This window comes from Periophthalmus magnuspinnatus, chromosome 19 (assembly GCF_009829125.3).
Source record: "Periophthalmus magnuspinnatus isolate fPerMag1 chromosome 19, fPerMag1.2.pri, whole genome shotgun sequence".
NCBI lineage: Eukaryota > Metazoa > Chordata > Actinopteri > Gobiiformes > Gobiidae > Periophthalmus > Periophthalmus magnuspinnatus.
The window spans coordinates 2,306,608-2,378,100 of NC_047144.1; the positions used below are offsets into that span (position 1 = coordinate 2,306,608).

Genomic DNA, 71,493 nt, shown 5'->3' on the forward strand with positions numbered 1-71,493 from the left:
TATCTAAATTGACCACAGACAGATTAATCTATACAACAATGAGAAAAAGGGTAATAGAAATAATAATAGAAATGAGAAGGGCAAAAGCAACATTTTTTATTGCAATTATGGAAAACGCTAATGGTAATGGAACACTAATCTGGCAGAATATTAATAAACTTCTAGTGAAGCAGAAAGGGAAAAATTGTGATTTAGAATTAAAGATCTGGGGTGAGCTTGTTAAAGATGCTGCTCTATCAGCAGAAGAGCTTCACTCTTTATACGCTCTGTGGAAGAAGAAGCAGCAGGTTTTTCTACACCTGATTTATTATGTGTCTCTACGACAAACCAAGAAATGTTTCAATTAAAGCAAATATCAGAGACTGAAGTTATAAATATTATTAGCGCTATGAAAAACTCCAAAGCCAAGGATCACCTGGGTTTGATGCTGGATTCTTGAAATCACACAAAATGGCTCCAGCACGTCCAATCACACATCGAATTAATTTATCTGTGAAACATTCCATTGTACCACAGACCTGGAAGATGGCTATTGTAACACCGATTTTTAAAGCTGGTGATAAAAATAATATAAATAACTATAGGCCAATCAGTATATTGCCAGTGTTTTCCAAAGTACTTGAAAAATGGGTTGCAAAGCAGTTAATTGAACATCTCAACAGTGGCTCCTTTGCATCCCACGCAATTGGGCTTTCGTCAACATCATTCTACTGAGTCTGCAATAATAACGTTTCAAGAAAAAGTCAAAAGTAAATTGGATAACGATAATTACGTAGGAGCAGTATTTTTAGACCTGAGAAAAGCATTTGATGTTGTGAATCAAACTGTACTTCTGTCAAAGTTGTACTATTTTAATTTTTCTGACTCTGCCATAAAATGGACGTCTTCATACTTGTCTAATAGGAAACAGTTTACTGTGGTCAATGGAGTGAAATCGTCTTTTGTAGACTGTCCACTAGGGGTCCCCCAGGGATCGATTCTGGGGTCTTTATTTTCTCTTTTCATTAATGATTTGCCCGATGTTTGTGAGGATGTGGACATACAGTTATATGCTGATGATGCAGTGATTTATACAAGTGCAAAATCCCCAGAAGAAGCAGCTCAAACTCTCTCATCTAAGACATATTCAGAGTTGGCTTACCAGATCCTGCCTTCTCCTAAATACGCAGAAAACAGTCTGCATGATCTTTTCCAAAAAAGTTATGAACATCAGTCGTTCTAATGTTTTTTTTGGAGATCATGAACTTAAACTAGTAACAGAATTTAAATATCTGGGTGTGCTGTTGGATTCCACACTGTCCTTTAAAAAACATGTTAAAATGATATCTCAAAGACTTAATTTTAACATCTCTAATTTGAATCAAATAAGAAGAGCTCTGACTTATGAAGCTGATGTTTCTGCTGTATGATCTTTTCCCATGTGAGCTGTTACATAACAGGCTGGTCTCTTACAGGTGTGACAATCCTAAAACCAATAGAAGCTTTATATAAAAAAGCTTTGAAAATTCTAGACAAAAAACCTTTCACCTCCCATCATTGTAATATCCTCTCAAAGTATAACTTGTTGAACTTTGAAAACTTTATTCAATTTAAAATCTAATATACAAGTGCTCACATGGGCTGGCACCACCGCCTCTAAAAGAACACATTAAATACAAAACATTAAATACAAAACTGCACGAACAACCAGAGCCACAAGCAGGGGTGACTGTGAGGTTCCTGTGAGAAAATCTACTTTTGGTCAAAATGTTCTGTCATTTAAAGGTTGTGTACAGTGGAACAGTCTTCTCACTTTTGTAAGGGAGGCACCCACTTTTACTACATTTAAAAGTATTTAAAGGAGTGGCTTAGATCAACACAAACATGTGAACACAATTCATAGTTACTCAGTTTTAGCTTTACATAAAATACTCAACTTATAGGACTTGGACAATACACCTTGCACTTTAGGTTATGTGCAATACACTTAGCACTTTAGAACTCGTGCAATACACACAGCACTTTAAAAGTTGTAGTAACCCTCCTGAGTTTATGTTTTTGACTTGGCTTCTGTCCTTTTTCTGTATTTGACTGTATTTTGTGTATGTGGTGTTTTTATGTTAAATGTGACCATCAGCCTGTCCAGGGACAACAGATGGAAACAGCCTGTGGCTAAAATCTGGCATATTTACATATGTATCTTATGTTCATTAATTTGCACTGTCCGTTTTCTAAATAAATAAATAAATTGTACTGGTATAATTTGGTTTATCTCCTGTTTCAGAACTGGCACAAATATCAGCAACCAGTCAAATGGACACCCTCCAAACTTTTCTAAACCGCTGTAAGTGATTTCTTCTGTTTCCTTTGTGTTAAATTTACTGTTCAGTCTGAACTGTTTACGATCAAGGACCGAATAATAACAACTAATAATTATTAAGAAAATCTGTTTTTTTATTTCTATAAAAATACAAGTTTGTGTTTTCTTACACAATTCAAACGTCTTTAATTGTGGATTATTCCATTGTAAATGTTTCATTTTGATGCTTCACTTTGTGGACTAATAAATGAATAATGGTTTATGTTTTTTAGACATTTAACTGTTCTCCATCTCAGACTTTCCATCGCACTAATGTCTGTGTAAACCCTCAGTCGTCCAGGTCTGATCCACGGCAAAAAACTTCAAATCTGTCAACAGTTGACAAATTTGAACTTGGTCTTTTGCCGTCGCACTAATATTTACTCATTTTGTAAATGAAGTTCACTGGAGGAAAAAGGCTGCAGACCCTGATATAAACACTTTGATATTATCTCCCAGTGTAAAGGTTCACACATCAATATTTCTCTAGTGTAACAAGTGCTGATGTTTTCAGAGACGAGTCTGAGGATGAGAGCAGGAGGTGGACCGTAGTACACGTCTGTGCAGCGTCTGTACTGGGGTAAGAGATGGAGTAAAACTCACAGCCAAAAGTCTCAGTCTTTTCACTTAATATTAGACAAAAACCTGTGACTGTGTGGAGTCGGAGGTCAGAGCTGTTTTTAAGTGTAATATTTTATATTTATTTCCACACAACACTGTGAGCCCAGTGCACACACAGAGTTTACATTTTAAACATGATTAAATCAGTCGTGTTGTTCTTGTGTCTCTATATTTATAATCTGTGACCCGTGGATCAATATGTTACAATTTGGACATTTTAAATCACAACATTCATCTAAACTGACTTTATAGAAGAAACAAGTTCACTTAAAAAATAATAAATAAAATAAATAACATCACGGTAACATTTGTACCAAAATGACGACGCAACGCTGCAGAATCCTACGAGTATCAACGATTAAGAAAATAAAACTGGAGAAGGAAGAGCGGACGTCACAGGGGGCGTGTCACAGGGGGCGTGTCACAGGGGGCGTGTCACAGGGGGCGTGTCACAGTGGGCGTGTCACAGGGGGCGTGTCACAGGGGGCGTGTCACAGTGGGCGTGTCACAGGTGGAGGTGAAAATGGGGGCAGATCAATGACGTCTTAAACAGGAGAATAAAGTTTATTCAAACATGAATCTGTCCAAATCCAACTTCAGAGGAAAAATGAGAAGAAACGAGCAGAACATGGATAAAACTCTGAAAAGTCCATTTGTCAGAATACGTCTGATTTAAGTGTTTTACAAATTGTGAAATGGTGATAAAGAAGAACAGAAAGTGTTTGTACCTTTTTCATTGTACAGTCAGACAGACGGCTGCAGACGTCCAGAACCTTTTGTGGTCAGACTCTAAATCCACAGTTCCCCTCATCACCAGCATTTATCTGACAAGAATCACCAGAGAAAAGACACAAACCACATTCAATGAAAACAACTCCACATTTTCACACATAGTTTCATTGTACTGGTATAATTTGGTTTATCTCCTGTTTCAGAAGTGGCCTGGTCAAACGCGTTTCCAAGTCAGAAGGAATCTGGGGGAGTCTGTGGAAACTTTTGAACCACCTAGTAAGTGATTTCTTCTGTTTCCTTTGTGTTAAATTTACTGTTCAGTCTGAACTGTTTAGGATCAAGGGCCGAATAATAACAACTAATAATTATTAAGAAAATCTGTTTTGTATAAATATATGTTTGTGTTTTCTTACACAATTCAAATCTGTTTTATTAGTTGATTATTTCAGTATTTAATCATCTTTAATGTGACACATGGAGCTGCATAAATGACAATAAAAACACAAGGTCAAACATTGATCCACAAACTGCTCTTAAAATGACACTGAAGTATCAGAGTTTCTCTCCATGAGTCTGTTCTCTGCTTCAACCATTTACTGTGGACCAATCCCAGAATGCTTTGCAGTGTGATTTCACTTTTCACATCACTGTCTCTGCACATGTCTGGACTTTACACACAAGTAGAACAACTATTGTAATTTACACACAAGTAGAACAACTATTGTAATTTACACACAAGTAGAACAACTATTGTAATTTACACACAAGTAGAACAACTATTGTAATTTACACACAAGTAGAACAACTATTGTAACGTGTGTTTCTTCTGTTTACAGAGATGAGGCTGCAGTCGGTTTGGATCATAATGAAGAGTTCAGTCCAGAGACTCAAGTGTTTATGCCTCAGTGACTTAATCCAGCACCAGAGGGTTTTTAATCTTATGTGATTTTAACGAGGAAGATCAGGTTTTCAAAATGACAAACTGGGACACACCCAGGATGGGATGATTATAAATAAAGTAAAAATAAAATTGTTTAAAATAAATAAAGTGTCCATTCTTAACTTATTTGTGAGTCAGTTTAATGTGACAGACTTCAGTTTAGTGAAATGTCTAGAACCAGGAAGAACGAGCACATTCCCAAAATAAGAAAATAAATCTAAAACATATTTCCTGTGTGTTTCTTGTTTGTTCACTGTAAAAACAAACACTAAAAATATTCACAAAGTTATAAATATTTAAAAGTACATTTGGTCTTGGTTTCTTGTCATAATAATCATAAGTTCTACCCTAGACAAGGGTTTTCTACACTGAGATGTCTCTTTTACCACTGGTTTAACTTGAGGTCACAGGAGTAATATATAAATTGTTTATTCCTTCATAATAAGGAGCAGCTTGGTAAAAGGGTTACACAGAGAAGATGGTGAAAAAAACAAAAAAAAAGATGATTTGAGCAGGAGTGGACAGAGGAAAGAGCAGGGACCAGTGATGAACTTTTTGATGACGTTAGAATAAAGATAAACGAATAAAAGACATGCATCATGAGGGTAAATCAAGTGAGAGAAAAACAAGTGCAGGACATAAATGCAGTGACTTATATTTCACTTTGGAGTTAACAGACGTTTCTCCAGTTCAGTGATGCTGCCGGTCACACACTCCAGAGGAAAGTCTCGCTGTTTTCCCAATGAAAGCGTCGACAAAAGGAGAGGATTTATTCAAGACTTTCATGGAGTTCACAAAAGAAAAGAAAATCTACAGATGGAAAACCTTATTTTGGTGTGAACCGATGGAGCGCAGTGTCACATTAATGGTAAGAAGTATTTAGGTTCAGTATAACAATATTTAAAAATATATTAATACATTCAGAGACTTTTTATAATCTAAAATTGTTGGTTTTGTTTAAAAATGCACATTTAGTTGTATTCAGGGTAAAAAATATATATATTTTATGTCTCTCACGGAAATACATTTTAAAATATGTGGCTTTTTTGGCTAAAAATGTTCCCGACCCCTGATCTAAACTGTTGTGTTTGTCTGTGGCCTCTAGGTGTCGCTGTAACGTCATAGAAAAAACACTCAGTACTTTTCATATTCCACATACAACAGTTTAATTGAACAGGAGCCTTTGGAAACACATTTACTTTGACATTTGAACAGAAAAACTTATTAAAAATCATTACATAGATTGTTTTACTTTGGTTGAATTCAGGCTCATAATGAAGTTAAAATTAGACAGAAGTTTGTATAAATCATTTTTCAGGGTCATTTTTCACAGACGGACTTGAGTAACACAGTCTGGACACTGATGAAACGACAGACTGTGTTACAGACGATGTTCATTTCTGTTCAGAGAATTTGCCTCCAAAGAAAAACATCCACTGCTTCACCAACAACAAGCCCTGGATCAGTGAAATTAAGTCACTTCTTCATCAAAAAAGAGGAGGTTTTTAAAAGCAGGGACAAAGCTCCAGCAAGAAACGGTTTAAAACAAGAAAAGGAAGACGACAAAAACAAAGTGGAGAGGCAGCTGCTGGACAACGACATCAGAGAAGTGTGAAAGTGAGTCTCAAACATCACAGGTCACCAGAGAAACAAGTGTGAAGATGGAGACGAGGGAAGAGCCCATGAGTTCAACAGGTTCTTCAACAGGTTTGACACAGGAGCCTGTTCTACCTCCTGCTCTCCCTCCACCAGAGCAGCTTTGACATCTTCTCCTGCGTTAACCTCTCCACCTCCATCATCATCAGTCCTCCTTCACTCCTCCTCCTCCTCCTCTGTCCATGTCGTCGTCTCCAGGTTCCTCCACTAACAGTCCTGCTCCAGAGACGTCTGATCAACCCACTGTCAGAGTCTGAACCAGCTGAACCGACGGGACTGAGGAATCTGCAGGTCCAGACGACATCTGTCCACCACGTCTAAAAGAACGTGTTGGTCCAGTGTGTGAGACGCTGCAGAAGATCTTTAACCTGAGTCTTCAACGAGGTCGAGTCTCTGTGGAAAAAGTCCTGTATAGTCCCAGTACCTGAAGTAGGACGCCCAGTCCAACCAAGTCATTATAGACCAGCAGCTCTCACCTCTCGTATTATGAAAACATTTGAAAGGTTTAATGAGAATCTTAAGATCACAGACTAAACGTGCGTCGTGTTTCAGGGGAGTTTTCCAGAACTTAAAGCCCCATCAAGGTACAATCTATAGAAGACAGGTCTTATAAGGACGTGACTCATTTTACATACTGTCCGTACAAGGTCACAAAGGGATGTATCGTTAGCTGTTCACAGAGAGGTCGAATACGTCACTAACAGACGCTTAAAGTCACTAAAAAGATGCGTTACAAGACCAGTGTCAACCTGAAGAGGAAAACCAGCATCATGTGACCGAAGCAGCTGGTTCTAGTGAAAATCTTTGGAGTCTGGGCGTGGACTTCTCCTTTATCACGTGGATCTCTGATTATCTGACAGGTGGACCTCAGTATGTCAGGCTGAGGAACTGTGTGTCAGAGTCTGTTATTAGAGGCACTAGAGGCATTAGAGGTCTGGTATTTACCTCACTGTAACTGAAAGCATGATTTTTACTTTACTCTTAAACCTTGTGTTGAATACTTTGTGTCTTAAACATTGAGGTGAACTTGTTTCTCTGTAAGAATGTGACACAGACTTATTTTAAGACGTCTTCACTAGAACCAGCTGCTTCGGTCACATTAGAGGCACAGGGAGCTCCTCAAGGCTCTGTTCTTGCTCCATTCCTCTTCACTTTATACACTACTGATTAAAATACTCTGACGAAACAACAACAATGGCTCAAAAATGGACATGAAGAGGAAAACAGGAGTCTTATAGCAATAAACTGCAGCACATGTTTTATCAGGCGGTAATGACCAACTCTGAAGAGACAAAAACAGTAATAGAGACGGCTGCTTCGACTGTAGGGAGTAGTGTAGAGACTGTGGTTGATGGATGACACTGAACAACATGGACCATCCCCTGAATTCAGCTTTTGACCAACAGAGAGCAGAGGGTTTGAGTCTGAGATCAGCTGCAGAACGTCACAAAAACATAAGACTGTACAATAAGGAGGTTTATGGAAGATGAAGATTTGAAGAGACCTACAACCGAGTGTTTTTGATTTGGATTAACTGAAGAAGGAGGGACATATTCAGGAGTCACCAACTAAATCTGTGTCTGTCTGCAGAAACTTCAGCCTGTATTTGTGCAGAATTATGGTGTCCACTTTTCAAACAAAATGACCCACATTTACATCTTATTCTTTCTGTCATGAGCTAAACCGAGGCTGGATTAGGTGTGGCACAAATTTAGAGATTAGAACAGATCAGAACCTGTTTTTCAAGGTGAGCCACGTACAGTCAGGGCTGGCTCAGCCTATAAACAGACTAAGCCACTGCTTAGGGCCCCGAGCCCACCAGAGGGCCCCCAAGAGCCCATACATTTATATTGGAAAAAAATGTATGTTTATTTTCTGAAAACTAAATGGTACTTGAGTAGCTCCGAACCTGCTCTGTTCAGTCGCTAAATGTGTTTTTCAGTTACAATAAGTTACAATGAAGCACAAGCAAATAATCCCCAGCGCCACCAGCAGCACTAGCATGCTACTCCCCACACACTGCTGATATCCTCTGTGAACTATAAAAACCTTTTTAGAGCTGTTAGAGAGATAAATATTTGTATATTTCTTGTGCCATGTGCAGCTGTAAGGTCAGAGGTCACTGCTCTGTGAGAGATGAGCTGAGAGTCAAACAAGAGACACAGATACACTGGGATCAGAAGTTCATTGACAAGTACGAGTACTGGCACCCGATACTAGTATCGTTATGTGTGCATCCCGATTCATTAATATGTGCATTTACGTGAAATATCCACTGATTTTGTATGAAGATTTATGTCTTGTATCTCAACTCTGCATTCAAAGCCTGACAAAAAATATAAAAATAATGTGATCCTAAAATCCTCAGTGTCTTTCCAAATGATCTGATGATTATAAATTTGATGATTTTAAATCTGATGATTTTAAATCTGATGATTTTAAATCTGATGTTATGTCCAGGCTGTTTCTTTTATGCCACTCTTAACTTGGACCAGTACTTTGTACTTCTTGACTGATATGATTTTGAAGTAAGTGTGTACTCTGCTGAAGTACGTCATCTGGCTCTGTCCAATTCTGCATTTTATGAAATAAAGAATTGATAAATGTAAGTCCACTTTAGTCAAATGGAACACATTAAAATGCACCACAAACAAAGGGGAAAAAAAGCACAATCTCTTCCTCCTCCCTCCCTTCATCTTCTCTTTCTCCTCTGACATAATCACAAAACTTGTTCTTAAGTGAAAGTTAAATTCCTGATCTGTTCATAAGAGACAGAGTCAGAGCTCGTCTGTGGTAAGTGCGACATAAGATCTGTTATTGTTGTTTATATTTGTGCAGAAGCTTAAATGTGACGTGAGCTGATTGTGTCGTACAAACTGTTTTATTTCTGTGTAAATTTGACCTGCTCTGTTCAGTTGTGTGTGTTTAAAAGGACGACACACTTGGGCGTCGTCTGTGACGCACTTTTATGTGACGATTCATTTGAGGAAATTATGGCCTAAAAACACTCAGTTCATCTCAAAATGAAACATTAGATGTGTTTATTCTGCAGCCTGATATTAAATACTGAGTGTTTGTGTGTAAATGCACATTTCACACACTGTAGGCCTACATTCTGACGGTAGGCCTCGTCTGCTGCAGTCAGGCCTTTGTTTTATAACTACACACATTTCACACACTGTTACACGACACAGGCTCAAAGTGCAGACCACAGCTCTTCATGTTTTTATAATTGTGTCATATAATATTTGTCCCACATATGTCTGTCATCAAGGACCTGAGAGCCTCATTTAACTCAATAAAAGTGACATTTGTCTCAGTCGAATCATGAGAATTATAATCATTTAAACATGTTTCATCTTGTTCACAGTTGGACGATGGTGTGAGTTTTCTCTATGTTCACATTTATAAATATTCTTACACATGATCAGTCGTATAAGGCTCCTCTTTTCACACAAAATGGAGACTCACATTTACATTTTATTTCTTTAATGATCTTAAATAAGACATATCTTATCTCTGGTCTCTGTCCTGCAGGTGCATCTTCAGGTAGAACATAATGGACGGTAAGAGCTCGTCTGAGGCACAGAGCTCCTCTGGCTCCAAACTCCAGCCTCCTGCTCAGTGAGTATCTCCTTCCTCATATGAGTTCAAATATGACACGTCACGTGTCATATTAGTCGTGTTTGCTCACACCAGAACACTTCAGTGTTTAATACAGACGCAGCTAAAATGAATATTGTTAAAATTATATTTCTGAATTGTTGGGTCTAGTCCCTGAAATGAGCAGGTTCCACTTTGTGGATTTATTTGATTTAATGCTCCCCACTGTGATGAACGTGTGTGGATGTGTTTTCTGTGGGGATCCTTAAATAATCAAATGAACATAAATGTGTAAATGTGGCTCCTCCATCTGGGAGTTTGACGTCATCACATTCTACCATCTGAAAAGCACCGATACTGGACAAAGCAGATCTGTCAGAGGCAGGTCTGATCTGAGCAGTGACACAAAACAATCTGTGAATAGAAACACTTTGATATTATCTCCCAGTGTAAAGGTTCACACATCAATATTTCTCTACTGTAACAAGAGCTGATGTTTTCAGAGACGAGTCTGAGGATGAGATCAGGAGAATATTAGACTGGTGTCTGTCCCTGTATGAAGACTCTGAGTCTGAACAAAGGTAAGAGATGGAGTAAAACTCACAGCCAAAAGTCTCAGTCTGTTCACTTAATATTAGACAAAAACCTGTGACTGTGTGGAGTCGGAGGTCAGAGCTGTTTTTAAGTGTAATATTTTATATTTATTTCCACACAACACTGTGAGCCCAGTGCACACACAGAGTTTACATTTTAAACATGATTAAATCAGTCGTGTTGTTCTTGTGTCTCTATATTTATAATCTGTGACCCGTGGATCAATATGTTACAATTTGGACATTTTAAATCACAACATTCATCTAAAACATGACTTAATAAAAGAAATAACATCACACTAAAGCGCCTCATACTGTAGTGCCCCCTATGGACAGATGCACATCACACTAGAGCAGCACATTTTTATACATTTGTACCAAAATGACGACGCGACGCTGCAGAATCCTACGAGTATCAACGATTAAGAAAATAAAACTGGAGAAGGAAGAGCGGACGTCACAGGGGGCGTGTCACAGGGGGCGTGTCACAGGGGGCGTGTCACAGGGGGCGTGTCACAGGGGGCGTGTCACAGGGGGCGTGTCACAGGTGGAGGTGAAAATGACAGAAAAGACCCTCCACAAACCAAATTAAATGAAAAGAACAGAACTTCACATTTTCACACAGTTTCATTGTATAATCCTGTTTATCTCCTGTTTCACACACAGACCCAGACAGCAGTCAAACGATAAATACCTAAACTTTTCTAACTCACAGTAAGTGATTTCTTCAGTTTCCTTTGTGTTAAATTTACTGTTCAGTCTGAAATGTTTAGGATCAAGGACCGAATAATAACAACTAATAATTATTATGAAAATCTGTTTGGGTTTTTTTTTTGTATAAAAATTACAAATTTGTGATTTCTTACACAGTTCAAATCTGTTAGATTAATTGTCCCCTTTTTTAAATAAATAAATAAAAAATAAATAAATAGATTAGTTGTTGATCATTTCAGTGTCAAATTTTAAAAATCAATAAAAAATGACACTGAAGTATCAGAGTTTCTCTCCATGAGTCTGTTCTCTGCTTCAACCATTTACTGTGGACCAATCCCAGAATGCTTTGCAGTGTGATTTCACTTTTCACATCACTGTCTCTGCACATGTCTGGACTTTACACACAAGTAGAACAACTATTGTAATTTACACACAAGTAGAACAACTATTGTAACGTGTGTTTCTTCTGTTTACAGAGATGAGGCTGAAGTCGAGTGGATCAGTTCAGAGACTGAAAGTGTTCATGCCCCAGTGATCAACACACACGTGTGTTAATGCTACATACATGTGTGTTAATGCTACATACATGTGTCTGTCCTGAATTGTAGATGCTTCTTCTTTTATATCAGACTTGCACAATCTACTTACCTCACTCTGCACACCCCTTAAACACATTCTGGTTACTGGTGACTTCAATATCCACATGGACTCCGATAACTGCCAACTAGCCACCAATTTTAAAGAAATCCTGGACTGTTTAAATCTGGACCAACATGTCACCTGCCCCACACATTAAAAGGGGGTCATACTCTAGACCTTGTAATAACTGACTCCCTCCCTGTCACTGGATTACAGGTGTATGATGTTGGTGTCTCTGACCACCTGGCAGTCACTTTCACCATCCCTGTGCCCTGTCCCACCACCAAACTGGCCCGACAAATTACCTTCAGGAACATTAAAAACATGGACTCCACTTCCTTCTGCCAACAGCTCCAGTTTCTCTCCCCCCATCTTCACTCATCAACCGATGACTTAATGGATTTTTACAATACTAACCTTGCCTCTATCTTGGACTCCCTCGCTCCATTAAGAACCCGGACTGTAAATTTCACCCGCACTGCCCCGTGGTTCACAGACAAGCTGAGAGAAATGAAGAGGGCGGGCCGTGTCCTGGAGCGTGCATCCATAAATCCGGCCTAACGGTGCATCAGTTGGCCTACCGGGAACACCGCACAACATACTGCAAAGCACTCACCAAGGCCCAGTCAGAACACAACTCCACCAGAATAAATAACAACATAGGTAACTCAAAAAAAACTTTTCTCCACAATAAATCATATCCTCAATGCTCATATCCCCCCATTCCACAGCAATACCGATTTAAACTGCAACCTTTTCATGCAATTTTTCACATCAAAAATAGATAACATCCGTACCTCATTTCCTCCATTCAACAGCGCCACACTCGACCTACCCTTAACATCAGTCACAAACATACTCACCCATTTCACTGTCACAACGCAGCAGGAGGTCGAGAAGATCATCCATAAATCTAAACCATCCACTTGCCCACTCGATCCTCTCCCATCACCCCTGCTCAAAACTCACTGCTCCTCCATCAGTCCCCTCATCACAAAAATAATCAATACCTCCCTAGAAACAGGCCATGTCCCCAGCACCCTCAAAACTACCATTATCAAACCCCTCCTCAAGAAACCCACCCTGGACCCCAAACCTCTGTCAAACTACAGACCGATATCAAACCTCCCATTTCTCGCAAAAATCCTAGAAAAAGTCGTCTCCTCCCAGCTCCACCGCCACCTCAAATCCAATAACCTGCATGAAAAATTTCAATCTGGTTTCCGCCCCTCCCACAGTACAGAAACAGCCCTCATCAGAGTCACCAATGACTTGACGAGGGCTTCTGACTCTGGTTCCACATCCCTCCTCATTCTTCTCGACCTCTCTGCTGCGTTTGACACCATAGACCATCACATCCTCCTACACCGTCTCCAGCACATTACACAGGTCTCTCTGGCACTGCCCTTCACTGGTTTCACTCCTACCTCGCCGACAGAACTGAGTACATAGCTCTGGGGGAAGCAAGATCCAGACCCCACACTGTTATCTGTGGGGTCCCCCAGGGCTCCATTCTCGGCCCAACCCTCTTCACCATTTACATGCTTCCCCTTGGTCGTGTCGTCAGCGAGCATGGAATAAATTTCCACTATTATGCTGACGACACACAACTCTACCTCACCATCTCTCCTTCCTGTACCCCCTCTGCCGCAGTCTCCCACCTCAGCTCCTGCCTGGAGGAGATAGAGGCGTGGATGAGTCAAAACTTCCTGCAGCTAAATGGCTCCAAAACAGAAGCCATCCAAACTGTTACCTCTCATCAACTCCGCTCCTCTCCAATCACCTCTGTTTCATTTTTCGGACACACCATTCCCCTCTCTCCCTCTGTGACAAACCTGGGGGTCAAATTTGACCCCCACCTCTCTTTGACAATCATGTCACCTCCATTTGCAAAACGGCCTTCTTTCACCTCCATAATATCTCCAAACCTCGCTCTTCTCTCTCCCTCCCTGCTGCAGAGAAGCTCGTCCATGCCTCTGTCTCCTCCAGGCTGGACTACTGTAACACACTCCTCATCGGGATCTCTGGCAGGAGCATTCAGCTCCAGTATGTCCAAAACAGCGCCGCCAGGGTCCTGATGAGGGTGCGTAAACACGAGCACATCACCCCCATTCTTCACTCTCTGCACTGTCTCCCCATTCACTTCCGCATTCAATATAAAGTTCTCTTGCACACCCATCACTGTCTCCACGGTGCGGCCCCCACCTCACTGAACTGCTCACACCACACACCTCCACTAAGACTCGGTCAGGCCAACAGCACCGTCTGGTCATGCCCAGGACACGGCTCAAGACCATGGGCGACAGAGCCTTTTCAGTGGCTGCTCCCCGTCTGTGGAACGCCCTCCCAGACCATCTCAGGGCCCCACAGTCGGTGGATGCTTTTAAAAGTGGACTAAAAACTTACCTTTTTACCCTGGCCTACAGATAAACACCGGCTATTGTTTTATTGCTTTTACACTAATTGTCTTCTGTCTTTAATGTCTTTTTTTGAACTGTAGCACTTTGAGATTTGTTGTTCAAATGTAAAGTGCGTTATAAATAAAATGTATTATTATTATTCATCACCGTCAGTTTCCGTTATGGCTCGTGGGCAGTGGATCTGGATCCTGATGGCGTCACACATTTATATCCTCCACTCAAGAAGGTGAAGTCTGATGTGTGGAATTATTATGGATTTGAAAAGCAAGACCAACAAGATGAGCCACCGATCTGCAGAGTCTGAAGGAAAATAGATACGGCTCCGAGGGCAAAACACCAGCAACTTACACGAGCGACTTACACGAACGACTTACACGAGTGACTTATACCAGCGATTTACACGCACATTTACGACACAAACATCCTGCATCCTTTGACAAACTTAAGCTGAAAATCTCCATTGTAAGAAACACACCATGATAAATAAACTATTGACTGTAGTTTATGTTAGTTTGGATTTGTATGAATTTGTGTTTGTGTCGTCTTTGCTATCGCTCTGTTAGCACGCGCTAAACAGCATTTTGCACAGCTGATAGCACAGTTTGCTAGCAGTGGCGCATCGTTTTACAACAATCATGAATTAATCTGAACCTATAACCTCCTAGGTCCTGATGTCCACATATGTGGACATTATACTGCCTAGGTTTAATAATTAGCGTGATAATATCGTTAATCGCGATTATTTTGGTCACAATAATCCCTAATGGTACATGTATTATCTGTGTCTAAATGGTACTCACATTACCTGTGTGGTAATGGCTCATGCATTACCTGTTTACTAATGTGTTTAGTTTTATTTTAAACATTTTTGGTTAAAGAGACTCAGGCCCTCAAAAACACAGTTTGTTCTGTAATTTTGCTAAAGTCCAGATGTGCCACACCTGTGGAGTAAATGGTATTTTCCAGGGGGAGGTGTTTCCTGTTGGGAGGTTTATCAGTGACATGAGTCTTTCAGGGAGGACTTCAGTCATGGCACGTGGTTGTTTTGGTTTTTTTTGCTTTTTTTTGTTGATTTAGTTTAAGTTTTCTGTTTGTATGAACAGTTTATGTTGTTTTCTTGAATTATTTTATTGTCCATCTGAAGTCATCTTTTAAATAAACGTGTTTCTGGTCAAAGACACGTTGGGCTCTGACTTTGACCACATCAGTTTCTCCAGTTACACAAATCAAAAGAAGTTCAGATAAAGCTGCACACGTCACCTCACACGATTTATGGTGTTTTACACAACAGATCTGTGTCACCCACAGCGTTCGGCTCCAAATGAAGCTCATCGAGGTTAGAGCAGTTATAGCGGTGAGTTTGAATCTTTACGCTATGATACCACGTGTATCCTAGCAACCAAAGAGCCAATCAGGAGCCAGGCTGTTGAAGGTAACGCCCCTTGTGGTCAATCAGCAACACTGTGGCTGTGTCTCAATTCGCCAAATGCACCCTTCAAGGGTCCTTACGAAGTACTCTTCAAAAGTGTAGTTTGAAGGTTCCGGTGGAGAATCTGTCCTCCTCAGTGTAGCCTCCATCTTGCTGAAGTGGGACAGGCCCACACCACGGACCGCACTTCCACCTCTGTCTTTGAGCGTACAATACGCACATTACGTACGTTATTTTTAATGATTTATTATTTAATCGAAAAAAAGTCAAGATGTCGTCGTCACAGCCGTTTCTTTTTTTTTTTTAGATTGAATATCAATAGGCAAATATAACGTTCGAGGTGATTTTTTTACTCAATTGTAACTACTTCATAACTTTAACAAAATAAACCTTGTGAAAACGTAATAACAGAGACAGAGGAAACAGTATCATTTTCACATTCATAGTCTATAAACCAGAGACACTGATTAGTTGTACATAAAGTGGGATATTGCAGTTTAACATTCGATATTTTGGCCAGTTGCTACACCACTTTAATAACAGTAGAGGGCGCTGTTCTTTTCATCTTATTATTGTGAAGTATTTTCTAGCAGTGCAGCGCTACATCAAACTAGTGTCTTGATTTACTAACACGAAGGTAAATGACACGTGCCACCAGGGGGCGCAGACCTATGGAATGTACCGGAACTCATGAAGATTTTGTGCCCGTCTCAGGACTCTGTTCTGTCCTTTCCTCAGAGTCCGTTGCTTCATTGTTCACATTACCTGTGTGGATCATTAAACTCTTCTGACTTTACGTTTCAGTCTCTTGGTCTTTGACACAATAGAAACGAACATTCTTACATTTTTCTTATTGCAGTAATAATTTCTAATGATAATAATGTTTTCTTATTGTCAATAACTGCACATTCCTTTATTCCATGTAACTCCTTTTTAATCATCAAACACGGCCTGTACAGATCTTTATTCAGATTTAACAGTTTCATGTTGCTCTGTTGTAGGTGACGTAAACCAGTACGAACATTTGAACGTGTTTTGTGCAGTGGACTCCATTTTCTTCTCTTTTTTGCGTAGGCGCGGTGCATGATGGGATATAGAAGTGCGTGAAGTGTGCATGGATGCACGCTTCGGTTACGTCCGATCTCCATGGAAACGGTGCAAAGGGAAGGGCAGGTTTGTCGGCCGCATTCAGTAGGGTGGGTTGAAATGGGACAGCCCTTGTCGCGCCGGAAATTACATATCTGCCCTTCGAACCGCCCTTCCAATGGTGATTCTAAGGCCAGGTGGGCGAATTGAGACACAGCCTGTTACGACCCAGTTCTGCTCCGGTCATGGAGGTCACACAAACAGAGGTAGAACATGATGAAGTAAAAGTAGTAAAGTACTGAACTTAAGTAAAGTACAGATAGTATTTATTTATTATTAGCAGACAGTGAAAATGACCGTCCTTGTAGTATTAATATATTAAAAAGACACATTTTAATCCTTTTTCTGTCATAATCCTGCTGTGCTGTCACCTTTTGTTACCCCTCCCTGTCTGTGAGTCACGTGGCGGAGTTGGAGCTGGGGCGGAGAGCTGTCTCCTCCCGTGCGCACCTGCGGCGGATTGGCAATCAGCCGCACCTGGGGGACCTGGGAGGCATAAGAAGAGCTTGGACCTGACACTCATCGCCAGATCGTCCTCGTACCTTTGTGGTAGTTACGATTGGCTCTGTTCTCGTTTTGACTTTATGCTCGTTTTACTAAGACTGGATATTTTTGCTCCTGACAGATCCTGCTCCCGTCTCCCAGACCAGCTCTGCTCTCTCGCCGTTGTTCCAGCTCCACCCTGCCGGTAACATCCGCTTCATCACCTACCACGCACTGCTCTCTTCGCCTCTGCCTCCTGCACCCGCTTCACTTCCCCGTCTCCGACTCTGCCCCTGTCCGCGTCGTCGGCTCCGCTGCACCGCCCGCTCCGCTCCTGGATCCTGCCCTGTACTCTGGCCCCTGTTCCCCGCCAGATGTATTTCTGTGTTTGAACTTAAATTCACATATTGTAAATAAACACTGTTCATCTTCCCCCGAGTCTTGCCCTCTTGGTCCAACCTCTGCCGAGCGTTATAACATTTTCGACCTCAGAACATGCGTGAAATACTTTGACTTTTCACTCTTTAAATTTAAAATAATAAAACTAAATGATTAAAGTAATTAACACTCTGTATAAATCATCCATAGACTGAGTAATAATTGTGTAAAGTTTATGAACAGGACAAACAGGGAGGTGGTAAAAGACGGACTGGAACAGACGGGAAAATGGAGCCGGACTGAAGTAACGGCTCTTTTTTTTTTTTTTTTTTTTTTGAGAGGGAAAAATAAAAAAACACATTTTTCATATTCCAGATACCACAGTTTAATTGAACAGTTGTCTTTGGAAACACATTTACTTTGACATTTTAACAGAAAAAACAAACACTGTACAACTTTAAATGCCAAACTGGAAACATCAGGATTTATCAGCACGTTTAAGGCACAAAGTTTAATTTTTTGTGTGATTTTACTGGTTTAATTCGAGCGTGCAGCCATAATTTTTAATACTAATTTTGAGTAACTTGAGTTTTACGTAACAATGTGAAATTATTTGTACATTTGTGTTTCTTCAGATTTGATTTAGTAACTGTATGAACCAAAGTACGTGCAGTATTTCGTACGTTTCCGACACTTTTGGTCATTTCAGGGAGTACGTTTACTTGTATTTGAGCGAGTACTTTTCACTTTTATCTCGAGTCGTGTTTAAGTAAATCTCGGTGGAGCGAATACTTTGTCTTCTCGGGCGTCGATTGTAAAAGGTAGACAACGGTAAACCACAAAATTAAACAAATACGACATAAATTAGACGTAATTCTGGACTGGACTTGCTAAAAACGCTTATAAATATTGATAAAACGGTAAACTAAAACTTTAAATACTGACGGGCTGTAAAATGATCGACTGGGAGCTGATTGGATGAATAAAGTGGCTCTATTTTCCAGGATTGTTACGTCATAGTTTGTACGTTTTAAATCACGACATTCATCTAAAACGACTTCATAAATAAGAAAAAAGTCCGCGCGTTTTCACGTCGGCGCCCCCTACGGATAGCTGCACGTCGCACTAACGCAGCGGATCTTTTTCATTTGAATCCTACAAGTGTCAGCGATTAAGAAAATAAACGTGGAGAAGAAGAAGAGCGCGCGTCACAGACAAAATGGCGTCTTGAAAATGAGCGACTGAAGGCGACTCAAACGTGAATCGCTCCAAATGAAGCTTCAGGTGAGGAAACGGTGAACGGAAACGACTAGAACATGTTTCAAAGCTCTGAAAAAAGTCGGTTTTGCGGGTGACGTCCACTTTAAAATCACGCAGTCGTAACATCTTCACTTTGGAAAATAAAATCGTGTCATATTTGCTTTTTTTTAAAATACAAAACGAGCTAAAGTTTCCTCGCTACAGCAGTTTGATCTGTGCAAAAATAGCCTCTTTCCAACGCCTTCATCCTTTCAGGTTAAATACGGGTTTTGGAGTGAGATAAAGGCGCACTGTGGAACTTTTCTGGTGCACGGTCTGCTGCCACCTGCCCGTCTCCATGGAGATATTACCGAATGTCCCGTAGTTTGACATTAAACTCGTCTTCGTCTTGTTCGGTTACAGCTGTCCTCACGCAAAAAAACAAACAAAACAAAACAGTCTTTAAAACGTGGATCTGAGCTGTAACTCGGTCTGTTGGGTGTCACCTGCTCGTCTCCATGGAGATACGCGCACAAGAAAAGTTACACAGCGCCGCTTTAAGTTAAAACGACATGAGTGTAGAATCTGAATGTGGATTTGAGTCGGTTTGACCCGTGAGGATCCTCAGATCACTGGACTTGTTTCATTACTTTTATACAAAACTTTCAAGACAATTTAAGTTGAAAGTGCATTTGCATTTGACCCAGTCTCTCTGGGTTAAACCTACATTTGACCCGTCCTTCACTGTCTCTTAGTATTTGACCTGTTCTTCAGTGTTTCTCGGTTAAACCTGCATTTGACTCATCTTTCGGTGTCTCTGAGTTAAATCTGCATTTGACCTGTCCATCAGTATCTCTCATTTAACCCGGCATTTGACCCGCCCTTCAGTGTCTCTTAGTTAAGCCTGCATTTGACCCATGGTTCAGTGTCTCTTACATAAGAGATACTGATGGACGGGTCAAACACAGGCTTAACTTAAGCCTGTTTGACCCATCCTTTAGTGTCTCTTAATTAAGCCTGTATTTGACCTATCCTTTAGTGTCTCTTAATTAAGCCTGTATTTGACCCATGCTTCAATGTCTCTGAGTTAAACCTGTAATTGACCCATCTTTAAGTTTTTCTGTGTTAAGCCTGTATTTGACCCATGCTTCAGTGTCTCTGAGTTAAACCTGCACTTGACCCGTCCTTCAGGGTCTTAGTTAAACCTGCACTTGACCCGTCTTTCACTGTCTCTTTGTTAAACCCGTCAGGAGCGGTGGGTCCATCTCTAGATCTTGACCTCGTCTCGCTCAGCTCTACCTTCACTGGAGCATTTGACCCGTTCTTCCTGATTTACAACTTTCCACAGGATGAATTCGTTTGCGATTTGAGTTTTCAGAAACACCGGACAGTCCACCCACCGTTAGATCAGAGACCGGACCAATCACAGGGCAGCATGACCGCAGGGGCGGAGCCAAAAGAATGGAAACAAACGTAGCGACGCCGCAGAAATAGTTACGGGTCAAACGTGTCGTATTTTAACAACATTTTAATCACTCAGTAAATGATCTGATCTGACGGACAGGACGGAGGAGCTCAGATTGGGTCAGACGCACGACCAGATCACAGAGATACGTAAATATTTGAACGCCCACGACGCGCCCGATTCAACCGCACAACCAGGAAGTTAAATAAAATAAATTAGAATAAATTAAAAGTGACGTATTAAAGTTCCTCTCTTTAACTCAGAGAAATATAAATCCTTATAATGTGATGAAACAAGTCCAATGATCTAATTTCCTCTAAACTGGTCAGATTCACCCAAACCTGGACAAATACTGCAGTTCCGGGTCAAACGCAGTACTTAACATAAATATCTGCGAGGTTTAAAATGACATAATGGTCCGGTTGATGATGTCGATGCAGTTCCGCAGCTCCGGCTCGGATATGGTGAGGGGCGGGGCGAAGCGGATGATGTCGCCGTGAGTGGGTTTGGCCAGGAGCCCGTTGTCGCGGAGACGGAGACACACCTTCCACGCGTCGTAATCTGAAAACACCGGAGACCCAGAGTCAGTACGAGTGACATTTTATCAGTTTGTATGAAACAGGAGACGCCTGGGTTATAGATTTTATTTTATACAATCGATACATCACGTTGGGGGTGTTCTGCTTGTATACGTATGGTGGAATGTTCAGCGGTTACCATGGCAACACAGTGCACACAGCAGCAGTAGTAAACACAGTCAAAATCTCCTCAATCTCCACAAATATGTTCTGAAAATCATGGGTTTCTTGTATTAGTTTCTCAGTTGTTTACAAAGTGAACTCTGAACACGATTCTACTTTTTACACATCGCTAATTTAATCACAATCAGAGTAATCAGAGTATTTGTTTTCCTTTTTTTTCCCCCAATCCAACTTGATGGAACTCTACAGTGACCGCCTGCTATGTGTCCAGAAGAAATTTTACTTATTTTACTTTTTTCCCAGAGACATTTCTAAAAATTCAAATATTAAGAATTCAAAGACATCATGGAGGCTAATCAGCTACGTGCTAACCAGCTACGTGCTAATAAGCTACGTGCAAACCAGCTACGTGCTAACCAGCTACGTGCAAACCAGCTACGTGCGAACCAGCTACATGCTAACCAGCTACATGCTAATAAGCTACGTGCTAATATGCTACGTGCAAACCAGCTATGTGCAAACCAGCTACATGCTAACCAGCTACATGCTAATCAGCTACGTGCTAATCAGCTACGTGCAAACCAGCTACGTGCTAATCAGCTACATGCTAATCAGCTACGTGCTAATCAGCTACGTGCTAACTAATATCCATACCGTTTTGGTTTTAATTCCAAAAAGCACATTTTAAACACAACGTTCTGCAAAATGTTTAAATAACTTTGATATTTATAAAGTTTCAGAAACAGATGTTAAATAAAATCATAGTTCTTGTTGTCATTAGTTACCACGTGGCCGATGAACCCCGACCTTTCAAACCTTTAATATAACATGTGAGTGTGATGCTGGTGGACGCGGCGGTGGGCGGTCCCTGTGGCGTCCTCGCTGCTTTACCTTTGGTCTCCTTGATGACGACGGCGTTGAGCAGCCCTTTGCCTCTCACTGCGGTCACGATGTCTTTGGGCAGTTTGCTGAGCTCCGACCTCAGGATCTTACCCATCCTCTCCGCGTTCTCCGCCAGACGCTCCTCCTCTAGAACCTGCACGACGGAGGAACGCGTGGTCAGTTTGTGTCGGAAAACAAACGTGGCGGCGTACGAGTCAAAAGAGAAGACGACGGCACAGATATCAGCGGAGTAAACGAACAAAGAAAGCACCAAACTCCGACGTAGAAGCGACGGATTTGGTTCTGAACGACACGAGAATATCCAGAGACATGTGACACAAATAAGCCGCTGTGATTGGACCGTCCCGAGTTAGAACTAAAGAAACACGGCTAGCATAATCGTACGCGGTTTCAGCCAGGTTTAAATAAAGCTCGAGAGATCGTCGTCACGGTAACAGACATCCTGACAGATACTGATACTTTCCGGTGACATCGCGCCGGCGGTGGTTATGCATGTGCGTCTATGGCAGTTTCCACGGTGACGCGGCGCACACGTTAGCTAGCGCATCCGAAAAAGTTTTAAGACAACATTTTCAGGAGCGATCGACACGAGCGTTCATGGTCCTGTTTAGGAGTTTGATTTTCAACTAACAGGTGAGAGCGACTAACTGAAAAACTGTTGGCTAATGCTAATGCTAATGCTAGCTTGTGGCGGTAAAGTTATTTGAGAGGGACTTGTTTAACAGCACAAATCAGATCATCTGTTGTAGTTTCGGCTAAATCAGTTCTTTCAGAGTCGGATTGTGTCAAAACAAAGCTCAGATTAAAGTTTATCTTGTGTAACGGAGCCTCAGACAGAGCAGTGCCTCCTGTTAGCATCAGTATAGCGCAGCCCTGACGAGAAGGTGCACGTGGTTCATCTGACCCACCTCCAGGGCGGCGATAGCGACCCGACAGGCCACAGGGTTTCCTCCGTACGTGGAGCCGTGTTCTCCGGGTTTAATGGTCAACATGACGTCATCGTCGCACAGCACCGCGGACACCTGCAGGGGGCGACAGAGAGACGAGCGGTGAGCAAAAGAAGAAGATGAACATGAACCGTCTAAAGAAACGCGCAGCTGCTCAGCCAGGACCAAACATCTGAGTTTATACTGAGCTCTTGTGTCTTTTTAAACTTTAACACAAAAGTTCTAAATAAATCAGGGGCGTCAAACTCATTTTCACCGAGGGAAACATCAACAAAATGGCTGCTCTCAAAGGGACAGATGTAACTGTAAGATAAATGTCACTACGTTTTAATCTTGTTAATAAACCGTTTCTATTTTTATTACTTATTCAAGGTACAAATATTACACATGGAATTGCATAGATATGAAAAATGGCTGGTTAACTGTGTATCTCTTGATAAACTGACATTTTAAGACAATCAGACCTTTTAATTTACTTTGAGGCGGGCCACATAAAATGACGTGGCGGGCCGAATTTGGCCCACGGGCCTTGAGTTTGACACATGTGTTTTATGTGTTTTTATGTGTCATGCCCAAGAACTCAACAGAAGTATGTCGACCAGAACAGGATTTTCTCTTCCACAGCGTAAAAGTACTACACTTAAGCACAATTTGTAGGTATTTGTACTACCTGAAATGTCTAAGGGGGTATTTTAAGCACATTTATCGTTTCAGGAAATAAAAATATACAAATAAAAACGCTGAAAAACTCATTTTGTAGAAGGTTTTAAACAGCGTCGTTTTTATGTGAATGAAAACACACGGACCAACCAAGTGAGACTTTGTTATTCCGGTGTTTTGTCCATGTTCTTTTTAGACTCTGAGGGGCCACCGTAGTCTATTCTATTCAAGATACCACAATATTACGGTTATTGTTACGTCGTGTTCAAAATAGCTAATTCAAGAGTGTTCAATGTTGAGGGGGAAACAACGATAACATGTTTAAAAAGCTCTGAAAAGCACATTTTGGTTAGTTTTAAGTATAAACACGAGCGTCTCACAGGGTAGACTCCTCCGGACAGCGCCTTCCCCAGAGCCACGATGTCAGGTCGGACGTTCTCGTGGTCCACCGCCAAACGCCGCCCGGTCCGAGCCAAACCGGTCTGCACCTCGTCTGCGATCCACAGCACCTGAGACAGAGACGTACTGTTATTCTCTACAAATAAAATATTTTTTAAAAAGACGCACGAGATTTAGAGGTTTTAGACTGAACACGGGAGAATCCTCAGGTGCAGATGTGTGGGTAAATACAGGGCCTGTCCACATGAAACAGACCTGGTTTAGACCTGGTCTACTCCCAGTTTAGACCTGGTTTAGACCTGGTTTAGTCCTGGTCTAGTCCTGGTTTAGTCCTGATGGTTTAGTCCTGATGGTTTAGTCCTGGTTTAGTCCTGATGGTTTAGTCCTGGTTTAGTCCTGGTTTAGTCCTGCTTTAGTCCTGCTTTAGTCCTGCTTTAGTCCTGATGGTTTAGTCCTGATGGTTTAGTCCTGGTTTAGTCCTGCTTTAGTCCTGGTTTAGTCCTGATGGTTTAGTCCTGGTTTAGTCCTGATGGTTTAGTCCTGGTTTAGTCCTGCTTTAGTCCTGGTTTAGTCCTGCTTTAGTCCTGGTTTAGTCCTGATGGTTTAGTCCTGATGGTTTAGTCCTGATGGTTTAGTCCTGGTTTAGTCCTGGTTTAGTCCTGGTTTAGTCCTGATGGTTTAGTCCTGATGGTTTAGTCCTGGTTTAGTCCTGGTTTAGTCCTGGTTTAGTCCTGATGGTTTAGTCCTGGTTTAGTCCTGCTTTAGTCCTGGTTTAGTCCTGCTTTAGTCCTGATGGTTTAGTCCTGCTTTAGTCCTGATGGTTTAGTCCTGCTTTAGTCCTGCTTTAGTCCTGGTTTAGTCCTGGTTTAGTCCTGATGGTTTAGTCCTGGTTTAGTCCTGGTTTAGTCCTGATGGTTTAGTCCTGATGGTTTAGTCCTGGTTTAGTCCTGCTTTAGTCCTGCTTTAGTCCTGATGGTTTAGTCCTGCTTTAGTCCTGCTTTAGTCCTGGTTTAGTCCTGCTTTAGTCCTGCTTTAGTCCTGCTTTAGTCCTGGTTTAGTCCTGTTTTAGTCCTGCTTTAGTCCTGTTTTAGTCCTGGCTTAGTCCTGCTTTAGTCCTGGTTTAGTCCTGTTTTAGTCCTGCTTTAGTCCTGTTTTAGTCCTGGTTTAGTCCCGCTTTAGTCCTGCTTTAGTCCTGCTTTAGTCCTGCTTTAGTCCTGGTTTAGTCCTGATGGTTTAGTCCTGGCTTAGTCCTGGTTCATGGTTAACTTCAGTATCTTCAGCCTAAATAAACAAAAGTGAGATTATTTTTTCACATCAGTTTGAGAAAATGGAGCCGTTATTCAAACCCAAACACGAGATTGAACTTTTATTGTGTCTAATAAAAAACTGAATTGAAAACATTTCAATCTTCATTTCCTGAACTTAAACACAAAAAATAGTCAAATGTCTTTCTCCAAAAACACACAGGGATGTAGGAGGATGGGAGGGCATCTGACACACAGGGATGACTCATTTGTTTAAATCTGTCTTGGTTGAGTCACAAAACATCAGGCAGTTACAGAAAAGTGATTCAAGTTTTACCAGAGAATCAGACGGACTCAGTGACGGTTTAAGACTCTGGACGCGCCCGGACGACCACGTTTTGACCTGAGACGGTTTAAAGACGTGACTGAGTCTGACGTCGCCACAGCTTCAGCTCCAAATGAAGCTCATCGAGTATCATAGCAACCAGAGAGCCAATCAGGAGCGACGCTGTGGAAGGTAACGCCTCTTTTTGTCCACACCGCTGGTTTAGGGGCGGACGCTTAGCAACGCTGTCAATCAAACCTGTCGCTAACGCTAACAGGAGCGACCTCGGGGACAGAAGGACCTGATTTGTCTGTTATTAATGTTCAGATCTTGATTTACAGACACAAAAGTGAAATAAAATAAATAAAATATGTTTGGTGCAAAGATCTGAGACTTTGATGAGCTGTTTTTCAGAATAAAAGCCTGTGTTATTTTTGTTTTATTTTGAAGTTTAGACTCACTTGTTTGGTGCTGAGCTCTCAGACTTTGGTTAGCTGTTTTTCAGAATAATTATTGTTTTATTTTGAAGTTTAGACTCACGTTGTGCTTGGTGCAGAGCTCTCTTATTTTGGTGAGCTGTTTTCAGAATAAAAGCCTGTGTTATTATTTTATTTTGAAGTTTAGACCCACTTTGTGCTTGGTGCAGAGCTCTCAGACTTTGGTTAGCTGTTTTTCAGAATAATTACTGTTTTATTTTGAAGTTTAGACTCACGTGCTTGGTGCAGAGCTCTCTTATTTTGGTGAGCTGTTTTCAGAATAAAAGCCTGTGTTATTACTGTTTTATTTTAAAGTTTAGACTCACGTTGTGCTTGGTGCAGAGCTCTCTTATTTTGGTGAGCTGTTTTTCAGAATAATTACTGTTTTATTTTGAAGTTTCGACTCACGTTGTGCATGGTGCAGAGCTCTCTTATTTTGGTGAGGTATCCCGGGTCGGGCACGACGACTCCGGCCTCTCCCTGGATCGGCTCCACCATAAACGCCGCGACGTTTGGGTCCTGGAGGGCTTTCTGAGGAGACGGGAGAAACAGAGTGAAGAGAGTAACACACACGAACAAGGCTGATGTAGCTGAAGTGTGCCCTCTTTTGGGGAAACGTTGGCATTACAGGGGAAATGTCACATTACTGCAGAAAAGAAAAAGTCCCCACGATAAATATTGACCCCAAAAAATGATTGTTACATTTATAATATCTTGAACGATAAGTCGATAGAGAAAGTAGTTCCATCGTAATATATTTTTCTAAAGCCTTTTGAAGTCGTGGTTTAGTCCTGGTCTAGTCCTGCTTTAGTCCTGCTTTAGTCCTGGTCCAGTCCTGCTTTAGTCCTGCTTTAGTCCTGTTTTAGTCCTGCTTTAGTCCTGATTTAGTCCTGCTTTAGTCCTGGTCTAATCCTGCTTTAGTCCTGGTTTAGTCCTGATTTAGTCCTGCTTTAGTCCTGGTCTAATCCTGCTTTAGTCCTGGTCTAGTCCTGGTCTAGTCCTGCTTTAGTCCTGGTCCAGTCCTGCTTTAGTCCTGCTTTAGTCCTGTTTTAGTCCTGCTTTAGTCCTGATTTAGTCCTGCTTTAGTCCTGGTCTAATCCTGCTTTAGTCCTGGTCTAGTCCTGCTTTAGTCCTGCTTTAGTCCTGCTTTAGTCCTGCTTTAGTCCTGCTTTAGTCCTGGTCTAGTCCTGCTTTAGTCCTGGTTTAGTCCTGCTTTAGTCCTGGTTTAGTCTTGGTTTAGTCCCGCTTTAGTCCTGGTCTAGTCCTGCTTTAGTCCTGCTTTAGTCCTGCTTTAGTCCTGGTCTAGTCCTGGTCTAGTCCTGGTCTAGTCCTGCTTTAGTCCTGGTTTAGTCCTGGTTTAGTCCTGCTTTAGTCCTGCTTTAGTCCTGCTTTAGTCCTGGTCTAGTCCTGTTTTAGTCCTGCTTTAGTCCTGCTTTAGTCCTGCTTTAGTCCTGCTTTAGTCCTGCTTTAGTCCTGGTCTAGTCCTGCTTTAGTCCTGGTCTAGTCCTGGTCTAGCCCTGCTTTAGTCCTGCTTTAGTCCTGCTTTAGTCCTGCTTTAGTCCTGCTTTAGTCCTGGTCTAGTCCTGCTTTAGTCCTGGTCTAGTCCTGGTCTAGCCCTGCTTTAGTCCTGCTTTAGTCCTGCTTTAGTCCTGCTTTAGTCCTGCTTTAGTCCTGCTTTAGTCCTGGTCTAGTCCTGCTTTAGTCCTGGTCTAGTCCTGGTCTAGTCCTGGTTTAGTCCTGGTCTAGTCCTGGTCTAATCCTGCTTTAGTCCTGCTTTAGTCCTGCTTTAGTCCTGGTCTAGTCCTGCTTTAGTCCTGCTTTAGTCCTGCTTTAGTCCTGCTTTAGTCCTGCTTTAGTCCTGGTCTAGTCCTGGTCTAGTCCTGCTTTTAGTCCTGGTCTAGTCCTGGTTTAGTCCTGCTTTAGTCCTGTTTAGTCCTTTAAAGTGTCTTTACCTCCAGAGCGGGGACGTCGTTGTACGGGATGAGCTCAAACCCGGGCATGTACGGCCCAAACCCCTCGTAGCTGCTCGGGTCGGTGGAGCTGGAAATCGCCGCCATCGTCCTGCCCCAGAAGTTTCCATCTGTAAAAATGAATAAACCCGTTTTTTTTACAATCTTTACAATTTTTTTAAGTCCAGATTCAGCTCTAAACACGGGGCAATTAGCATTATAGTTTTGGGATTTTTTTTTTAAATAAATCGTTGCCAGGACGATGGTTTCAGATGCTCATTTTAGGGATGTTTTTTTTTATAATTTGCCGTAATTGTGAAGTTGTAGTAAAAGTCAGGACTTTCTTATCAGGCTTTGGTTAAGATTAGAGCCTCGTTTTTAGGGCCAAGGTCACAAAAAGAAACGATCCTGGTCCGAGTCCACGTCCAAACGCCGTCCAGACCAGAATCTCTCTCACGGAAAATCTTTTACACAAGGCAAGTTTATTTGTTTAGTAAAGTATTGGTGCACAAAGTAATCAAATGTGCTTTAAAAAATAAGAAAGACATTAAAACCGCAATACAACAAGAAGGAAGGGGGTAAAATGTACGAAGGTTTGAACTTTTAGAGAGTTTAAACGAGAGAGAAATGTGCGAAAATGTTCATGCCTGTGTGAGAAAAGTGTATAAAGTGTGTGGTGAGGGGTTTTACAGACAAAAACATAGAGAATAATTGTAAAAAATAAAGCTGATACTTCGCGGATTTCGATTTACCGCGGGTTATTTTTAGATCGTGACCCCCGCGATGAACCAAGAAGCTGCAAATTTATTTTTTAATGCAATGATAATGCCACACCTGACCTACTGTGTCACCTCCTGGTCTCAGGGCGGCACGACGACAACGAAACAATCCAGTCGGTCTATAAACAGGCTCTCAAAGGTATCCTGGATATGAAACCTTTTCGCCATCACCATTGTAAAGTCTTGAGCAAACATAAACTTTTAAACTGGGACAATCTGGTAAAATTTCAGGACGCTGACTTGGTCTTCAAAATCCTTCATGGCCTCGCTCCTCCTCCTCCAGTGGCACAAACACCGGAGCTGCTGCCTCAAACAATCTGGTTCTGTCTCTGAGAAAAAGCTCATTTATCCAATCTGCTTTCTCAGTTCGAGCGGTCCAGTTTTGTAACACTGTCCCGCCCTCACATCAGAAGCGTGGAGTCACTCAGGACTTTTAAAATCATGGTAAAAAAAATGGTTACTTCTGAATCAAGCCTGTGATCACCAAATGTGAAATTGCGCTGCTGCCGCCTCACCTGTTCTGTGTTATGTCTTGTCACGGTTCCTGTTCTGCTCTCCCTGCGCCCTCGTCTTCCCCCCTCCCTCACCTGTCTGTCTCCGGAGCTGGGCGGTACACTTTTGTCTTATTGGAACCTTTTTTGCTCTGCTCCAGATCTCCGCCCCAGAACCAGCTCCGGACTCCCCCAGCACCCGCACCTCCGCCCTGGTATGGTCTTGTGTCTCCTTGTGTCTCTCTGCGCTCACGGACCTGCACCCACGCTCCCCAGCTACTCTGGATTTATGAACTTTGTTATGTCGGACACTGTGCTATGAAGCAGCCTCGATCCCCGGCCTTGTGGATAAATGAACTGTGTTTTCTATGAACACGTATTGTGAATAAAAACATTGTTAAAGTTTCGTGAGTCTCGCAGCTTTGGTCCCTACGCCCCGCTGGTTACGACATGTCTGTAGATTTTGTCCGTCTTTGTCACAGTGTTTTACTAATCGCCTGCTTACCTGCACTAACTTTTAGAACATTTTACTAATAACCAAATTAACTTTTAATACAAACTTTGTATCTTATGTCTGGTGGCATTTTACATCTTGCCATAGGGACTGCAGTTGGAAACTAGCTGTGTGGCTAATACTGGCACATTTACAGAAATGTTGATTAATGTGTATTGTCCCTATTCAAATAAACTAATAAATAAAAATAATAAAATAAATGTGGTTCTTACCCGCAAATATGATCTTGGCCTGGTTCTTGGGGACGCCCTTCACGGTGTAGGCCCATTTACGAGCCAGTTTACAGGCCGTTTCTCCAGCTTCAACCCCTGAAACAAAACGCCACAATGAACAGGATTAACACGGTGAAAGTGCGGGTTAGACGAGAGTTCTAACGGGAGTAGAAACATACTCAAGTAAAAGTATCACGTGATTAAAAAAGTATTAAATTACCTGTTTAAAAATGTACTTAAAGAGTAAAAAGTTCAACTATTTTGCGCAGATTTTGAGTCTGATTAAGCTTCAAATGTGGTGATTTTGGTCAAGTTTTGTGCTGAATTTTGTTCAAAAGAAACAATTAAATCAATAGTTTTTTTTTGTTTTTTTTGCTTTCATTTGTGTATTTTTTGTTTTTTGAGTCTAATTAAGCTTCAAATGTGGTGATTTTGATCAGGTTTTGTGCTGAATTTGAACAGAAACAATTAAATCAATAGTTGTTTTTTTTGTTGTTTTTTTTACTGTTTTAATTTGCGTGTTTTTGTTTTGCTTAAATTATGAACATGTTAAAAATAAAACCTGTCTTTTCAGCAGGTCTTAAACTATAATAAAAATACTTTTACTTTTCAGTCCGGTTCAAACAATGTAGTGGAGCAGGAAGTACAGATACTGCGCTCAAATGTACTGAAGTAAAAGTAAAAAGTATACACTGTAAATCTGACTTAAGTAAAGTACTGATCCCTCACAATTCTACTTTTGAGTCGTTAGCTTCTACCACTGGAGACGTGCCGCTGACGCCACCTGGAGGTCGCTCGTGTCAACTACACTTTAGTGCCATATAAACCCGCGTACTCCTCCGTTCCCTCATTACTCACCTGTATTCATGGGCAGTACTTTGTCGTACCCGAACAGCGAGGTGATGTACTCCTCGTAGGCTCCCAGGACGTCGTTATAAAAGGCCCTGGACGTGAGGGTGAGCCTGGAGGCCTGAGCCGTCAGCGCGGACACGATCTTTGGGTGACAGTGGCCCTGGTTTACCGCGCTGTACGCACTCAGGAAGTCGTAGTAACGGTTCCCCTCCACGTCCCACACGTAGATGCCTGGACGAGGACGGAGACAGGGTTTTGACACGTTCGTTTACACATTTTTAACATGTTATCTCGCCTAGTTTTTTTTTTTCTACTTTTGTATTTTTGGTGACGTTTATCATTTTACTTCCTGGTTGGACACTGTTACCTAGCAACCACATTGTAAACAAGAGCCAAAACTTGCACAATAGTTATAGTTATAGCTACTTCCTGTACTTTTGCTCTTTTCTTCTTAACTTTTTCTCCACAAACCGACACTTAACTCATTTAAAACGATAAAAATAAAAGGTAAATATTGGCCAAAACTTATACAACAAAGGCCAAAACTTACACAATAGTTATAGTTATAGCTCTTTCCTGTATTTTTGCTCTTTTCTTCTTAACTTTTTCTCCACAAACCGACACTTAACTCATTTAAACGATAAAAATAAAAGGTAAATATTGGCCAAAACTTGTACAACAAAGGCCAAAATTTACACAATATTTATAGTTATAGCTCTTTCCTGTATTTTTGCTCTTTTCTTCTTAATTTTTTCTCCACAAACCGACACTTAACTAATTTAAAACGACAAAGATAAAAAGTAAATATTGACGCCAGATACTAAACCGAGTCAGAATTATAAAAACAAAACATGAAAACCAGTCACTTCACCGTATTTATTACTGATGGAAAGTATAATTTAGAGTTTATTTTAACTTTATAATCATGTAACTGTCATTTTACTTCATGTACGTCTGTGTAAAGAAGTGACTGAGTGAGTGTGTAATCTGTAACTCCGACCGCAAGTATCATAGGAGCGCCCCTTCCCGACCACGCCGCTGGTTCATCACGGCGTGGGCGCTGTCAATCAAACCTGTCGCTAAAGCTAGCAGGAGCGATCTCTGGGAAAGAAGGCGCCTGATTTGTCTGTTATTAACGCTTATAACTTGATTTAGGGACAAATTAGTTAAATGAAAACACCAGGATCGCGTAGAGCGGGTTAATACGAACAAGAGGGACAGCAGTTGTTCAATAGAAAGTGAATTGGAGTCGATGGAGCCAGACGTGCGCTCATGATCACTTCCTGTTTGTCACCCTTGTGTTGTCCTGGGGTAATTTACGACCCCAAAAAATAACTGATTCACAGCAGAACGTGGACATTTCTTCATTTCAGTTTGAAAATTGTGCCACTTGTTCATTTGGATGATTTCTATCAAAAATTAAAGTTTGAAAAAAAATGTTCATTGTAAAATAAGAACTGTCTGAAAAACAAGTTACAAGTTAAGTTCAATTTGACCCCAGTTTGTTTCTCTTATAACTCAGATCAACTTAATTTCCACCGCTGAACTTGACAAACACAGGACAGTGATGGAAATGAAGAGCTGCAGGAGATTTTGAGGTCCAAAAATGAACAAAACAAAACAGAATAAAATAGAATAAAATAAAATAAATAAAATAAAACAAAACAGAATAAAATAAAATAAAAATAAAATAAAATAGAATAAAATAAAATAAAACAGAATAAAATAAAATAAAATAAAATAAAAATAAAATAAAATAAAACAAAACAGAATAAAATAAAATAAAAATAAAACAAAACAAAACAGAATAAAATAAAATAAAAATAAAACAGAATAAAATAAAATAAAAATAAAATAAAACAAAACAGAATAAAATAAAATAAAATAAAAATAAAATAAAACAAAACAGAATAAAATAAAAATTAATTAAAACAAAACAGAATAAAATAAAACAAAACAAAACAAAACAAACATACATACATACACCCCCCCCCCCACACACACACACATACATACATACATACATACATACACATACATACACACCCCTACACACACCCACACACCCCCACCCACACACACACATACATACACATACACATACATTGGGGTCAAATTGAGCCCAGAGAAACACAAGGGATAAACAGTCTATATCTGAAGCTCAACATCAGTAAAGGGACTACAGATGAAAAACAGACCTCTGGAGAACTGAAACACTGCTCAGTCTGCCCTGTCCTGGTTTATACACAGGTTGTTTTTATTGTTTTTAATTGTTATTTTTGTAAAATTTTGGTCAACCTGTTTTGTTTTAAAATGTGTTATAAATAAACTTGTGCTGGAATCCCTGAAATAAAAAAAAAATAAAAAAAATGTCCCTCACCCTCTCCGCGCTCCAGAGCCACGGGAAGCGGGTGGTAGTTGTGGGCTCCGTACTTGTCCTCTCGGGCGAAGATGTCCTCCGAGGTGAGAGCGGCGCCCTTCAGTTTGGAGGCGGCGGTGGAGGACGTGAGTTTGGAGCCGGAGTGAAGGAACCGAGGCAGAGAGCGACCGAGCTGGAACACCGCGCGCTTCATGGTGAGAAATCTGCTGAGGACAAAGAGACGGCTCCGGTCATCAACATTCTCTGGGGTTTAAAATGCTAGCTGGGGGCACTGCTCCGTCTGAAGCTCGGTTACTCAAGTTAGACTTTAAACTTGAGCTTTGTCTTGACACAATCTGACCAGAAATAACTGACCTGGAACTACAGTAAGTGAGATGATTTGTGCTGTTGAATAAATCTCTCAAATAACATTACGGTCACAAGCTAGCATTAGCATTAGCATTAGCCGACTCTCATTTCACTCTTTTGTCGCTCTCATATTTTTGTTGAAAACTCGGACCATGAATGCTCAGATTCATCACAGGCAACCAGAAAATGTGCTGTTTTAACCCATTTTCTAGATTTTTTTTAAGTTTTCAGACTTATCTTAAAACATTTTCCTCCACAGATATAAATGTACATCGCCTCCAGTATGATGTCACCGCACTGTTTGTCAAGATTTTGTGTCTTAGTCGACTTAACCCTTTGTTTCTTTTGTTTAAAACCTTAGAAGTTACCGTATTTTCCGCACTATAAGTCAAAAAATGCGTAACAAAAAAAAAACAACACAACAAAAAAACTTATATACGCAGATGTGACTTATAATCCACATATAAGTCGCACCTGAGTATAAGTCGCAACCTCAGTCAAACTCCGAAAAGAAAAAAAGTGCGACTTATATTCCGAAAAATACTGTACCTTCTGTTTAAGTATTTTAGATTCTGTTTGTTTGGTTGACCTTCTACAACACTGCTCATTAAATTATTTCTTACTTCGCCATTTTTCCATCGTGTTTTTTTTGTTTTTGTTGCTTCCGTGACCTTACACGAGCCACGTCGAATAGGCTGCGTTAAAATTTTAGATTTGTTGAGAGATTCACTCTTTTGTTTTTTTTTTTTAAAGAAATCTCCAAACTTCTGATCCACAAATGTTGAACTTCCTCATTATTATCACAAACTCCATTCATCTGAAAGTCCTCGCCAGTCACGTCTTTGGGTTTGAATAATGGCACCAGTTTGTGACGCTGTTGTGCAGAAAAATAATCTCGCTTTTGTTTATTTAAACTGACGGAGAAGACGCTGAACTTTGCTCTAGTTTTTTGTTTCATGTGGTTAGACCCAGGAATGACGGAGATATTATCCAAAAACCAGGCCCACAAGTCTGTAATCGGACAGTTACACAACAAATGTAATGAGTTTGTAACATGGGAAAATTATAGATTTAAGCGCAAAATGTTTATATGAATACACACATTGTCAGAGTAACTAAATGTGCTTTTTAAACACGTCTCTGCTTCGGTTCAGGCTGGATTTGGAAATGTGCTGAGCCAATCTTTCCTTTCACTTTTAACAATGACGCAGCGGCCGTTTTAATCCCTGTGAGTTTAACCTTTGTGGCTTCAGTCTTTTGTGACTTTACACCGCTCGACGTTCATTTACGGGCCAAATCAAAGAGCGGTGCTGAGTTTCACCTTCCAGAATCACTCCAGCTAACCTTGATACTCAGCTGTTGTTTTCTTATTAAAAACACATCGCGCTGTTCTAATGTGACACGAGGATCTATTATCCGTGCACCTGTCGGACCAGGACACTGTTGCTAGTATCTCTTCATGAATGTACATTTCGTGTAGTATTGTGTATTTTCCGGACTATAAGTGGGACTTTTTTTTCATAGTTTGTCCAGGGGTGTGACTTATACTCAGATGCGACTTATATGTGAAATTATTCAAGTATATAAATTCACGTCTTCGTTATTAGATTACAGAGTGAACTTGTTGCTTGTTTTTTCTGCTTTATTTATCTGATTAACTGTTAATATCTTACGTTAACAAACCAGACACGTGTTCAGTTCTGTCTGTGCTTCATGGAGCTGAATAAATATAAATGTTACGTTAGCGTTAGCGTGTTGTACTGATATTCAGCCTGTTGTTCCACATTTTATTGTTTTATTTTTTGGTGTTGATGCTGTGTTGATGCTGCATTGATGGCGTGTTGGTGCTGTTGGTGCTGTATTGATGGCGTGTTGATGCTGTATTGATGGCGTGTTGATGCTGTGTTGATGGCGTGTTGATGCTGTATTGATGGCGTGTTGGTGCTGTTGGTGCTGTATTGATGGCGTGTTGATGCTGTATTGATGGCGTGTTGATGCTGTATTGATGGCGTGTTGATGCTGTGTTGATGGCTTGTTGATGCTGTGTTGATGGCGTGTTGGTGCTGTGTTGATGGCGTGTTGATGGCGTGTTGATGCTGTATTGATGGCGTGTTGGTGCTGTTGGTGCTGTATTGATGGCGTGTTGATGCTGTATTGATGGCGTGTTGATGCTGTATTGATGGCGTGTTGATGCTGTATTGATGGCGTGTTGGTGCTGTTGGTGCTGTATTGATGGCGTGTTGATGCTGTATTGATGGCGTGTTGGTGCTGTGTTGATGGCGTGTTGATGCTGTGTTGATGGCGTGTTGATGCTGTGTTGATGGCGTGTTGGTGCTGTGTTGATGCTGTGTTGATGCTGTATTGATGGCGTGTTGATGCTGTGTTGATGGTGTGTTGGTGCTGTGTTGATGGCGTGTTGATGGCGTGTTGATGCTGTATTGATGGCGTGTTGGTGCTGTGTTGATGGCGTGTTGATGCTGTGTTGATGGCGTGTTGATGCTGTGTTGATGGCGTGTTGGTGCTGTGTTGATGCTGTGTTGATGCTGTATTGATGGCGTGTTGGTGCTGTGTTGATGGCGTGTTGATGCTGTGTTGATGGCGTGTTGGTGCTGTGTTGATGGCGTGTTGATGGCGTGTTGATGCTGTGTTGATGGCGTGTTGGTGCTGTTTTATTTTCTAAGCATGCAGCTATATTATTTTATTTTCTAAACTTTCAGGTATGTTCATCCCATGTTACTGTCGTGTTGGTGCTGATTCTCAGGGACTTTTTTTTTTTTTAAGCGTGTAAATTAAAACTAAAAAAACCTCAGTGTTCCGTCTTTCAGTGTCAATATCTCGTTACAACATGAAAACCTGTGACTCATATTCAGGTGCGACTTATTTATGAACAAAACTGATTTTCTTTTCAAATGTAGCTGGTGCGACTTATATTCAGGCGCGCTCTATAGTCTGAAATTTACTGTAAATATTAATAATTATGTAGGTCAAGGCTTCTCTAATTTGACTCCAAATGGCTCAGAATATATGCATTTAATGTAAGTAAAAAATAAATATACTTATTTGTAATGTAGTTTGTATAAAAAGTGGCGTTTTACAGTGACTAAAGATCGATGTCCACGCCAAGTCTGCTGCCTACGCATAAAAGTCCCTGCACACGACTGGTTAAATGACTGTTTTAATTGAAAACTAAAATAAAATAAAAACATTTAAATCAGGCGCAGGTCTACAGTGGTGCAAAAGGGGGCAGTGTGAAAAGACCCGATATATCGCTACAGAGAAATACTGCGATAAATGATAATACTGAAACTACTTTATGCCACTAATTAGGATTTAACCTCCTGAGACCCGGTGTCCTCATCTGTGGACAACACATTTTGGGTTGTTTAGGCCACAGTGCAAATTTTTTGAAGAAAAGCAACAAGAACATGTTCAATTTTGAATATTTCTAAGAGTTTAGAATATTTATTTATTTTTTATTTTTATTTGTATTTATTTCTTTTATTTTTTAATTTATTTTATTTTTAACTATTTATTTGTATTATTTTTTAATTATTTTTTATTGTATTTAAATTAATTAATGTATATATATATTTTTTTATCTATTTTGATATTTTTGGTATTTTTTTATTTTTTGTATTTTAATTTATTTTTTCATTTTATTTATTTATTTATTTTTATTTAAAGTCATATATCTTCCTGCACCTGTCAGCAGCACAAACACGACACATTTTTCCTAGAGGCAAAATTGTTTCTCATTTTGTTTTGTTTTTTACACAAAATGCACGTGTTCAAGCACGTACTAGTTTTTGCAAATGAAGTCCTGCAAGAGCTCGGGTCTCAGGAGGTTAAATAATCCAAGATAATGCCAGTGAGACATTTTTAAATAGTTTCATTAAAAGATGAGCTGCAGGGACTTATTCAACCCTCTACAGCTTAAATCGTGTCATATTACAACAAAAACACTCAAAATCCCCTCCACTTTTGCAAAGAAAAAGTACTCGCAATAAATACTGAGGCCCAAAACATATAATTCCAGCTTTTATAGACTGAACGATAAGTCGATGGAGTATTTATCATGACAGACCTAAAGTGCGACCTCAGTTAAAATACTTTACCGTCTCATTTTAGCCGCGTGACATAATGACACCTTATGGTATAGTGTTGTTTTTGCAAATCAAACCTGGTAAACTCAAAACGCTCCTCGGCAGGTTTGGTTTGGACCTGGGCCCGGCGTTAAATCGCTCGCCGTGCCTCACCTCCGCACAGAGCCGCAGCTAAAGCCAATATGATGTAACCTGTACATAAGATTGTCTTTTTTCATCTGTGACTTTACCTTTAAGGAGCAGAGTCAGACCTGCTGATCCTCCTGAGTTTAGTGACTCAAACGAGGCGGCGGTGGAGGTTGTTGCCGTTGTGCAACGTCAAAAAGAAAATAAGACTAGACAGAAAAGACGTCAAAGATCAACAGCTGAAAGTACGAAGTCTCACTCTGCACTTACTGTAAAAGCACAGAACTCTCACTCTGACCAGTTTGTGAAGCCAATATTTATTCTGAATAGATTTTTATTTATTAAATGTATTATTTCTGTTTTAATTTAAAGAAAAGGTCAATTCTTAATTTAATTTTATTTATAGACAAAATTATAGTCATTAATGAGATTTTTTTTTTTAAACATGTAGTGTAGAGTTTAAATGTGTGTATAAACTCTATACTACACATATATACACTATACTACACATATATACACTCTATACTACACACATATACACTCTATACTACACATATATACACTCTATACTACACATATATACACTCTATACTACACACATATACACTCTATAGTACACATATACACTCTATACTACACACATATACACTATACTGCACATATATACACTCTATACTACACACATATACACTATACTGCACATATATACACTCTATACTGCACATATATACACTCTATACTGTAGTGTGTATAAGTGTGTAGTATAGAGTGTGTAGTATAGTGTATATGTGTGTAGTATAGAGTGTATATATGTGTAGTATAGAGTGTATATGTGTGTAGTATAGAGTGTATATGTGTGTAGTATAGAGTGTGTAGTATAGTGTATATGTGTGTAGTATAGAGTGTATATATGTGTAGTATAGAGTGTATATGTGTGTAGTATAGAGTGTATATATGTGTAGTATAGAGTGTATATGTGTGTAGTATAGAGTGTGTAGTATAGAGTATAAATTGTATAAATGGATAAAAGTAATTAACCAACTTATTTATTTCGCCTTTATTGTTGAAGCAATTCAGCCAAACTGACGTAAGTTCAACAGCAGCAGTTACACAACAGGTCTGTGGAGTAACTCATGTAAATATAGTGTATTACAGATACTGAAGCTACTTACGTAAGTAATATATTGTACAAGGTAACTCTTACTCTTACTCGAGTAAAAGTCATGGTTCCTCTAAAGTGACATGAGATTATGTAACAATATAAAATGTGTTTTTCCTGCAGAGCTCCTTCAGAAATGATTTAGTTTGTCTCATTTTTAAGTATAAATAACAACATTTTGTGCAATATTAAAAATATAAATCAGTTTTGTCCAGACGGTTACTCTTACTTGACAAGTAGTTTCTCCAAATACATTTTACTTCTACTTTAGACCACTACTTTGTACTTCTACTTGCCTAATACAATCTGAAGTAACTGTAGTGTCACTCTAGTGCAATGGTTAGCTAATGTACTGTCTCCTTTACTTCTGTGCAAATGGAAAACTAGCCAAATCCGGCGCAAATACCAAACTCGCGGGATAATCAATAACTTTTACGCATGACTCCGGGCACAATGTCAACAAAAAGCACCTGGCGCGGCCACGAGGTTTGACACGACGGCGCTGTCCTCCTGTCCCGTGGATCTGATAGGTCCCAACCACCCACACCCACAAGTACTACGACTCCTGCGGCTAAAATAAGACCAAAGTAGTACACGCTATTCAACTCCTGCGAAAATCAACTCAGTATCTGTGGAGTAGTGTTTTTGGAGACGCGTTTGGATGAAATTACGCGCGTTCACCTGCGGGTTTTTAGGTCTTAATATGTAAAAAAACAGTTAAATAATGTTATCTTAGGTGGATTATAAATGATCAGGTGCAACATCAGTGCGTTTTAAGTCTAATAGTTATTTAGGACAATAGTGCGTAAAGAAATAATTGCTTCTAAGAGACAAAATGTACATAAAAATGAATGACTTTTTCATTTATCAGCACAATTCTGGCAAACTAATTCGATTTCTGCGGTGGTGTCGCGTTATTACACAGGTGCTACGTGAGACTTACCTGCATAAATAATCAGTTAAGCGTTTTAAATTGCGCTAATGGTTTTAAATGGCACGAACCTCACGCTCCTCTTTGCGCAAAGCTAACCGGGGCTAGCATCCGTAGCATCCCTCATGAATGAATTAAATGCGCTTTTTGTCAGGGAAACGGAGCGAAACGACTGGATTTATTAGATGAAATAAAAACGTGGGCTGTGGCTGCGTGTGAAGGTGAAGCGTCGTACCTGCGTGGAGGCTTTAATTCGTGGGGAAACGGTCCGTAAAGAGCGGAGTGGATTTGTCGCGAGGAGCGCACGGCGGGTCTAATATGAGACGTGACGCGCGAGGGGGGTGTGTGCGTCATGACGTCACGGAACAAGCCGGGCACGTGGATGCTGCAATGTCCGCGATAGATTACAAACGCGCGCAGAAATAAGTCAAATAAATGATCAAAATGAGTGCGGTGTGTGATTATTACGCGTTTGGTTGTAAGGAGAGAACTTTATTTAAACAATGTCGCACCTTTTTTCAATAAATATGGAAGGTTAAAGGTCAAATATTCAGCAAAACTGACTCCTGTGAGGTTTAAGTCGTGTTTTAAATCTGTGAACGCGTCAATAAACAGACCTGGAGTTGTGTTTTGTTTCATTCTCACATGTTTGAGTCACTTTATTATTCGTCTGTGACGTCTACAAAGATCAAAACGCGACGTTACACCTCGTGATGTCATCAAGTGAACAGAGACTTTTACCTTTAGTTCAGCAGAAGAACGACAAGAGACAGAGATGAAATGATACAAATGAAGAGAGAGAAGAAAGAGAGAGAGAGGGGGATGGAGAGAGGGGGGAGAAAGAGAGGGAGGGAGAGAGAGATGGAAAGAGAGAAAGAGAGACAGACAGAGAGGAGGGGAGAAAGGGAGAGAGAGGGGAAAGAAAGAGATGAGAGAGAAAGAAAGAGAGAGATGTATGTGTGTAAGTGTACATGTGTGTATGTGTGTCTGTTGTGTGTATATGTGTGCGCGTGAGTAAGTGTGGGCGTGTGTGTCTGTTGTGTGTCTGTTTTGTGCATGTGTGTATATGTGTGCGCGTGAGTAAGTGTACGTGTGTGTGTATGTATGTATCTATGTATGTGTGTGTCTGTGTGTATGTTTGTGTGTACGTGTGTATGCGGGTGTGTGTGTGTGTGTGAAACATGGAGCAGTTCAAATGTCCCTGTTTCACTAAAACACGTCTGAACTTGTTTCATATTTGACTCACATGTTTCATATTTGACTCACATGTTTCATATTTCTCCGTTTCAGGCGACATCACCACAGTCTAAAGGTCAAAATGATTTAATAAACAGATGAAAACAGAAGTTAAAACAAAGAAGCTTTTTTCTCACTGTCCGACATGAAATCAGACTAAACTTTTAAGTCAATTAGGATTAACTCAATTATTTCTATTTGCTAAATGCCACAAAAATGAGACAAGGATTTTTTTTTTTTTAGACAATTTTTCACGACTTTCTTCAAAGAGCTGAAGTTTACATACAGTACGGCCAATCAGGACGCAGGACACGTCGCACGTTTGTGAATTCACCTTTTGGATTTCTCTTGGCAAAATACAATGAAATTAACAGACAAAACTGGCTCCATCTGTTAAATTGTTTAGTTTTTCTGAAAAGCCACACCAGAAAATGTATTTGGTTGAATCAGAAAATCGTTGAGTCAGAAAAGGCCGACCTTCTCAGAAATGATCTCGTCATTTTGGATGGAATTCTATTTTCAATCTCAGCGCCGTTTCCTTAATTTTTTCAAGCTTTTGTTTTCTGTTTTTCTTCACAAACTTCACAACTTCAAAACTGATTTAAAACTGTAATAAATATTTAACACAGGATTTACCCCCAAAAAATATTTAAAATGATCTGTTCTAATGTTGTTTCCTCGTCACAAACAGACCTGGAGATGAGTTTTGTTTCTCTCCCTCTCTTTCTCTCTTTCTCTCTCTCTCTCTTTTTCCCTCTCTCCTCTCTCTTTCTCTCTCTCCCTCTTTTTCTTTCTCCATCTCTTTCTCTCTCATCTCTCTTTCTTTCCTCTCTCCCTCCCTCTTTTTCTTCCTCTCCTTTCCTCTCTCCTCTCTCTCTCCCTCTCTCTTTCTCTCTCATCTCTCTTTCTTTCCTCTCTCTCTCCCTTTCTTTCTCTCTGTCTTTCTTCCTCTCCTTTCCTCTCTCTTTCTCTTTCATCACTCTTTCTTTCCTCTCTCTTTCTCTCTCTTTTTCCCTCTCTTTCTCCGTCTCTCCTCTCTCTCTTTCTCTCTCATCTCTTTCTTTCCTTTCTCTTTCTTCTCTCCCTCTCTCTTTCTTTCCTCTCTCTTTCTTCTCTCCCTCTCTCTTTCTTCTCTCTCTTCTCTCTCATTTCATCTCTGTCTCTTGTCGTTCTTCTGCTGAACTAAAGGTAAAAGTCTCTGTTCACTTGATGACATCACGAGGTGTAACGTCGTGTTTTGATCTTTGTAGACGTCACAGACGAATAATAAAGTGACTCAAACATGTGAGAATGAAACAAACACAACTCCAGGTCTGATTTTGACGCGTTCACAGATTTAAACTCGACTTAAAGACACAACAGTCAGTTTTGTGTCATGTTGAACGTTTTTTCTTTTTGAATTCGTTTTTAAAGATGGCCGCTCCTCCTTTAGCCTTCGAATTCGAGGAGTGACGCAGAAGAACCTTCAGACTCCGAGCTGTTGTTGAGGGCGTTATCTTTCTCCAGCCTATGTTTTGGACTCTTTTATTGAGTTTGTGAGATTATTTTGTCTCTGTTTGACCCGAGTTTCATTTTTTTTTTTTTTTACAAAAGCTGAAGAAATATCCGAGCAGCAGAGTCCAGGGTCAGAGGTCAACGGCGCCTCTGCTTCACTTCTTCAGTTGCACGAACATTAAAGTTGTTGTAGTTGAAGGGAAACGGGAGAAAAGTCTCGTCCAGTGTTTGTGTTTCACGTGGTTCTTGGGTCAGACTGACCTCCGCTGCAGGAAACTTTGAACAATGATTTATTTAAAAATGAAAACAAAACGGAACCTGAGACTCGGAACAAACTAGAGACTTTAACACACCGTAGTAACAAGAAGTGGTGGAGCGTAACAAAGTACAGGTAGAAAAGTACTGTACGTGAGTAAAACCTTTAGGTATATGTACTTTACTCGAGTACATTTTCCAGTGAGTACTTTTTACTTTTACTTCACTACATTTGAGAGCAGTATTTGTACTTTCTATTCCACTACATTTATGAACAGGACTGAAAATTATTTTTGTTTTTGTCAGTGTTTTTCAAACGTTTTTTGGTTGATACAATAAAATGTGTTACCAAATTGAACCTTATAGTACAAATAGTAAAAAGGCAGATAATATGGTCAATAATGTCTGTGATAATGTCTATGATAATGTATATGATAATGTCTGTCATAATGTCTGATAATGTCTATGATAATGTCTGTGATAATGTTTGTGATAATGTCTGTGATAATGTTTGTGATAATGTCTGTGATAATGTCTATGATAATGTCTATGATAATGTCTGTGATAATGTCTGTGATAATGTCTATGATAATGTCTATGATAATGTCTGTGATAATGTCTGTGATAATGTCTGTGATAATGTCTATGATAATGTCTGTGATAATGTCTGTGATAATGTCTGTGATAATGTCTGTGATAATGTCTATGATAATGTCTGTGATAATGTCTGTGATAATGTCTGTGATAATGTCTATGATAATGTCTATGATAATGTCTGTGATAATGTCTGTGATAATGTCTATGATAATGTCTGTGATAATGTCTGTGATAATGTCTGTGATAATGTCTATGATAATGTCTGTGATAATGTCTGTGATAATGTCTGTGATAATGTCTATGATAATGTCTGTGATAATGTCTGTGATAATGTCTGTGATAATGTCTATGATAATGTCTGTGATAATGTCTGTAGAGCAAAAAAATACTCAAGTAAAAGTTTCACATAAAAAAATGTACTTAAGTAAAAACTTGTTTAAAATGTACTGGCTGGTTTTATTTGTAATTCTGAACGTCCATCCATCCATCCATTTTCTTCCGCTTATCCGGGGCCGGGTCGCGGGGGCAGCAGTCTAAGCAGGGACTCCCTCCGGTGGGACCCCAAGGCGTTCCCAGGCCAGCCGAGAGACATAGTCCCTCCAGCGTGTCCTGGGTCTTCCCCGGGCCCTCCTCCCGTTGGGACATGCCCAGAACACCTCCCTAGGGAGGCGTCCAGGAGGCGTCCAGGAGGCAACTGGTTCCTCTCAACATGGAGGAGCAGTGGCTCTACTCCGAGCTGTGTGACCGAGCTCCTCACCCTATCCCTAAGGGAGCACGAGTGAGGGAAGGATGGAGCGTGAGATTGACAGGCGGATCGGTGCAGCGTCTGCAGTGATGCGGTCGCTGTATCGGTCCGTTGTGGTAAAGAAGGAGGAAGCCCATTTCAGCCGCTTGTATCCACGACCTTGTCCTTTCGGTCATTACCCAGAGCTCATGACCATAGGTGAGGGTAGGAACGTAGATTGACCGGTAAATCGAGAGCTTTGCCTTTGGGCTCAGCTCCTTCTTTACCACAACGGACCGATACAGCGACCGCATCACTGCAGACGCTGCACCGATCCGCCTGTCAATCTCACGCTCCATCCTTCCCTCACTCGTGAACAAGACCCCGAGATACTTGAACTCCTCCACTTGGGGCAGAGACTCCCCACCCACCCACAGAGCGTGTTAAATATAAACCCTCAACCTTTTCAGCAGGTCTCACACAATAAAAATAATAAAATATATATATATACTTTTACTTTTTAGTCCCGTTCATAAATGTAGTGGGGTAGAAAGTACAGATACTGCTCTCAAATGTACTGAAGTAAAAGTATGCATTTTAACATTGACTTGAGTAAAATACAGACACCTAACATTTTTACTTAAGTACAGTAGGCTGCATTACTACTTTTGCGTCGTTACGTCAGCGCTGAGGGAAGTGTCACGTGATCGAAAAAACCCAAAAAAACAATTTGTATATTAACTCATAGTATTAAATCATTACTCACACTTTTTACTACTACATACTGTTTTATTTATTTATTTTTTTTATTTAATTGTTATTTAAGTTTAATTCCAGGCTCCCGTCACGTCCCGCTGTCACGTGTGCAGTGCCGCGCATGCGCAGCGGAGCCTGTCATGGCGGCTGCAGGATGGCCAGTTTGCGCACAGAGTTTAAAAGGCGTCATTTTGGACATGTGCGGGGTTTTGTACGACAGCGGAGACGGGGACGGAGTGGCCATCCCCGGGTCCATAGAAGCGGTGCAAAGGTGCGGCCAAAACCACCGAGAAATGCGCCAAAACAGCGGAGATTAGCACAGAAAGTGGAGCTAGCCGTTAGCATCCTGCAGCAAAGTGGTAGTAACAGTGCTATAAATAAAGATGGAGCTATTTATATATTTCTAACTATTTGAAATTAGATGATATAGCATTATTTATTATTATTATTATTATTATTATTATTATTATTATTTTTTTTTTTAAATTATTATTATTATTATTTTTTTTTAAGTGGAATATTGACAATTATTTAACTAGCTTCCATATCATTCTAATCTGGACTTTAATTGGTTAATGCAAAAAGTTGGCTGCAAGTTTGAGGAAAGTTTGTTAATATTTATACAAAGATTAGTTTTGATTTATTGTTTTAACTATGCACCAAACGGGAGACAATGATAAAGTAGCCAAAATAGTCCTTATAATTAAAAAAAAAAGTGTTTAAGTTATAGTATAAGTATTGTGAGAGGCACCAAAGTCACTGACACTGACAACAATCATGTCTTTGGGGTTGATTAACGGCAGCAGTTTCTGAAGCTGTTGTGAATAAATAATCTCACTTTTGTGTATTTAAACCAGCAGAGATTGAACTTTATGTCAGTTTTTCTTTCACGTGGACAGGCTCAGTGATTACAGAGATATTAACCATTATTAACTCCACCTGAGGATTCTGAACTGTCCAGCTCAGGTTAAACTTTTGTTACTTTGCAGCTGATGTCATCAATATTCCCAGGGGATGTGATGCTAACCGGTGGCACTGCTCCGTCTGAAGCTCTGTTACTCGTTAGACTTTAATCTGAGCTTTGTTTTAACACAGTCCGGCCATAAATTACTGAGCTGGAACTACAATAACTGAGCTGATTTGTGCTGTAAATACAAGTCTCTCTCAAATAACATTGCAGTCACAAGCTAGCATTAGCATTAGCCAACAGTTTTTCAGTTAGTAACTCTCACCTTTTTGTGAAAATCAAACTCTGAACAGGCCCATGAACGCTCGGAGTGATCACAGGCTGCTGAAAATGCGCTGTTGACATCCATTTTGTATTTTTTCTCGAGTTTTCAGACAATTTTAAAACTTGTTTGGCTGTGCTTGCTAGTGTATTCCACCATAAACATACACGCAGAACACCCCAACCATGACGCCACTACAAAACATCAATAGGGACTCTACAGTGTTGTGATTGCTGTACATTTGGTGAATCTGTTTCTGACTCCTCTGTGTTTTTAGGTTGAAACGGTCTGATCTGCAGCTTCGTTTCTGCACCAATGAGACCCAGGCGTCCAGAGACAGATTTGTGGCTAAACTCCAGAGACTCGGGTTCGACATCTCTGTGAAGGAAGTGTTCTCCCCCGCACCGGCCGCCGTGTCTGTGCTGAAGGAGCGAGGACTGCGGCCTCACCTGCTGGTCTACGACGGTACTGCATGCCTTTTATTTCCTCCTTTCTTTGTCAGGAACCATGTACAAATCCATTAATCTTACAAAAGAAAATAATAATAATACGTTTTATTTGTTAGGCGCCTTTCAAGACTCTCAAAATCGTACAATACAAAATGAAACAGTGTAAAATGATTAAAAACAAATATAGATTAAAGCAAATATAGATTAAAAGACAGAGCAGTTATGGTCAGAGAGGTCAGGGTGAGAAGGCCTTTCTAAACACATGAGTTTTGAGTTTAGATTTGAAGTGTGAGAGTGAGTGTGTGTCGCGGAGGTCATGGGGGAGGGAGTTCCAGAGCTGGGGAGCGGAGCAGCTGAATTTTCTTTATTTGTCTTTTAGTTTTCACGGTGTCAAGGTGTGAAAGTGAATTAAGTATGAGCGCATGAACATCAGCAGAAACCAGGGTAGCTACACAAACGACTGAAGCCCAACAGCTCCACCACACTGCAGCCTTTATTCTGTTAAAGTGGAAAAGCTCAACGTGAAATAGAAATAATCCTTTGACTAATCGATTGGTAGGAACAAAATGGCCGACTGCTCGACGACTGAAATGATTCGCTCCGTTCCTAACTGCTGATGAATGTTCCTTCGTCTTGTTTTGTTCCTTAGGTCTTTTACCGGAGTTTGAGGGGCTGGACCAGACGAACCCAAACTGTGTCGTGATCGGAGACGCGGCGGAGAAATTCTCGTACGAAAACCTGAATGATGCGTTCAGGGTCCTGATCGGGCTGGACAAACCGCTGCTCTTCTCTCTGGGGCAGGGGTGAGACACATGACCACGGGAAAACACTGGACACCAATGAGCGTTTACATGTGATTTTAAAAGTGTACTACATGTCAAAACTACATTTACATAGACGAAACCAGGACTAAACTAAAATTAATCTGGGACCAGGACTAAACCAGGACCAGAACTGAACCAGGACTAAATCAAACCTGAACCAGGACTGAACCAGGACTGAACCAGGACTGAACCAGGACTGAACCAGGACTGAACCAGGACTGAACCAGGACTGAACCAGGACTAAATCAAACTTAAACCAGGACTAAACCAGAACGAACCCAGGTCTAAACCAGGGCTAAATTGAGACTTAACCAAGACTAAATCAAACCTAAATCAAACCTAAACCAGGACTGGACCAGGACTGGACCAGGACTAAACCAGGACCAAACCAGGACCAGGATTGAGTCAGGACTAAACCGAGATTAAACCTAGACTAAACCAGGTCTAAACCAGGACTAAACCAGAACAAAACCAGGATTGATCCAGGACTAAACGGAGACTGAACCAAGACTAAATCAAATCTAAATTAGGTCAAAACCAGGACTGCAGTGGAACTAAACCAAGACTTAACCTGGACTAAAGCAGATATAACCCAGGACTAAACCAGGTCTAAACCAGGTCTAAACCAGGTCTAAACCAGGTCTAAACCAGGTCTAAACCAGGTCTAAACCAGGTCTAAACCAGGTCTAAACCAGGTCTAAACCAGGATTAAATCAGGACTGAACCAGGACCTTTGCAGATTTAGGCCCAAGACTAAACCAGGTCTACATTATGGAGGAGTCAGGAGTCACGTCCAGATTCAACTCAACACAAACATTATTCACATTTTACATTTATTATTAAACTTTTGTAACATTTTTCACATTTCAGGAGATATTACAAAGAGACCGACGGCCTTAAACTCGATGTGGGCGTTTATATGAAAGCACTGGAGGTAAAGTGTGAAATGTATTTGACCGTTTAAAAACCCAGTGTCAGCAGCTGTTGTTTTTAGCCTCTTTTAAACTTCTGCAGTTTTCAGTTCACCAGCAGGGGGAGTCCTTGCGCTCCTCTTATTTACTATACATTATTTAATTTATAGAATGTGAATTAGTCATTTTTAACATAGTTTCAAATCAAATCCAGCTCTGAAAACTTACATTTCTGTGGAGCAGGACTGGAAAAAATCAGATTCTAATCATTACTAAAACACGTATCAAAACTAGATACTCATTTGAGCCGGTATCGATACTCAAAAAGTCACATTCTGAGTATCTTTAGAGAAACTATTAGACCACACAGACTTGTACTGATACTGTGCAGTGTCATTCTGCTTGGGTTATCTCTATCTCTACATGTATCTCTATGGTGGAATGTTCAGCCGTTACCATGGAGACGCGGTGATTTGAATTGGTCTTAAAAAATAAAAGTAGTTCAATTTAAACAGCGTTTACAAAGTGACACTGGTAAAAGTTAAAGAGTTTATTAAAAATGTTGATGATAAATTCATTGACTGGACCAGATCAAAGTTACAAAGGAAATCACAGGTGCAGTTCTCACATTTGTCCACTAGAGCGCGCCCCACACCAGGACTGAACCAGAACTGAACCAGGACTAAGTCCGGTCTAAACCAGGACTGAACCAGAACTGAACCAGGTCTAAGTCAGGACTAAACCAGGATTGAACTAGGACTGAACCAGGACTGAACCGGGTCTAAACCGGGTCTAAACCAGGACTGAACCAGGACTGAACCAGGTCTAAATCAGGACTAAACCAGGACTAAACCAGAACTGAACCAGGTCTAAGTCAGGACTAAACCAGGACTAAACCAGAACTGAACCAGGTCTAACCAGGTCTAAACCAGGACTGAACCAGAACTAAACCGTTTCTAAACCGTTTCTAAACCGGGTCTTAACCAGGACTAAACCAGGTCTAAACCAGGACTATGTCAGGTCTATGTCAGGTCTATGTCAGGTCTATGTCAGGTCTATGTCAGGTCTATGTCAGGTCTATGTCAGGTCTAAACCAGGACTAAACCAGGTCTAAGTCAGGTCTAAACCAGAACTGAACCAGGACTAAACCAGGTCTAAATCGGGTCTAAATCGGGTCTAAATCGGGTCTAAATCGGGTCTAAATCGGGTCTAAACCAGGTCTAAACCAGGTCTAAACCAGGTCTAAACCAGGTCTAAACCAGGTCTAAACCAGGACTGAACCAGGACTGAACCAGGACTAAACCGGGTCTAAATCGGGTCTAAATCGGGTCTAAACCAGGTCTAAACCAGGTCTAAATTAGGACTAAATTAGGTCTAAACTGGGTCTAAACTGGGTCTATGTCAGGTCTAAATTAGGTCTAAACTGGGTCTATGTCAGGTCTAAATTAGGTCTAAACTGGGTCTATGTCAGGTCTAAATTAGGTCTAAACTGGGTCTATGTCAGGTCTAAATTAGGTCTAAACTGGGTCTATGTCCAGTCTAAATTAGGTCTAAACTGGGTCTATGTCAGGTCTAAATTAGGTCTAAACTGGGTCTATGTCCGGTCTAAATTAGGTCTAAACTGGGTCTGTGTCAGGTCTAAATTAGGTCTAAACCAGCAGTTACCATGGAGACACGACACACACTTTAGTAAACAGTCAAAAAAGTTTTAATACAGTTTGAAAACTCAAGAAAAATACAAAACAGATTTAAACATCACACGTTCAGGAGCCTGTGATCAGTCCGAGCTCATGTTTAGGAGTTTAATTTACAACAAAAACGTGAGAGCGACAAACTGAAAAACTGTTGGCTAATGCTAAAGCTAATGCTAAAGCTAATGCTAAAGCTAATGCTAGCGTGTGTGTAATGTTATTCAAGAGGGACTTGTTGAACAGCACAAATCATCTCAGTTCTTTTATAGTCTGATTGTGTCAAAGTAAAACAAAGCTCAGATTAAAGTCCGACTTCAGCTTCAGACACAGTAGTACCTCCAGTTAGCGTCACATCCCCAACTCACATTCTATTGACTAAAGAAAGAGCGTTTTTTATGATAATCGTAGTATCAGAATCAGTACTGAGAATCAAATCTGTTCCTTAGTATCTAAATGGAGTTTGACGACAGTAAAAAGTGTAATTTGTCATGTGTTTTGTACTAAATGTGTAATAATTGTTGTTTTTGTGATTCTTTCTGCAGTACGCCTGCGATGTGAAAGCTCAAGTCATCGGAAAACCCTCTCCCACGTTCTTCCAAAGCGTACTCAACGATATGGGAATACAGCCACATGAGGTACAGAGCTATACTGCGTGTCAGATGCCCTCCCCGTGTCTCCTTGGGTCTTATTCTGTGTAAAAGCTGCTAAACCTGCAGCTTAATCCTCTACAAACTTCTTGGATTAGTTTCCCAGCTCAGATTTCAGTTTTTATTTTTCATTTCCAGGCGTTGATGATCGGGGACGACCTGGTGAACGACGTTGGAGGAGCTCAGAGCTGTGGCATGATGGGAGTCCAGGTCCGAACTGGAAAATACAGGTCAGAGTTTAAATTAAAATAAACAAAATACAGTCAGAAGTAATGTGATTTAAATCTGTGTGAAATGTTGAGTTTAAACTGGATTTACACAGTGACACCAGTGAAACTGAAGGAGATTATGAAACATAAAGAGAAAAAGACTCATTCAGTAACTGACTCCTGCTCGGACTGAACCGGGACTGGACCGGGACTGGACCAGGACTGGACCAGGACTGGACCAGGACTGGATCGGGTCTAAACCAGGATTAAACCGGGACTAAACCGGGATTAAACCCGGTCTAAACCCGGTCCAAACTCGGTCTAAACCAGGACTAAACCCGGTCTAAACCCAGTCTAAACTCGGTCTAAACTCGGTCTAAACCCGGTCCAAACCCGGTCTAAACCCGGTCTAAACCAGGACTAAACCCGGTCTAAACTCGGTCTAAACCTGGTCTAAACCTGGTCTAAACCCGGTCTAAACCCGGTCTAAACCCGGTCTAAACTCGGTCTAAACCCGGACTAAACCCGGACTAAACCCGGACTAAACCCGGACTAAACCAGGACTAAACCCGGTCTAAACCCGGTCTACACCCGGTCTACACCCGGTCTAAACCCGGTCTAAACCCGGTCCAAACCCGGTCCAAACCCGGTCTAAACCCGGTCCAAACCCGGTCTAAACCCGGTCCAAACCCGGTCCAAACCCGGTCCAAACCCGGTCCAAACCCGGTCCAAACCAGGTCCAAACCCGGTCCAAACCAGGTCTAAACCAGGTCCAAACCCGGTCCAAACCCGGTCCAAACCCGGTCCAAACCCAGTCTAAACCCGGTCTAAACCCGGTCTACACCAGGTCTACACCAGGTCTACACCAGGTCTACACCAGGTCTAAACCCGGTCCAAACCCGGTCCAAACCCGGTCCAAACCCGGTCTAAACCCGGTCTAAACCCGGTCAGTGTACATGGAGCACATCTGTGGAGGAGCAGATGTTTCACAGATTTTTAAACGTGTTAAAGTTTGGAGTCCTGTGTGACTGAACAGGAAACACAGAGATATAAATAAACCCAAGACGTGAGACGAGGAGCCGCTTCAAAATGTTTCAGTCTCATTTATGACAAAAATGAAACGAGCTTCACTGAGGCCAGTTTAACGTCTCTGCACCAGAGTTTTACGGTTTAAAAACATGAAAAACAAAACTAGTTCATTTCAAACAGTTTAAAGTGAAACAAAGTGACGCCTCATTCACTTTATGCATCAGAACATCCTCATTACTCACCATGATGAGTTTATCAGAGATTTACACAACTTTTAGATACAAGAGCAGAGTTTTTTTATGATGCTAACAACATCTAGCATGCTAACAGTACATTTCCTGATTAATTAGACGCAGACAGCTCAGTGGACTCATTTTGACCTCAAGAAGAGCTGCTTAATATTCACCATGATGAGTTTATAAGCACTTTTCACAGCTTTAAGAGGCCACAGCAGAGATTTGCAACAACAACTAGCAAACTAATGTGCACTTCCTGATTATCACACGATAAAACTCTTTATAATTAGATGCAGACGGTTCACAGTGGATTTATACAGACCTTAGGAGCTGCTCATACAATATATAAATGTACTGAGAGACACATTTTATGCAGTAGTAGTAGTAGTAGTAGTAGCAGCAGTAGTAATAGTAGTAGTATTTGTACTTTCTCACTCATTCCCAGCCGATGTCTCTGCAGACTGAGCCCTGGTGTAACTCTAGTCTTTCACTCTAGTCTTTCACTCTGGTCTTTCACTCTGGTCTTTCACTCTGGTCTTTCACTCTACTCTTTCACTCTGGTCTTTCACTCTAGTCCTTCACTCTAGTCGTTCACTGGTCTTTCACTCTAGTCGTTCACTCTAGTCGTTCACTCTGGTCTTTCACTCTAGTCTTTCACTCTAGTCTTTCACTCTGGTCTTTCACTCTAGTCGTTCACTCTGGTCTTTCACTCTAGTCTTTCACTCTAGTCATTCACTCTAGTCTTTCACTCTGGTCTTTCACTCTGGTCTTTCACTCTGGTCTTTCACTCTGGTCGTTCACTCTGGTCTTTCACTCTGGTCTTTCACTCTGGTCGTTCACTCTGGTCGTTCACTCTGGTCTTTCACTCTAGTCTTTCACTCTGGTCTTTCACTCTGGTCATTCACTCTGGTCTTTCACTCTGGTCATTCACTCTGGTCTTTCACTCTGGTCGTTCACTCTGGTCGTTCACTCTGGTCGTTCACTCTAGTCTTTCACTCTAGTCCTTCACTCTGGTCTTTCACTCTAGTTCTTCACTCTGGTCTTTCACTCTAGTCCTTCACTCTGGTCTTTCACTCTAGTTCTTCACTCTGGTCTTTCACTCTAGTTCTTCACTCTGGTCTTTCACTCTAGTTTTTCACTCTGGTCGTTCACTCTGGTCGTTCACTCTGGTCATTCACTCTGGTCGTTCACTCTAGTCGTTCACTCTAGTCGTTCACTCTGGTCTTTCACTCTGGTCTTTCACTCTGGTCGTTCACTCTGGTCGTTCACTCTGGTCGTTCACTCTGGGTGTTCACTCTAGTCGTTCACTCTAGTCGTTCACTCTGGTCTTTCACTCTGGTCTTTCACTCTGGTCGTTCACTCTGGTCCTTCACTCTAGTCGTTCACTCTGGTCTTTCCCGTCCCCTGAGGTTCAGTGACATCAGATCTGCTCAGGTTTTACACTCGTCTGCTGCTCCGGGCCAAACCCTCCGTGTCATCTGACTTAATCTGAAAGCCAAGTGTGAAAATGTGATCACAGGATCCTCACAAATATAAAGTGTTAAAGTGTGTTAAAGTGTGTTAAAGTGTGTTCAAGTGTGTTCAAGTGTGTTCAAGTGTGTTCAAGTGTGTTCAAGTGTGTTCAAGTGTGTTCAAGTGTGTTCAAGTGTGTTCAAGTGTGTTCAAGTGTGTTCAAGTGTGTTCAAGTGTGTTCAAGTGTGTTCAAGTGCTCAATGAACTGGTGCCAATTGTGTCAGGGGTTTTATTCAGTGTAAAAGCTGTTCACCCTGTAGAGTAGACCTGTACAAACATGTTCTGAACTGTCCCTGTGTGTCAGATGCCCTCCCCGTGTGTGTCAGATGCCCTCCCGTGTGTGTCAGATGCCCTCCCGTGTGTAAAAGCTGTTCACTCTGTAGCTTAACCTTCACAAACCTGCTCTGAAATACATGGAATTCTTGGATTTGTTAGATTAGTTTGAACTCAATTTTATAGTTTGGATGTAGACTTAGTTTGATCCTATTCTAGTCCTAGTCTAGTCCTGGTCTAGTCCTGGTCTAGTCCTGGTCTAGTCCTGGTTTAGTCCTGAGCTGCTTCTGATCTAGTCCCGCATTAGTTCTGGTCTAGTTCTGTTCTGGTCCTGCTCTAGTTCTGGTCTAGTCCCGTTCTGGTCTGGTCTTGGTTTAGTTCTGGTCTAGTCCTGGTCTGCTCCATGTTTAGTTCTAGTTTTAGTCCCAGTTTTGATCAGGTGTAGTTCTGGTCTAGTCCCGCTTTAGTCCTGGTTTAGTTCTGGTCTAGTCCTGCTTTAGTCCTGGTTTAGTTCTGGTCTAGTCCCGCTTTAGTCCTGGTTTAGTTCTAGTCTAGTCCCGCTTTAGTCCTGATTTAGTTCTGGTCTAGTCCCGTTTTAGTCCTGGTCTAAACCTGGTCTAGTCCCGCTTTAGTCCTGGTTTAGTTCTAGTCCATGTTTTAGTTTTATCTTTGGTTCAGAACTTGGAGAAAAGCAGGTGGCTGATCCTCCAGCAGAAAAGTCACACAGTGCAGCTTTAAATGTCTTTGTTTCTATTTTCAGAGCCAGTGATGAGAGACACTCGTCTGTCAGAGCCGACGGGACGGAGGACAATCTGAGCCGAGCTGTGGACCTGCTCCTCCACCACAGGGGGCAGTAAAGAGACAAACTGATGTAAAGTGTGACTAAACAGACTCCACCCACAAGTGAGGGGGAGGAAGGAGGAGGGGCGGAGTCTGGAGGAGTAAAGAGGGGAGGGAGGGAGGAGGGGCGGAGTCTGGAGGAGTAAAGAGGAGAGTGAGGAAGGAGGAGGGGCGGAGTCTGGAGGAGTAAAGAGGAGGAGGGGCGGAGTCTGGAGGAGTAAAGAGGAGGAGGGGCGGAGTCTGGAGGAGTAAAGAGGAGAGTGAGGGAGGAGGAGGGGCGGAGTCTGGAGGAGTAAAGAGGAGGAGGGGCGGAGTCTGGAGGAGTAAAGAGGAGGAGGGGCGGAGTCTGGAGGAGTAAAGGGGAGGAGGGACGGAGTCTGGAGGAGTAAAGGGGGAGGAGGGGCGGAGTCTGGAGGAGTAAAGGGGGAGGAGGGGTGGAGTCTGGAGGAGTAAAGGGGGAGGAGTAAAGGGGGAGGTGGGGCGGAGTCTGGAGGAGTAAAGAGGAGGAGGGGCGGAGTCTGGAGGAGTAAAGGAGGAGGAGGGGCGGAGTCTGGAGGAGTAAAGAGGAGAGTGAGAGAGGAGGAGGGGCAGAGACTGGAGGAGTAAAGGGGAGGAGGGGCGGAGTCTGGAGGAGTAAAGAGGAGGAGGGGCGGAGTCTGGAGGAGTAAAGGGGGAGGAGGGGCGGAGTCTGGATGAGTAAAGGGGGAGGAGGGGCGGAGTCTGGAGGAGTAAAGGGGAGAGGGAGGAGGAGGGGCGGAGTCTGGAGGAGTAAAGGGGGAGGAGGGGCGGAGTCTGGAGGAGTAAAGAGGAGAGTGAGGGAGGAGGAGGGGGGCGGGGCCTGGCAGCATAAAGAACTGTGTGATTGGTCTAACAGGTCTCCACGCTTTAAACTCCGCCCCCTGCAGCCACGCGTTTATATCAGAAACACCTGGATGTGATCGGGTCAGTTCTGTGTGATGTCACGTAGTACTTGATATCTCTTTGTCCACCGGGGGCAGCGCACACACTCACGTTTTGACCTAATTTGCACTAAAAACGACAACAGTAGATACTATTCAAACACCGTTTACACCGTGAAGTAGACGGTTTAGTTCGACTTTAAAGACCGAAATCGCCGAAACGTGAACGCGCCAACGCCACATCGAGTTAGCCACATCGAGTTAGCCACATCGAGTTAGCCACATCGAGTTAGCCACATCGAGTTAGCCACATCGTGTTAGCCACATCGTGTTAGCCACATCGTGTTAGCCACATCGTGTTTGCCACATGGTGTTAGCGTAGTTTTAAATTAATATATTTTTAGAATGATATTTAATGTTGACATCTGTAGCGCTAAAGACTTTTGACGCTGCTGTCGCTTTAGAATATTTAATACTATTTCAACGACTACTTCTACTACTACTACTACTACTACTGTAAATGACTTGTTTACACTATTGCAACTTAAATAAAATAAAGTACTTTTAACCGTGTTCTCGTCACGATCTCGAGTTTTATTTCGAGTCTCTGTGTTTCAGACGGCGGATATAAAGTAGATCTGTGTTGTTTTACAGTCAGTTCTTGGGTCTAGACTCTAACAGAAATGATCAGGGTCGACGTTTGTCAATTTAACTTTAATTTAATTTGAATATTTCGTGGTAAAGTCCAGTCCATCAGCGACAAAACACCTACACGTTCATCTGACGGGTTTTCGTGTTTTTATTGTGACTTGGTTTAACATCCAAAAGTGACATTTTACGCTCAAAGACGACATTTTTCTGACCCTTTAAACCTTCATTTAGCTAAAATAAAGGTGTCGTATATTTAGACTGACACTGGCCTCTGATGACATCACGAATAAACCTCCACACGTCACATTTTATATTCTAGAAGTATTTTATTTTATTTTTTAGGCATATCTTTGTCATATCCTTATCTGTATTTGTATTTATTCTGTGTGTTTTATGTTGCACTTTATCACCGAAGTAAGTTCCTCGTTTGATTCTGATTCTGATTCGCCCGTGGAACCAGGAAACAAAATTATAAACTTCACTAAAATACAAATAAAACGTCGGCCATTTTGGATTGAACATTTCACAGTGTCAGTATTTTTGTCCTGTTTTAGTCCTGGTCTAGTTCTGGTCTAGTTCTGGTCTAGTCCTGGTCTAGTCCTGGTCTAGTCCTGGTCTAGTCCTGCTTTAGTTCTGGTTTAATCTTGGTTTAGTCCTGATCTAGTCCTGGTTTAGTTCTGGTCTAGTTCCGGTTTAGTCCTGGTCTAGTCCTGGTTTAGGTCTGGTCTAGTCCTGGTCTAGTCCTAGTCTAGTCCTGCTTTAGGTCTGGTCTAGTCCTGGTTTAATCCTGCTTTAGTCCTGGTTTAGTCCTGGTCTAGTCCTGGTCTAGTCCTGCTTTAGTCCTGGTCTAGTCCTAGTCTAGTCCTGCTTTAGTTCTGGTCTAGTCCTGGTCTAGTCCTGGTCTGCTCCATGTTTAGTTCTAGTTTTAGTCCCAGGTTTGATCAGGTGTAGTCCCGCTTTAGTCCTGGTTTAGTCCTGGTTTAGTTTTGGTCTAGTCCATGTTTAGTTTGATCTTTGGTTCAGAACTTGTAGAAAAGCAGGTGGCTGATCCTCCACCAGAAAAGTCACACAGTGCAGCTTTAAATTTGATTGTTTTTCTCAGATTAGAGAGAAGTGGTGCACCAGTGTGATTTTTTTTTTTAACATTTTCCAATTTAAAAAAAGCTCCTGTTTGTGCAAAAATAATCTGAGTTTGCTCAAATTTCAATCAGATGTAAAACTTTCTGGCGTAAACTTAGACTCTTATTTGTGAAACTAACGAGTTGCCACGGGTGACGACGAGCCGTGGCCCTCGATGCCGCTTGCCGCTTTAATAACATCTTAATTACTGTCAATCTCGCCCGCCCCCTTCGCCTTCGGTCCTCCTCGGGTCGGGTGCCAGCTGGTCTTGAGCGGGACTTGGACCGGACTAAAACTGGGCCAGGGGAACAATGGGCCCCTGTGAACCGAGTCCTGGTCTGAGACTCGGGACAAAACCACAGACCACATCGTTACGTCCAGTTCACTGCTCCACTATTCACCAATTAACACCAGTGACACAAAGACTCGTAAAAAAACTGTGTCAGCGTCTAATCTGAACGTCTAATCCTGGTTAAAATCACTTCAAATCTGGATTATAATCTGCAGTTTTCACCAAATTAGAAATATAAAATAATAAATTGCTCGTAGCGTCCAGTTTATTGGTTCAGTTTTCGCATCGAGCACCGTTTAAATTATGTGTTTTTTTTCTAAATATCACAAGATCTAAACCAGGACTGAGTTAAATCAAGTCTAAAATATCAGTAAACTATGAATAAGGTCTTTAAATATGAATTAACCCCAAAATACTGACCTGGTCCTGTCTAGAACACTTGTTGAAATTGGAAACTGAGCTGTGGGGTGCCCCAGGGGTCAACCCTAGGACCCCTGTTGTTCAGTTTCTACATGCGGCTGTTAAAAAAAAAAAAAAAAATCAAAGGTAAACTGTCCAAAACCAGACTTAGAGCGACTTATCCATGCGTTTGTGTCCAGTAGGTCAGACGACTGTAACGTCCAGCTCACTGACCGAGAACGAGCCTTAAGACAGAACAGGACGTCCAGAAGTTAAATGTCACTGTTTTTAGCTTTCTCACGTGTTCTAACGCCGTTTCCTCATCAAAAACAGGTCTCAAGAGGTTTTAAACGTCATCCGTGCATGTTTGAGTCATCTAGTGATCTCTCCCGGGCTTTATTCTAACCCTTCTTACTGTTAGCTGTGAGATTCTGTACGAGGCTCCGCCCACGAGTCTACATCGCCCACGCTCCCACGCGACGATCCTCCATAAATATACAAAAACATGATGCAAAACTGTGCACTACGACTTCACAAACCTGGTGTGATGTGCAGTAGTTTCATTAGTGCGATGCAGCTGATTGTGACAGAGCTCTGAAGGGGGAGCGACTTAGCACAGAGAGCAAATGAGTGTCAAAAGCGAAATTGAAACTTATAAAACATGTTGACGCGTTTTGGGCAAATATAACATTTTCAAAACAATAAAAGGAAACATGATTTAAATATGTGAATAAGTAAATACCTCCTCTTTAATACCCCACAGAAGTAAATACCTCCTCTTTAATACCCCGCAGAAGTAAAATGCCTCCTCTTTAATACCCCACAGAAGTAAATACCTCCTCTTTAATACCCCACAGAAGTAAATACCTCCTCTTTAATACCCCACAGAAGTACATACCTTCTCTTTAATACCCCAGAGAAGTAAATACCTCCTCTTTAATACCCCAGAGAAGTAAATACCTCCTCTTTAATACCCCACAGAAGTAAATACCTCCTCTTTAATACCCCGCAGAAGTAAATACCTCCTCTTTAATACCCCGCAAAAGTAAATACCTCCTCTTTAATACCCCGCAAAAGTAAATACCTCCTCTTTAATACCCCACAGAAGTAAATACCTCCTCTTTAATACCCCACAGAAGTAAATACCTCCTCTTTAATACCCCACAGAAGTACATACCTTCTCTTTAATACCCCACAGAAGTAAATACCTCCTCTTTAATACCCCACAGAAGTACATACCTTCTCTTTAATACCCCAGAGAAGTAAATACCTCCTCTTTAATACCCCGCAGAAGTAAATACCTCCTCTTTAATACCCCACAGAAGTACCTAAACATGTTCACATCCTGGAGCTTTTTGGGGCTGTTTCTGTGGCTCTGGTTCATAATAATTTTGACTTTTTCTCTTGATCTTTTCTTTAATCCTTGAGCTCAGTTCAAAGATTCAGACGAACCACAGCCCCTGAAGAATTTAGTGTTTTGGACAAAATACAACGGAAAAAGTGAAACTACAGCTCCACCCTGATCCAGTCCTGACCACGATACGACTTATTTATGGTTAAAGGCAAAATGTGTCTGGCCACAGGCTGTTTATATAAATGGACATAGCTAACGTGCTAGCTACCGCCGCGCTCCAAACAGGAAGTGATCCCTGAGGTCGCTCCTGTTAGCGTTAGCAACAGGTTTGATTGACAGTGTTGCTAATCGCCCGATCCCTGCTCTCCTTTTTCACTTTTTTTTTCATTATTATTATTATTTACTCCTAATAATAATAATAATAATAATAATTAATGAGGAAGCAGATTTTTTTTTCAATTTGTGCTTTCGCTACGAGACTAAATATTTGTGAAAACAGGTGTTGATTATGCAATTCACTTTTTTAAGACGGTAAAAGTCAGATACTCGTGCATATGTTGGTTTGTTTTTATTAAGTCAGATACACATGCATACGTTTTTATTTATTTATTTTTTAAAGTCAGATACACGTGCATGTTTTTTTTAAAGTCAGATACACGTGCATGTTTTTTTTAGGTTTTTCTCATTTTTTTAAAGTCTGATACACGTGCATATGTTTTTTTCTTTTTTTTTTTTTTAAGTCTGTTACACATGCATGTTTGTTTTTTAAAGTCAGATACATGTGCGTATCTTTTTTTATTTTTTTGTCAGATACACGTGCATGTTTTTGTGTTTTTTTTAAAGTCCGACACACGTGCATATGTTGAGTGAGCGTTGGTGGTGGGGGTTGGTGGTTGGTGGTTGGTGGTCGGGGGGCGGATGGCGCAGATCGGCAGCCTCAGTTCCATCAGTGTGTCCCAGGGCAGCTGTGGCTACAAAATGAACCAGTGTGAGCCGTAAAAAAAAAACGTGATGATGTCATAGATTCAGATGGAGGGCGGGGCCTATTTAATTCTTATGGGAGATTCCGTGTTTTTGAAGGAAATCTACAAACTTCTGATCCAAAAATGTTAAACTTTCTCATTATTAGTTTAGACTCCACGTTTAATCTCGTGGTTTAAAGTCGTTTTTTTCAACCGTCTCGTCTTTGCGGTAAAATAAAGTCTCCATTTTGTGACGATATTGTGAAAAAAAAAAGTCTGACAGAGAAGACGTTGAACTTTAAAGTCTCGTCCAGTCCGTCCGCGGCCTGTGACCTCCTCTTTCATCACGTTCGTCGTCGTTTGTGACGTCCCTGCTCCTCGGTGGCGTCAGCGCTGGGCGGACGTGGCGCCGGGGTCGTGACCTTTGAGGACCTCACTCTGTTTGGACCTAAACACTGGACGCTCTGTGTGACGCTCTGTGGGAGGAATACGTGAAGAGACCAGAGCAGTGCATTCTGGGACGGCTTTGTTACGGCTCAGAAAAGAGAAAATGGGGAGTACTCGGATATATTTACTCGAGTAACTTTGTAATACTTGTATTCCTGGTACTTTTACTACTACTTGAGTAATATATTGTAGTTTAGCAAAGTTTGGTTACTCCCACTGTGAGTAAGTTTAGTCCTGGTTTAGTCCTGGTTCAGTCCTGGTTCAGTCCTGGTTTAGTTCTACTTTAGTCCTGGTTTAGTCCTGGTTCAGTCCTGGTTCAGTCCTGGTTTAGTTCTAGTTTAGTCCTGGTTCAGTCCTGGTTTAGTTCTACTTTAGTCCTGGTTTAGTCCTGGTTCAGTCCTGGTTCAGTCCTGGTTTAGTTCTAGTTCAGTCCTGGTTCAGTCCTGGTTCAGTCCTGGTTTAGTTCTACTTTAGTCCTGGTTCAGTCCTGGTTCAGTCCTGGTTTAGTTCTAGTTTAGTCCTGGTTTAGTTCTACTTTAGTCTTGGTTTAGTCCTGGTTTAGTCCTGGTTCAGTCCTGGTTCAGTCCTGGTTTAGTTCTAGTTCAGTCCTGGTTCAGTCCTGGTTCAGTCCTGGTTTAGTTCTACTTTAGTCTTGGTTTAGTCCTGGTTTAGTCCTGGTTCAGTCCTGGTTCAGTCCTGGTTTAGTTCTAGTTTAGTCTTGGTTTAGTCCTGGTTCAGTCCTGGTTCAGTCCTGGTTCAGTCCTGGTTTAGTTCTAGTTTAGTCCTGGTTCAGTCCTGGTTCAGTCCTGGTTCAGTCCTGGTTTAGTTCTAGTTTAGTCCTGGTTTAGTTCTACTTTAGTCTTGGTTTAGTCCTGGTTTAGTCCTGGTTCAGTCCTGGTTCAGTCCTGGTTTAGTTCTAGTTCAGTCCTGGTTCAGTCCTGGTTCAGTCCTGGTTTAGTTCTACTTTAGTCCTGGTTTAGTCCTGGTTTAGTCCTGGTTCAGTCCTGGTTCAGTCCTGGTTTAGTTCTACTTTAGTCTTGGTTTAGTCCTGGTTTAGTCCTGGTTCAGTCCTGGTTCAGTCCTGGTTCAGTCCTGGTTCAGTCCTGGTTCAGTCCTGGTTCAGTCCTGGTTTAGTCCCAGTATTTTTCTGCTGCATGTACAATCTTAAAGCTGCACTATGTCACTTTTCTGGTGGGGTTCTGGTCGTTTCCATGGAGATGTTGATGCTTTGTTCCATTGTTCTGTTTAAACTGTGTCTCGTGTCACAGCAAACAAACAAAAAAACTTGAATAACATGAAGCCTGTTCTTACAGTGAGCAGCTCGCCTCTCCACAGATCTGACCTGTGACTCGCCCTGGTGACAGACCCTTCACCAGAAAAGTTCCACAGTGCAGCTTTAAGCCTGGCTCAGTGTGAGTTTAGTCGTGTCCCAGAGCAGCGTCTGTGTCGAGTCTCATCAGTGAATCAACCACAACATGAACCTCTGAAACGAATGATCCTGACAGGCCCTGTGACCTTTGAACTCTGACCCCTCCTCCTCTCCCCTATTCCTCTCCTCCTCTCCTTTCCTTCTACTCCCCTTTTCTCCTCCTCTGCTCCTCCTCTCCCCCTCTCTCTCCTTCTATTCCCCCCTCTTCCTCTCCTCCTGCTTTCCTCCTTCCTCTCTGCTCCTCCTATTCCCCCTCTTCTGTTCCTCTCTCCTCCTCCCTCCTCCTCTCCTCCTTCCCCTCCTCTTCTCCCACCCCCTCCTGCTCCTCCTCGCCCCCCCTTCTTCTCTTCTCCTATTCCCTCTCTCCTCTTCTCCTCTGTTCCTTTCCTCCTCTCTCTTCTTTCTCACCTCCTCTACCCTCCTTCTCTCTCCTCCTTCCCCTCCTTTCCTTCTCTCCCATTTCCCTCCTCCTCCTCTGTCTTCCTCCTCCTCTCTCCTTCTATTCCCACCTCTTCCTCTCCTGTTCCTCTCCTCCTTGCTCTCCTTCCTCTCTGCTCCTCCTATTCCCTCTCTTCTGTTCCTCTCTCCTTCTCCCATCTCCCTCCTCCTCTTCTCCTCTGTTCCTTTCCTCCTCTCTCCTCCTTCTCACCTCCTCTACCCTCCTCGTTTCCTCTCCCTCCTTCTCCTCCTTTCCTTCTCCCTCTTCCTCTCCTCCTTCCTCTCTGCTCCTTCTCTCCGCTCCTCCTATTCCCTCTCTTCTGTTCCTCCACCTCCTCTACCCTCCTCGTTTCCTCTCCCTCCTCCTCCTCCTCCTCCTCCTCCTCTGTCTTCCTCCTCCTCTCCCCTCTTCCTCTCGATTACGTCACAGTTTCAGTTTTTTCTCGTCTCATTATAATTTTCACATTTTGGTTTTGGGCTCTGGGGGTTTGGCTGGAGGTCACGGAGGAGGTGGAGGAGGTGGAGGTCATGGAGGGATGGAGGGATGGAGGAGGTGGACACACATGCAGCTCATTCTGCTTCTCCTACGTCACTTCTCCAGAGAAAGACTCTATTGTTCATCCAGATCTGGACCAGGACTAGACTCGGCCCAGAGCTGAGACTTGGACTGGACCGAGACGACGGGACGTTTGGAAATCGACTTTAGGACAATTTTAAACAACAAGGAAGGTTTTTTTTAAACAGCTTACACCTAAATCGAACTAAATAAAGTCTGTCCATGTCTATTGTGTAATTGAGACACATTCTGGGGCTTGTTTACATGACGGTTGCCGCGGTAACAGCCGTGTTACCTCAGTGTCACGTCTGCAACCAGGAAGAAACGTGAAAGAAATGAACAGTTTGACCTTGACCTGAGGAGGAGGAGAGGAGGAGGAGGAGAGGAGGAGGAGGGGAGGAGAGAGAAGAACGGAGACGGGAGAAGAGGAAGACAGAGGAGGAGGACAGAGGAAAGGAGGGGGAGGATGAAAGGAGGAGACGAGGAGAGGAGGGGGAGGAGAGAAGAACGGAGACGGGAGAAGAGGAAGACAGAGGAGAGGAGAAGAGGAGAGGAGGAGGGGGGAGATGGGAGAAGAGGAGAGGAGGAGGACAGAGGAAAGGAGGGGGAGGATGAAAGGAGGAGACGAGGAAGAGATGAGGAGGGGGACAGAGGAGAAGAGGAGGAGGACAGAGGAGGAGGAGAGTCGGGAGAGGGATGGAGATGAGAAAGGAGGAGGACCGAGGATGAGGAGAGGAATAGGGAGATGAGAGAGGAGGGGGAGGAACAAAAGAGGAGAGGGAGGTGGAGAGAGAAGGACAGGAGGAGAGTGGGGGGGAGGGGGAGAGAAGGAGGGAGGTGGTAGAGGAGGACAGTCATGTTTTTATTAAAAAAACGTGACTATTCATCATTTACTAAAACTCAACATGTCTGTGTCCATCATTATTCTGTGTTTTTTATTTATTTATTAATTATTTTTACAAATCTACTTCTGAATCACACTGTTCACTTTTCAATTTAAAAAACGCTTAAATCTCATTTTTTACTCTGAGGTTTGTGCAAAAGAAAACCTCAAAATTCACCCTGTCCACACGAGTCAAACACTGTGGGAGGGCATCTGACACAGAGATACACGAGGACGGGAGGGCATCTGACACACAGAGCTATAACCCAAACAGCTGTGTGTTGTGTAACTCGATGATGTCACTGTTACATTCACCCTTTGACCTTTGGGGTTTGACACACGGTCACCTGATCCTCTCTGAGTGTGATGTCACTGTGACCTTTGACCCCGGGCTGAGTAGCGTCTCACTTCAGACGTGAAACGGCGAGAGACAAACATTTTTGCAGTTTTGAGTCAAACTTTGATGAAGTTCGTCTCGTTCTGACTCGGTTTTGGGCTAAATATTTATCCGTTTTTTTACGTCGGTGAAGTGACAGTTTGTGGCTTTATGGTTGCTAGGCAACACTTCTGAAATAACCTCTGCGTGTGTCACATCTGCTGCCTGAAAGTGAAACCCAAACTTTGGAACATTCTCTGTGCAGACAGATACGTGTAATGCCATACTGTGGAACAACATTTCCATAGAAACGAGCAAAATCAGGCCAAATAAGAGCCAGGTTTGTGGAGATGCGAGCTGCTCAGAGTAAGGACGCATGTTTTTGTAGGTTTTTAGTGCAAAAAAAAACCAACCCGCTTTTATTTTGAATCTATTTCTTTAGCTAAAAAGTGACATACTATGGCTTTAAAATGTTAGACGTATTAAAGTTTCCAGATCAGACGGTGAATCTCCGCTCGTCTTTCCCGTGAAATGTCTCCAAGTTTAGTCACATGTCTCTGGTTTCACAAAATGGCGTCACCCACAGCGTTCAGCTTCAGTCGCATGAAGCTCATCTGACCACGAGTATCATAGCAACCAACGAGCCAATCCAGAGCGAGGCTGTTGAAAGTAACGCCCTTTCCCATATTTACCACTAGTTTTGCAGGGAGCGGGCGCTTAGCAACGCTGTCAATCAAACATGTTGCTAACGCTAACAAGAGCGACCTCGGGGAAAGAAGGACCTGATTTGTCTGTTATTAATGTTCATATCTTGATTTACAGACACAATAGTGAAATAAAAACCCCAGGATCATGTAGAGGGTTAATACGAACATTTAAGACCAAAATGAGTCTGAAGCAGCAGAGACAGAGAGAGGACATGGTTTATCAAAAAAAAAAAAAATAAATAAAATAAAAAAAAAAAAAAATATATATATATATATATATATATATATATATATATATATATATATATATATATATATATATATATATATATATATATATATATATATATATATATATATATATATTAAAACTAAAAAGAAAAACTAAAAATAACAACTAACAAAAAAATCTAAATAAACTTAGGAAATAAAAAACTAAAACGAAAAACTAAAAATAAAAAAAATAATTAAAAAAATCTATCCATCCATCCATCCATTTTCTTCCGCTTATCCGGGGCCGGGTCGCGGGGGCAGCAGTCTAAGCAGGGACTCCCAGACTTCCCTCACCCCGGACACGTCCTCCAGCTCCTCCGGTGGGACCCCAAGGCGTTCCCAGGCCAGAGAGACATAGTCCCTCCAGCGTGTCCTGGGTCTTCCCCGGGGCCTCCTCCCAGTGGGACATGCCCAGAACACCTCCCTAGGGAGGCGTCCAGGAGGCGTCCTGAGCAGATGCCCGAGCCACCTCAGCTGCTCCTCTCGATGTGTAGGAGCAGCGGCTCTACTCCGAGCTCCTCCCGTGTGACTGAGCTCCTCACCCTATCCCTAAGGTTTCGCCCGGCCACTCTGCGGAGGAAACCCATTTCAGCCGCTTGTATCCGCGATCTTGTCCTTTCGGTCATTACCCAAAGCTCATGACCATAGGTGAGGGTAGGAACGTAGATTGACCGGTAAATCGAGAGCTTCGCCTTCCAGCTCAGCTCCTTCTTTACCACAACGGACCGATACAGCGACCGCATCACTGCAGACGCTGCACCGATCCGCCTGTCAATCTCACGCTCCATCCTTCCCTCACTCGTGAACAAGACCCCGAGATACTTGAACTCCTCCACTTGGGGCAGAGACTCACCACCCACCCGGAGAGAGCAAACCACCTTTTTCCGGTCGAGAACCATGGCCTCGGATTTGGAGGAGCTGATTCTCATCCCAGCCGCTTCACACTCGGCTGCAAACCGCCCCAGTGCCTGCTGCAGGTCCTGGCTCGAAGAAGCCATCAGGACAACATCATCTGCAAACAGCAGAGATGAAATCCTGTGGTTCCCAAACCAGGCCCCCTCCGGCCCCTGGCTGCGCCTAGAAATTCTGTCCATAAATATAATGAACAGAACCGGTGACAAAGGGCAGCCCTGGCGGAGTCCAACATGCACTGGGAACAGGTCTGACTTACTGCCGGCAATGAACACAGCTCCTGCTCCGGTCATACAGGGACCGGACAGCCCTTAGCAAAGAGCCCCGGACCCCATACTCCCAGAGCACCCCCCAAAGGACACCACGAGGGACACGGTCGAATGGGACCCTGGAATAGACCTTACCGGGAAGGCTGAGGAGTGTGATTCCCCTGTAATTGGAACACACCCTCCGGTCCCCCTTCTTATACAGAGGGACCACCACCCCGGTCTGCCATTCCACAGGTACTGTCCCCAACCGCCACGCGATGTTGCAGAGACGTGTCAGCCAAGACCCACAACATCCAGAGACTTGAGGTACTCAGGGCGGATCTCGTCCACCCCCGGAGCCTTGCCACCGAGGAGCTTGCCAACCACCTCAGTGACTTCAGCCAGGGTGATGGACGAGTCCGCCCCTGGGTCCCCAGTTTCTGCTTCCTCCTCGGAAGATGTGACAGTGGGATTGAGGAGATCCTCAAAGTATTCCTTCCACCGCCCGACAACATCCCCAGTCGAGGTCAGCAGCTCTCCACCCGCACTGTAAACAGTGTTGGTGAAGCACTGCTTTCCCCTCCTGAGGCGTCGGACAGTTTGCCAGAATCTCTTTGAGGCCGTCCGATAGTCCTCCTCCATGGCCTCCCCGAACTCCTCCCAACCCCGAGTTTTTGCCTCTGTGACTGCCCGAGCCGCGGCACGCTTGGCCCGCCGGTACTCATCAGCTGCCTCAGGAGTCCCACGAGCCAACAAGGCTCGATAGGACTCCTTCTTCAGCTTGACGGCATCCCTTACTTCCGGTGTCCACCACCGGGTTCGGGGATTGCCGCCGCGACAAGCACCACAGACCTTACGACCACAGCTACGAGCAGCCGCATCGACAATAGAGGTGGAGAACATGGCCCACTCGGAGTCCATGTCTCCAACCTCCCCCGGAATCAGGGAGAAGCTCTCCCAGAGGTGTGAGTTGAAGACCCCCCTGACAGAGGGCTCCGCCAGATGTTCCCAACAGACCCTTACAATGCGCTTGGGCCTGCCAGGTCTGTCCGGCTTCCTCCTCCGCCAGCGGATCCAACTCACCACCAGGTGGTGATCAGTTGACAGCTCAGCCCCTCTCTTCACCCGAGTGTCCAAGACACGCGGTCGGAGGTCAGATGACACGACAACAAAGTCGATCATCGACCTCCGACCTAGAGTGTCCTGGTGCCATGTGCACCGATGGACACCCTTGTGCTCGAACATGGTGTTTGTTATGGACAAACTGTGACTAGCACAGAAGTCCAATAACAAAACACCGCTCGGGTTCAGATCGGGGAGGCCGTTCCTCCCAATCACGCCCCTCCAAGTGTCACTGTCGTTACCCACATGGGCGTTGAAGTCCCCCAGGAGAACAACGGAGTCCCCGGTTGGTGCACTGTCTAGTACCCCTCCCAGGGACTCCAAGAAGGCCGGGTACTCTGCACTGCTGTTTGGCCCGTAGGCCGACACAACAGTGAGAGACCTGTCCCCGACCCGAAGGCGCAGGGACGCGACCCTCTGGTTCACTGGGGTGAACTCCAACACGCAGCGGCTGAGCTGTGGGGCAATGAGCAAGCCCACACCAGCTAAAAAAATCTAAATAAACTCAAAATGACTTGAAATAAATAAAAAAAAAACAACCTCAAAATAACTTAAACAAATTCAAAATAACAACAAAAAAGAACCCTTAAAATAAAAAAAATCTAAATAACTTAAAAAAAATGAACCCCAGGATCATGTAGAGCAGTGGTCTCCAAACTACGGCCCGCGGGCCGGATACGGCCCGCCTCCACATTTGGTCCGGCCCCCTGAACGATACCAGAGAGTGTTTAGATTTTTTTTCATATATGTGTATTTGTATTTGATAATAAAGTTGGACTTTTGCAATAAAATGTTGCTTAGTTATGAACTATTTTCATTAGTAACTAGTTCGTAACATTTTCACACATGAAACAATGAGATCAAGATCGACAGATGAACATCTGCATCAGGGTTTGAGACTAAAATGGAACCTGACATTCACCTTCTCACCAGCCACATGCAGGTCCACAGTCCACACATGAACAGACAAAGGTAAGCTCACTTTTCTGACTTTAATGAGTCATTCTGAGTATAAACAAATATAATCAAAATAAGATCTACTGGGGTAAAATCCATCTCCACACCTCACTAGTAGTGGTCCTGGTTGTGCTGTGTCACAGTTCAGTTTTTCCTGTTTGCTTTGTGGTTTTCAGAGGGAAGTTGATGAGAGAGAGCTGCAAACAGCAACGTCTACAAGCCTACTGGAACCTACTGGAACCTACGAAAGTATAAAGAAGGAACACGAGAACTTTGAGCGACTGCTCATATGAGTCAAAGTCAAAGACTCTGCTCTGACAACTGAGCTGAACTTGGCCTTGTTAAGATTGTGCACGGCACAACACAAAGTTTATGTTGTGAAAGTTTATGTAAAGGACTTTTGTTCTGAGAAGAACCCAGGGAGGGTCATTTGATTATTATTTATTTCATTAATAGTGTTAATATTTATTTCCTAACTTTTGTTCTGTTAAGAATCCAGAAAAGGTTATTTGATTATGAGTGGCTTTCTGGAAAACAATACATTTTTACGTTTAGACACTCCTGCAGTTGTCATACTTTTTCTGTTACAAACTGACCCCGCCCCCCATCAGAGAAGAGAAAAGGTGTGTGGCCCTCACAGGAAAAAGAACATTTAAGACCAAAATGAGTCTGAAGCAGCAGGGACAGAGAAAGGACATGGTTTTTCAATACAAAGTGAATTGGAGCCAGAATTGATGGAACCGGAAGTGCGCCCATGATCACTTCCTGTTTGCAGTGCGGCGGCTAGCAGGTTAGCTCTGTCCATTTATACGTATACAGACGATGGCTCTTAACTGGGTATTAAAAACTCAAGAAAGAAAGTGAACAGTTTAAGCTCTTTATTTTTATAGAAATACGCTCACACATTGTAGAAATAACGAAACTGAAAATCGCGAGGCGTTTAGCGTCGTCTGAGAGCGCGGAAAGTCGCTCTTCTCAACAGCACAGACGGACTCTGCTTTTCTGAAATAATCAAACTTTTCTCCTAAAACGTGACAGAAAAGAGAATTTGTACAAACCTGCTGTGAATTCTCTTTAAAACAAAAAAACAAAGAAACGATGGGTGGACCGATGGGGAGGGCATCTGACATACTCCAAAAATGTTGAACTGTTTCCACATGAAGTTCATAGTAGTCTCATTGTTGATGACGTTTCAGGAAATTGGTCAAATAATTCGCTTAAGTTGTGTATTTATAAGAAACAACTGACTGATTTTATAGTGAAACTGAAGTTTAATACAAAATGTGTCTCTGCATTTGACCCAAGAGTCTCTGGGTCAAACCTGAATGACCACAGACTGTTTAAAGATGATACAAATCAAGCTAATCGAGGCTAGCGGTTGTAGCGGCTAATGTGGAGCAGATTTCCGCACGGTTTTAAAAAACAAAACAAAAAATAAACTCAAAATAACAAAAAAAACAAAAAAAACTAAACAAAAAACCCCTCAAAGTAACAAAAAACTTAAAATAACAAAAAAAAATCATAACTAAAAAAAAACAAAAACTCAAAAATCACTAAAAACAAAAACCTCTAAATAAAAACAAAATAAATAAATAAATAAAAACTTTTAAAAAACAACAAGAAAAAAAACCTCAAAATAACAAAAAAAATCATAACAAAAAACCCCCCAAAAATCACTAAAAACAAAAACCTCAAAATAAATACAAAATAAATAAAATAAAAATAATTAAACTTAAAAAAAACAAACAAAAAAACCCCTGAAAATAACTTAAAAAGCTATGTCCATTTCTAGCTACAGTCTATGGTCAGGAGCAGATCTGAACCCGGGTCGTGGTCAGTTATTATTCTTATTATTTTACCATCAAACTACCCGCCTCATTTTTGATACTTTGCAGCTGATTTCATTAACATTCCTTGGGACGGTGACGCTAACCGGAGGCACCGCTCTGTCTGAAGGTCTGTTACTCAAGTTAGGACTTTAATCTGAGCTTTTGTTTTAAAACAATCAGACCATAAAGAACTGATTTAACTGAAACTACAACAGGTGAACTGATTTGTGCTGTTAAACAAGTCTCTCTCACGCAACATTAGCTACAGCCTCAAGCTAGCTAGCATTAGCCAACAGTTTTTCCGCTCGTGTTGATCACAGGCTCCTGAAAATGTGCAGTTTACTTCCATTTTGTATGTTTTCTTGAGTTTTCAGACGATCTTGAAGCGTTTTTTGGCTGCGCTTGCTAATGTGAGCGTCGCTTCACCGTGGCAACTGCTGAACATTCAGCCGTAAACATGCATACACATGCCCCCCAGTGTGATGTCACTGCAAAGTATGAATAACTTCTGTCTCGTCCCTTTGCGGTGTAAGTTATCCTGATTAACTCTGGAGCTACGTCTGTTAGCACGCATTAGCTTTGTTTTCAAGCTGTGCCGCTAGCTAACATCGCTAACAACATGTCCACTACCGTCCGTAAGACTTTTTGCTTTCGGTTCAGTTCCTTTCGATCTGCTCGATGTCCAGCTCTCCTCCGAGCGCGTGCAAGCCGCATCGCCCCGCCCACAGAGCCTCTCCTTCCTTCTGATTGGTCGAGAGGGCCATGGCGTCGCCGCGGTCCTCGATTGTCGGACGAAACGTCAGACTTCCGGGTGATTCTTTGGTCCCGAGCTC

The 71,493-nt window shown here is 42.0% G+C and overlaps 3 protein-coding genes across 4 annotated transcripts in view; 1 reads left to right on the forward strand and 2 right to left on the reverse strand.

Moving 5' to 3' along the window:
* Nucleotides 1-19,124: 19,124 nt before the first annotated feature.
* oat (ornithine aminotransferase) lies at nucleotides 19,125-40,198 on the reverse strand. 2 transcript variants are annotated; one of them, XM_033984360.2, is made up of 10 exons: nucleotides 40,131-40,198; nucleotides 33,229-33,431; nucleotides 30,855-31,079; nucleotides 29,997-30,092; nucleotides 28,004-28,131; nucleotides 26,460-26,582; nucleotides 23,988-24,116; nucleotides 22,909-23,022; nucleotides 21,989-22,133; nucleotides 19,125-20,957 (listed from the first exon to the last, which is right to left on the reverse strand). In XM_033984360.2, the coding sequence occupies exons 2-10, from the start codon at nucleotides 33,419-33,421 to the stop codon at nucleotides 20,797-20,799; spliced, it is 1,314 nt and encodes a 437-aa protein (XP_033840251.1). In that variant the 5' UTR covers nucleotides 33,422-33,431; nucleotides 40,131-40,198; the 3' UTR covers nucleotides 19,125-20,796. The 2 variants fall into 2 exon arrangements, with proteins under 2 accessions (XP_033840251.1, XP_055085715.1); XM_055229740.1 differs by lacking the exon at nucleotides 40,131-40,198 and adding an exon at nucleotides 37,910-37,953.
* Nucleotides 40,199-45,074: 4,876 nt separating this feature from the next.
* On the forward strand, nucleotides 45,075-54,838 carry lhpp (phospholysine phosphohistidine inorganic pyrophosphate phosphatase). The gene is made up of 7 exons (XM_033984383.2): nucleotides 45,075-45,228; nucleotides 46,464-46,651; nucleotides 47,285-47,438; nucleotides 48,330-48,393; nucleotides 50,604-50,696; nucleotides 50,847-50,938; nucleotides 54,728-54,838. The coding sequence occupies exons 1-7, from the start codon at nucleotides 45,098-45,100 to the stop codon at nucleotides 54,822-54,824; spliced, it is 819 nt and encodes a 272-aa protein (XP_033840274.1). The 5' UTR covers nucleotides 45,075-45,097; the 3' UTR covers nucleotides 54,825-54,838.
* Nucleotides 54,839-70,660: 15,822 nt separating this feature from the next.
* LOC117386979 (protein FAM53B-like) overlaps nucleotides 70,661-71,493 on the reverse strand; it is a 37,447-nt gene continuing 36,614 nt past the window's right edge. The window contains exon 6 of the mRNA XM_033984366.2: nucleotides 70,661-71,493. This exon is cut by the window's right edge and continues 129 nt beyond it. Within this exon, the coding sequence (XP_033840257.1) occupies nucleotides 71,317-71,493 (177 nt within the window). The 3' untranslated portion in view covers nucleotides 70,661-71,316.

Bases quoted from the DNA above. Each gene is read 5' to 3' on its own strand.
- oat (XM_033984360.2), bottom strand. From the start codon at position 33,421: ATGAAGCGCGCGGTGTTCCAGCTCGGTCGCTCTCTGCCTCGGTTCCTT. The intron at 24,117-26,459 runs GTGAGTCGAAAC...TCTCTGTCTCAG, and splicing joins AGCTCTGCACCATGCACAAC to GTGCTGTGGATCGCAGACGA. The intron at 22,134-22,908 runs GTGGGTCAGATG...TCCGTCGTGCAG, and splicing joins TCGCTATCGCCGCCCTGGAG to GTTCTAGAGGAGGAGCGTCT.
- lhpp (XM_033984383.2), top strand. From the start codon at position 45,098: ATGGCGGCTGCAGGATGGCCAGTTTGCGCACAGAGTTTAAAAGGCGTC. The intron at 46,652-47,284 runs GTACTGCATGCC...TTTGTTCCTTAG, and splicing joins TCACCTGCTGGTCTACGACG to GTCTTTTACCGGAGTTTGAG. The intron at 48,394-50,603 runs GTAAAGTGTGAA...TTCTTTCTGCAG, and splicing joins TTTATATGAAAGCACTGGAG to TACGCCTGCGATGTGAAAGC.